At 44.2% G+C, this 72,089-nt stretch overlaps 1 protein-coding gene across 1 annotated transcript; it reads right to left on the bottom strand.

Annotated features, from left to right (window-relative positions):
• Positions 1-27,260: 27,260 nt before the first annotated feature.
• Positions 27,261-46,589, bottom strand: LOC309567966 (vomeronasal type-2 receptor 26-like; the record flags this gene model as incomplete). Its single annotated transcript, XM_082273520.1, has 3 exons — positions 27,261-28,168; positions 31,814-31,937; positions 46,389-46,589. 3 exons carry the CDS (start codon positions 46,587-46,589, stop codon positions 27,261-27,263), a joined length of 1,233 nt encoding a protein of 410 aa, XP_082129646.1.
• Between the last annotated feature and the right edge of the window lie 25,500 nt (positions 46,590-72,089).

Genomic DNA, 72,089 nt, shown 5'->3' with positions numbered 1-72,089 from the left:
TCTGTGTGCACTTTCGGCTGTTCTCACCCTGCTTCTGCTCGCCTGTCAGCACTGCAGCGTAACTTCAGCTTTCCAGCTCACCCCCTCATATGTTACGTGCCCACAAGGTGGAACTCCACCCTGCACATGCTGGCAAGACGAGCAGCAGCAGGCCATAGCGGAGGTTCAGCTGCAGCACAGACGCGTGAGTCGCTCTGCAAAACAGCACCACTTCACCAATAACTGGGCTTCCATGCGAGACCTGTGTGCCTTGTTGCGCAGTTTCGAGTACTCCACCAGCATGGACAGTGCCTATGGCGCCGTTCTCAGCATTACTATCCCACTTGTATACCTTTTTGAAAAATTGCTGGATGATAGATGAGGATGATGGATCTATTGATCACTAATGTCCTAGACATAATCTCGGAGGTAGGTGTCCAGGACTACCACCTGGGCTCTAGCGATCACAGGATGATCACATTTAGAGTAAATAACAATATAACAAGGCAAGTGGGGAACATAAGAACCCTAAACTTCAGACGGGCAAACTTTCCAAAATTGTACTCATTGATGGAAAGGGTAAACTGGGACCAAACCCTGGGATCACTGACCACAGAGGAAAAATGGGAATGCTTTAGGAGCATATTAAGCAAATGCATCTTGCAGTGCATTCCTATGGGAAATAAATTTAGAAGAGACAAAGCCAAACCTGGCTGGCTAAACCGTAGCGTTAAAAAACTTATTAGGGGAAAAAAATTGGCCTTCAAGAAATATAAATCAGAGGGCACAGTTTCGGCTTTCGAGCAATACAAGGAGGCAAATAAGAAAAGTAAACAAGAAATCAAGATGGCTAAAATCAACTTTGAGAGACAAATAGCGGAGGATAGTAAAAAAAAACCCAAAGAAATTCTTTAACCACCTCCCACCCGGGCCATTGTACATATACGGGCGGGTGGGAGTCTCGTCCTTCTGATCGGACATTCCGGCACGCGCAGCGGCGCAATCTCGATGTGCCTGTATTCCTAGGACACAGAGCAACAAGACTCGGCAGGAGGGCCCTGTGATTGGCCCTCCTGATCACATGACGGCTGTGTCCAATCACAGCCGTCATGTAATGTCAATACAGCCGTTGTAACGGCTTCGATCTCTTCTCCTCCTGACAGATCCTGTCAGTGAGGAGAAGAGGAGAGGATCAATTCTGCAGCAGGGGTGATCAGTGAGTATTTCTAATTACTCACTGATCACGGGGGGGTCTGTGCTGGTAATCAGATGATTGATTACCAGTGCAGCCCTGGGGGGAGGGGGTGCCACTAGAGCCACCAGGGAGGCCCACCCATGACCACCAGGGATGCCCACCATGGCCACCAGGGATAGCAAACAGGGCTCAGAGAGCCTGCCAGTGGTGCCCCCCTATCAGTGCTGCCCACCAATGCCATCTATCAGTGCTGCCCACCAGTGCCCGTTATTGCCATCTATCAGTGCCGCCCACCAGTGCCCATTATTGCCCACCAGTGCTGCCTATCAGTGCCCATCAGTGCCGCCCATCAGTGCCACCTATCAGTGCCCATCAGTGCCGCCTATCAGTGCCCATCAGCGCCCATCAGTGCTGCCTATCAGTGCCCATTAGCACTGCCTATCAGTGCCCACCAATGCTGCATATCAGTGCTATCTATCAGTGCCACATATCAGTGCCCATCAGTGCTGCATATCAGTGCCACCCCATCAGTGCCACCCCATCAGTGTCTCCTCATCAGTGCCTGTCAGTGCGGCGTCATCAGTGCAGGAAAAAATGTATCTATTTACAAAATTTTATAACCTAAACAAAAAAACTTTTTTTTTTTTCAAACTTTTCGGTCTTTTTTTATTTGTGCACCAAAAAAAGAAAAAACCTGGCGGTGATCAAATACCACCAAAAGAAAGCTCTATTTGTGGGGGGAAAAAAGCCATAAATTTGGTTTAGGTACAGTGTTGCATGACCGCGCAATTGTCATTCAAAATGCAACAGCGCTAAAAGCTGAAAATTGGTCTGGGAAGGAAGGGGGTTTAAGTGCCCAGTATTGAGGTGGTTAAATATATCAACAGCAAAAAAACTAGGGCAGAGCATATTGCACACATAATTAACGACGATGGGAGGGTGGTTACAGAGGACACAGCCATTTGCTAAAATCATTTAAGTTCATTCTTCTTCCTCATGAATGTACACATAGCACCCCATACTGACAGAAAAACACAGAATTGTTGACATTGTTGCAGATTTATTAAAAAAGAAAAACTGAAATATCACATGGTCCTAAGTATTCAGACCCTTTGCTGTGACACTCATATATTTAACTCAGGTGCTTTCCATTTCTTCTGATCATCCTTGAGATGGTTCTACACCTTCAATTGAGTCCAGCTGTGTTTGATTATACTGATTGGACTTGATTAGGAAAGCCACACACCTGTCTATATAAGACCTTCCAGATCACAATGCATGTCAGAGCAAATGAGAATCATGAGGTCAAAGGAACTGCCTGAAGAGCTCAGAGACAGAATTGTGGCAAGGCACAGATCTGGCCAAGGTTACAAAAAGATTTCTGCTGCACTTAAGGTTCCTAAGAGCACAGTGGCCTCCATAATCCTCAAATGGAAGACGTTTGGGATGACCAGAACCCTTCCTAGAGCTGGCTGTCCGGCCAAACTGAGCTATTGGGGGAGAAGAGCCTTGGTGAGAGAGGTAAAGAAGAACCCAAAGATCACTGTGGCTGAGCTCCAGAGATGCAGTCAGGAGATGGGAGAAAGTTGTAGAAAGTCAACCATCACTGCAGCCCTCCACCAGTCAGGGCTTTATGGCAGAGTGGCCCGACGGAAGCCTCTCCTCAGTGTAAGACACATGAAAACCCGCATGGAGTTTGCTAAAAAAACACCTGAAGGACTCCAAGATGGTGAGAAATAAGATTCTCTGGTCTGATGAGACCAAAATAGAACTTTTTGGCCTTAATTCTAAGCGGTATGTGTGGAAAAAAACAGGCACTGCTCATCACCTGTCCAATACATTCCCAACAGTGAAGCATGGTGGTGGCAGCATCATGCTGTGGGGGTGTTTTTCAGCTGCAGGGACAGGATGACTGGTTGCAATCCAGGGAAAGATGAATGCAGCCAAGTACAGGGATATCCTGGACAAAAACCTTCTCCAGAGTGCTCTGGACCTCAGACTGGGCCGAAGGTTTACCTTCCAACAAGACAATGACCCTAAGCACACAGCTAAAATAACGAAGGAGTGGCTTCACAACAACTCCGTGACTGTTCTTGAATGGCCCAGCCAGAGCCCTGACTTAAACCCAATTGAGCATCTCTGGAGAGACCTAAAAATGGCTGTCCACCAACGTTTACCATCCAACCTGACAGAACTGGAGAGGATCTGCAAGGAGGAATGGCAGAGGATCCCCAAATCCAGGTGTGAAAGACTTGTTGCATCTTTCCCAAAAAGACTCCTGGCTGTATTAGATCAAAAGGGGGCTTCTACTAAATACTGAGCAAAGGGTCTGAATACTTAGGACCATGTGATATTTCAGTTTTTCTTTTTTAATAAATCTGCAACAATGTCAACAATTCTGTGTTTTTCTGTCAGTATGGGGTGCTATGTGTACATTCATGAGGAAGAAGAATGAACTTAAATGATTTTAGCAAATGGCTGCAATATAACAAAGAGTGAAAAATTTAAGGGGGTCTGAATACTTTCCGTACCCACTGTATATAGGCCTGTCAGTTTGACATCAATAATATGTAAACTTCTGAAGGGGATGATAAGGGACTATATCGTAGAGTTTGCTAAAGACAACAGCATCTTCAGCAGTAATAAGCACGGGTTTACAAATGGACGTTCTAGTCAAACCAATCTCTTAACATTCTACGAGGAGGTGAGCTGTGAGCTAGATAGGGGCAGACCAATGGATGTGGTGTACTTAGATTTCGCTAAGGCGTTTGATACAGTTCCCCACAAGCGCTTAATTTATAAAATGAGGTCTGCAGGTATCGACAGCAGGGTTTGCTCTTGGATTCAAAACTGGCTAAAAGGCCGTGTCCAAAGGGTGGTAATAAACAGCGCATACTCAGACTGGTCTGAGGTAGTAAGCGGGGAGCCCCAGGGCTCAGTCCTGGGACCAACCTTGTTCAATTTATTCATAAACAGCATTGAGGACGGGATCAGTAGTTCGTTATCAGTTTTTGCAGATGACACAAAATTGGGCAGGGCAATAACTGCACAGCATGAAGCAGATATCCTACAGAATGACCTGGACAAAATAACAGAGTGGGCAACGACATGGCAAATGAGGTTTAACGTGGAGAAGTGTAAGGTTTTGCCCTTGGGGACTAAAAACATAAAAACACAATACACGTTAGGAGGGGAACCCTTGGGGGAATCAAAAATGGAGAAAGATCTGGGAGTCTTGGTTGATGATAGATTAGGCAACAGCATGCAATGTCAAGCGGCAGCTGCCAAAGCCAGCAGAATATTAGCATGCATAAAGAAAGGGATGTATTCCAGAGATAAGACTATAATCCTTCCACTTTATAACCCCATCTGGAGTATTCTGTCCAGTTCTGGTCGCCAGTCCTCAGGAGAGATGTGTTGGAGCTGGAGAGAGTCCAGAGAAGGGCAACTAAACTGATTAGGGGGTTGGAGGACCTTAACTATGAAGAGCGGCTGCAATCGCTCCATTTATTCTCCCTGGAGAAGAGACGTCTGAGGGGGGACATGATAGCAATTTATAAATATCTTAATGGGGATCTCAGCTTAGAAAAAAAACTGTTCATTCGAAGGAATTGCATGAGGACTCGAGGACATACAATTCGATTAGAGGAGAAGCGTTTTAACCTCAGGCAACGAGGAGGGTTCTTTACTGTTAGGGCTACCATATTGTGGAATTCTCTACCACAAGAGGTGGTTTCTGCGGGTAGTATGGTGGCTTTCAAAAGACTCTTAGACTTACATCTCAAGGATCAGGACATTAAGGGCTATGTGAAATGATTACAGCCACGCACACCTACACAGGTTGAACTGGATGGACTGTTGTCTTTATTCAACCTCACCTACTATGTAACTATATGTAACTATGAGGAGGAGGAGGAGGAACCATGTTCACAGCAGGGTGGCACCCAGGCCAGCTCGTGGCCATCACTGGTGCGTGGCTGGGGGTATACAGAGGACACAAACGATACACCTTCCACAGAGGGCAGCCTTTCGTTGCCTCTGGGCAGCCTGGCACACATGAGGGATTACATGGTGCAATGTCTGCGTAACGACCGCCAAGTTGCCCACATTCTAATTTGTGCTGATTACTGGTTGGCAAGTCTCCTGACGGGGACATAGGGTTTCCATGATCTGCCTAGCCAGAAGGCCTGGCAGAACCCCGTTCTTCATGGTAGCCGAAGCCACCTCGAATACTAGGTCAGGGGTGCTCTCCCGAAGAGAGACCCCCCACCCCCCCAGGAGGAAGGAACCTGAGGGCCACACATCAAACCTTCCAAGCCCCCATCACTCCAGCAGGTTTCCATAGCCGCCACCCAATCTTGGTCAGGCAGAATGACATCACAGCACCCCCACTGTATAACTTATAACAACTGATACTACACTTGATCTTAGCCAAAAGGTCGAGAAGTGACTGGTGGCATTCCCACATGACAGCAGGGGCACATTGAAAGCACAAGGCAAAGGCAGAGGAGGAGGAGGAGGAGGTCGCCAACGCACCCAGGGCACCGCCGGCACCTCAGAGAGCAGGGTTAGCATGTATGAAATGTGGAAAAGGTTTGCCGGCACGCCACAAAAACCAGGACCACCAGACGTTTTTTTTTATAAGCACGTGGTGTATGAACACACTCAGACTATCACCTGGCGGGTGCATAAAAAAGTACACAGGGTGTACACATGGTCCTCCTCCCGAAAGAGGAAGGACCCTGATCCCCCGGGGCGCAAGGCTGCTGACAGGGACTGGTGTACTTACACTGGCAAAGTACTAGGTGGGTGAACCAAGCCAAAAGGCTATATCCATACCCCCCCCTCCCCAAGACGTTCAGGGACAGTCCCAAGGACCTACACCCTACTAATCAGATTATGTGTGCAAATAAAGTGTACCGCCACATTACAAAAAGACAAACGTGAAACACACAAACAATAAAGAGTGGGGGAAAGGGAGGTGGAGAAGTGCAAGCCCGAAGCTTTATTGAAAATACAAAAACACACAAGGGAGAGTTGGGGAAGGGGAAATCGCTAGACCTCCTCTTCCTCCATGAGATCCATTAGGTTATAGTCTCTGAGCAGACTATGGACCAGTCTGCGACAGTCCTCAATGGACATCCTCTCTCGCTGGTAGATAAGGCACTTTTTGGCACACCATAAAGCGTCCTTAAAGGAACACAGAACCTGCCAGGCGTTGTCAATGTCCTCTTGGGAAAAAGTTCCACCAAATAATCCATTTAGCACACCAAAGTGTGTGATGGCAGTCTGTGGTACAAAGTCCCTAAGTTCAGGTTCCAAGGCCCTAAACAGGCTCTGTGTAAAGGGGCACTCCCAGAAAACCTGCAAAGCAGTTTCCTCCTGGATGAACTATTCCTCTATTCAATATACACCCATGCGGGTGAAAATAATTCAATTGCGGCCTAGTCTGTACGTGTGAGATATACCCTTTTATATACTTTTGTTCTATTCCGCTATTCAATATACACCCATGCAGGTGACAAAAATTAAATTGCGGCATAGTCTATACGTGTGAGATGCACCCTTTTGGATACTATTTTTCTATTCCGCTATTCAATATACACCCATGCGTGTGACAAAAATTTAATTGCGGCATAGTCTGTACTTGTGAGATGCACCCTTTTGGATACTATTGTTCTATTCCGCTATTCAATATACACCCATGCGGGTGAAAATAATTAAATTGCGGCCTAGTCTGTACGTGTGAGATACACCCTTTTATATACTTTTGTTCTATTCCGCTATTCAATATACACCCATGCAGGTGAAAAAAATTAAATTGTGGCAGGCAAGGGATGGGGAACACTTACGGCGTTCTCACCCTGCTGCTGCTCGCCTGTCAGCGCTGCAGCGTAACTTCGGCCTTAAAAAAAAGGGGTGGGGGATATTGCGCTTCTGGGAAATGTTAAGACTAGTCGACCAATAAATAAATAAAACTCAGATGTGTAATAAAAAATGTGCATAGGTATAGAAAAGGATCCCTCAAAGGGTGGAGAAAATTAAAATGATAATAGTATGTATAATAATAGGATATATTTAGTGTAGACAATCCATACATAGATAATAAAAATAAGTAATCAAATCTTCATAAAAAAACATCAGGTGTAAAGTGAATTGGTGTAGTCCATAATTTAAATAGATAATACAATACTCTAATCTTAAAAATTATAAAATAATCAAGTGACAGGTAAAGTGCTCAGTGCTTTAGACAAACTGTGCATAAGATCACTCAGTCCATTATAAAATGTCACTGGTGACGAAAGAAATTCACAAGTAAAAAATAAAAAGTCCAATGATGTATCCAAATAAACGAAATATCAAAAATGGTGTTAACCCTCCACCTTACACCGTGAACAAATCGTGGGGTGCTTCTTCTCTCTCGTGTACCCCTCTGGGTGTGCTAGTCGCTCACCTCAATCTCTCAGAACATGCGCCTTATCAGAAATCCCAGGGGCTTCTCTCCACTCCTACTCTGTTATTCAATGAGTGACGGTATTCATACTGCCTAGGATGGATCAGCCTCCTATCCTTTTCCGGTGGCCAGCGAATCTCGAAATGAAAAGGCTCAAGATAGTGCAATATTGTCGTATAAAATCGACTTTATTTCAACAAAGATTAAAAAGACTCACATTTGTCACTCAAATAATGCGCATTCAATAAGACAACAGGGAAGATCGCGGTCCTCAATTCCGCGTACATGCGCCACTTCCGGTCTAGAGTCCCTACGCTTTACGCCACTTCCGCTCACGTGGCATCTTCAGGGGATATGAGCATGAAACAGCAGACCGATGAGTGGTTGCTGCCAGCGAGCCTCAAGCCTGGCCTGGTGGTGTGAGATAACGGGCGAAATCTCATAGCAGCTCTGGGCCTAGCCGGTTTGACGCACATTTTAAAAAAGGTTATTGAAGAAAAAACTACATGCACCCGCCTGGTGCTCTTATATATAAATATATAAATAAATAAATAGATGGTCAAAATATTGTATACTCAAATTATGATGTGCAAACATGCAATAGCAGCCACTGTGAACACATCCCTTGCCTGGCGCATGTGCTGAATTCGGTGGTGCAGAGGTTCCTTAAAAATTACCCCGATATGTCAGAGCTGCTGCAGAAAGTGCGGGCCGTCTGTGCACACTTTTGGCGTTCTCACCCTGCTGCTGCTCGCCTGTCAGCGCTGCAGCGTAACTTCGGCCTTCCCGCTCACCGCCTCATATGTGACGTGCCCACAAGGTGGAACTCCACCTTGCACATGCTGGAAAGACTGTGCGAGCAGCAGCAGGCCATAGTGGAGCTTTAGCTGCAGCACGCACGTGTGAGTCACTCTGTGGAACAGCACCACTTCACCACCAATAACTGGGCCTCCATGCGAGACCTGTGTGCCTTGTTGCGCTGTTTTGAGTACTCCAACAACATGGCCAGTGCCGATGACGCCGTTGTCAGCTTAACTATCCCACTTCTATGCCTCCTTCAAAAAACGATTCGGGCGATGATGGAAGAAGATGTGGCACAGGAGGAGGAGGAGGAAGAGGGATCATTTCCAAGGCTTTCAGGGCAGTCATTCACAAGTGGCTCTGAGGGTTGGTTCCTGCACCCACAAACGCCAGGTATACAATTGTCCAGCAGGGGCACAGTTCTGGAGGATGAGGAGATGGAGGAGGAGATGGAACCATGTTCACAGCAGGGTGGCACCCAGGCCAGCTCATGGCCATCACTGGTGCATGGCTGGGGGGATACAGAGGACACAGACGATACACCTCCCACAGAGGACAGCCTTTCGTTGCCTCTGGGAAGCCTGGCACACATGAGCGATTACATGCTGCAGTGTCTCCACAACGACCGCCGAGTTGCCCACATTCTAACTTGTGCTGATTACTGGGTGGCCACGCTGCTGGATCCCTGTTACAAGGACAACGTACCATCCTTAATTCACTCACTGGAGCGTGATTGCAAGATGCGCGAGTACAAGCGCACGCTGGTAGACGCGATGCTGCTGGCATTCCCACCTGACAGCGGGGCTACAGTGGAAGCACAAGGCCAAGGCAGAGGAGGAGGAGGAAGAGGTCGCCAATGCAACCAGGGCACCGCCAGCACCTCAGAAGGCAGGGTTAGCATGGCCGAAATGTGGAAAAGCTTTGTCAGCACGCCACAACAAACAGCAGCACCAGCAGCTCATATGGAACATCTTAGCAGGAGGCAGAATTTCACCAACATGGTGGAGCAGTATGTGTGCACAAGCCTACATGTAGTGAATGACGGGTCTGCCCCTTTCAACTTCTGGGTCTCCACAATTGGGCACATGGCCTGAGCTTGCCCTTTACGCCTTGGAGGTGCTGGCATGCCCTGCAGCCAGTGTATTACCTGAACGTGTATTTAGCACGGCTGGGGGTGTTATCACAGACAAGCGCAGCCGCCTGTCCAGAGACAATGTGGACAAGCTCACATTCATTAAAATGAACCAGGCATGAATCCCACAGGACTTTTCCGTACCTTGTGCAGAATAGAGATGGATACCGACCTTACCCAGCCATTGTTATATTTTTGATCTTTCTCACTCTTTTGGGGTGTACCCTAATTTTAAATGAGCAGTGTTGGCTACCTCATCCCCCTCCACCGCCGCTTGCACCTACACCGCCACATCCACCGCCACCTCATCCTCCCTCCTACTCCATATGGGCCTCGTCCTTCACAGATGAAGAAAATTGTTTTATATTTCTGATTTATTTTTTTTTTGGTCAACCAAGAGGCGTCACCCAATGACATCACCAGTTAATGGATAAGTTATCCCAACCAATTGGGATAATGTCACTCCTTCTGGGTTTAACTTATGGTAATTTTTAATAGTCCTTTGTTCTATACCATATAAAAAGGAGAACTCAGATGAGACAAGACACATGACATTTGCCCAACATACATCACACATACAACACACAAGCTTCTACAGCCATGCATAGACTCATCTACACAGACTCCATTTTGCTCCATCATGTATCTGAACCTTTGAGGGAAGAAGGGGAGGGGGATATGTCAGGCTTATTTGGGGAGGTTAAATTTAAAAAAAAAGAAATGAAATGTTATATTTTGTTCTATATAGAAATATGAAGCAATGACATCCATTTTTGTTAGGTTACTGAAAGGTTAAATATCCTTTAACAAAAAGTGCCTATTCAACAGGAAACCCAGACATGCTGTGTTGACCTAAGGTGATAAATAAATAGCCTGTTGATTGTCTTTAGATGAAGTCTAAGACGCTATACAAAGGTAATCTTATCTGTGTGATAACCATAAGCATTAGCCAGTATTTTCTGTATTTAGATTCATTTAAAAATAAGATTTACAGATACGTTATAATCTTATATGTAACATAATATTAACAATGAAATATATATATATAACTAACATACATAAATATGTAGAAAACCGTTATATATTATAATTGTTTCATCCTTGCTAAAGAAAGTTATACTGATATTGATGACTCATCTCTGTATGTCAAGAGGCTTCAGTAAACATTTGTAAATTGTAAGTTGTAGAAAGCATCATAAAATTTTGTTTAACCTTGCTAGGCTCTAGGAGGTCTGAGATTGTAAGCACTTTGTCAATATAATGCCCCATACACACGTGCAGATTATCTGCAGACTTTTGTCTGCAGACTTACCTTTTCTATGTAGTGCAAGGGCCTGCCGGATTGCATACAAATTGAAAGTGTTTAGGTTTGACCTCATATTATATGGTTTTGGTAAGTCTGCAGACAAAAGTCTGCAGATAATCTGCACGTGTGTATGGGGCATAAGGTGCAAAGTTTATTTGAAGATAAATAATGCTGCTATATTGCTATATGCTGAAGTTAAGAGCAACACAATACTGCCATCTCTGGTGACTGACTGCTACTAATTGAAGTCTTAGGTTAAAAAGTAATTTCCAATATATATAGATATATATATTAAATAAGATATGTTAAATATTAGAATGGTGTTACAAAGATTAATTCCTTATTTAGATACATAATGGATATTAAATGGACATGTAATAGATGAGAGCATGGATACATTTTATGTTGTTTTATTATATTCTTAAATGGAGAAATTCTATAGTTTTAATATTCAATATTCTGGTCAACCAAGAGGTGTCACCCAATGACATCACCAGTTAATGGATAAGTTATCCCAACCAATGGGGATAATGTCACTCCTTCTGGGTTTAACTTATGGTAATTTTTAATAGTCCTTTGTTCTATACCATATAAAAAGGAGAACTCAGATGAGACAGGACACATGACATTTGCCCAACATACATCACACATACAACACACAAGCTACTACAGCCATGCATAGACTCATCTACACAGACTCCATTTTGCTCCATCATGTATCTGAACCTTTGAGGGACGCCAAACGAAACTCCTCCCTACCTGGCCACCATCTTGGAAAGGCAGCCATCTTAAGGACTCTGGTAACGACCATTCTAAGCTAGCAGCCATTTTAAATATGGTAAATATGCCTTGATAATTATTTGATTATTATTCAATATTGGTTATGTACTTCCTGAAATGTTTACATTTCAAATTCAAGGGTAACAAGATTACTCTTAAATTGTGGGATGCGTATCTGCAATGGAACAAAGAAAAGGGGGGGAGGAAAAAGAACTGGGAAGGGGGGGGAGAGGAGGGGAGGGGGGGAATAGGTCAAAAGCATTTCTACCATAACATATTCATACTACCCTGAAGTATTATATACGAAGGTATCCACGGACGAGGTGGTGGCCACCTCCTTAGGTAGTGAATCCAGAAAGTCCTGCCAGGTGTCCGAGAAGCGGGTTGCGGAGGAGAGGAGGTTGAAGTCGGTATTGAGCCGATCTTTGACCATGAGACTCAAGAGGTCACGGTGGACTTGCGCTATTGAGGGGCCCACCGTGGAGATCCAGTTGGCGAGTATTACTCTCCGAGCTATCAACAAGCAAATGAGTATCCACCGACGTGGGTGTGGGGGTGAACGGTCAGTCCATACCTGGAGCTGTTTGTCCCAGTGTCCAAATATGAGAAGGAGGGGGTCCTTTGGCAGTTGCAGCAGCGTGACCCGTTTGATGAGCGATAACACCTGGTCCCAGAAAGTCGCTATGAAAGAGCAGGACCAGAACCTGTGATGGAGGTTTGGGCGGGTGGTTTTGCATTGAGGGCATAGGCCCGTGAGAGGATCATTTGCTTTGGATGTAAACGGGATATATGCCCTATGAAGAATTTTCAACTGTGTTTCTCTCCAAGTCTCGTTAGGAGTCAAGCGTAGCGTGTGGTTATACCCCTGGAATAGCTTTGTGACAATGTTCTCCAGAGGGAATTCCCTGGCCCAGTTTGCCGCTGAGGAGCCAGCGAAGTGGTATGATGTTAGTTTTTGAAAGGGTTTGTAGATGTCGGAGATGCTGTAAGTCCCTGAGTCAAGAAGAGGGTCCAATAACGGGTCCACAAGTCCAGTGTTTGCAGAAGCACCTGAGGAGCGGAGGAAGCTTAGGCACTGCATGATTGGAAAGACATGAGAGGCCGGCAAATTATAGGCATCCAAGACATCTCGTATATCCCGAGGTTTTCCCGTAGCGGGGTTACACAGATCTGAGAATTTCAACAGTCCCGACCTACGCCACACATTGTAATAATCCGAGTGCAGGCCCGGTATAAAGGCTGGGTTGTCCTTTATGGGCAAATATTTGGACATGGACGAAGGAAGTTTCAAACGTTTCCTAGATTCTCTCCATGCGATCACCGTATCTCTCAAGAGAATGTTATGTTGAAGCTTTGGGGGCATAGTTTTCCATTTAACATGCAACAGGGCAACCAGTGAGTAAGGGGCAGACATGTGCGTTTCCAAGGCATAGTTGGAGTAATGGGAGGAGCCGGAAAGCCAGTCAAGTGATACTCGGAGGAGGCAAGACAGATTATACAACCTGATATCTGGGAGGCCAATACCCCCTTCGCCCCTGGGAAGACACAGTTTTTTGAAAGATATGCGAGGCCGTTTGCTGCGCCATATAAAACTAGAAATAGCACGATTCAGCAGTTTAATGTCATTGTGTTTAAGCAGTAGCGGGAGCGTTTGCAGAGGGTACAGCAACCGTGCAAAGCTAACCATCTTTACAAGGTGACATCTTCCCAGGAGCGAAAGCGGCAGATCCATCCAACCATCTAACTCACGAGAGATCTTCTGAAATAGCGGGGGATAGTTTAAGGTATAGATGGAAGACGGGAGCCTACCTATCCTGACTCCTAAATATGTGATGTGTGAAGTGGCTATAGTGAAGGGAGAGGAGGCTGCCCAGGTGGGTTTGGACGTGGTACCTAAGGGGAGGATTTCACTTTTAGCATAATTTATCCGTAAACCGGAGCACAGTTTGAATTTATCGAAGATAGAAATAATGGTATGCATGTCAGCTGATGGGTTGCTGGTGAAAATCAAAACGTCATCCGCAAACAATGAGATGCGTAGTTCCTGAGACCCAATGCGAATACCCTGGAGTGGCGCTTTTTCCAATAAGAATCTGGATAGAGGCTCCAGAGCCAGATTGAAGAGCAACTGAGACAGGAGGCAGCCCTGTCTCGTGCCCTTGAACAGGCGGAATTCGTCGGTGAGGGACCCGGCCACCCACAACCTGGCTGCGGGAGAGGCATACATAGCTTCGACAACATGGGTAAATGGTCCCGAAAAGCCAAAAGAGGACATAACCATAGAAAGCCAGTCAAAACCCACATTGTCGAAGGCCTTCTCCGCATCCAGGGTGACGATAGCCAGGTCCGCCCCCGAGGAAACCCTGGCCTGGTCCAAGGCCAGAAGCACCTTCCGGAGATTAGAGGCCGCTGATCGCCCCTTGGTAAAGCCAGATTGAGCCGGGTGGATCAGGGACGGCATAATCAGGGCCAATCGGGATACTAGAAGTTTGGATAGAATCTTTACGTCCAAATTTAATAGGGAAATAGGCCTGTAAGAGCCGGGTTCCAGGGGGTCTTTCCCTTTCTTTGCCAGCAACTTAATTATGGCCTGGTTGCCCGTGGGGGGATACGAGCCCCCCAACCAAATGGCCGAGTATACCTCCAGCAAGGTAGGTCCTATGGTCTCCAGGGCGGTCTTGTAGAATTCGCCCGTGAGGCCATCCGGACCCGGGGCTTTATTAGGAGCGAGTTGTTTTATAATGTCCCGGATCTCCTCAAGAGACACCGGTGCATTTAAGGCATCTAGTTGAGCAGGAGAAAGGCTAGGTAGGGAGACATTGTCTAGGAAGAAGCACGCCTGTTCCACGTCGAAAGGGTCTGGGGAGTACAGGGATGCATAGAAGTCTCTCATCGTCTTTTTAACATCGGTGGGGGTAGACACAGTCCTGCCCGACGGGGCCCGGAGTGAGGTAATGTGCGTAGGAGTGTAAGGCGCCCTACACAACCTCGCCAGTAATTTGCCTGCCTTGTTCCCAAATTTATGCAGCGTGGCAGAGAAGCGTGCACTCTTAATACCTTCCAACTTATCCGCCCAAGTGTCAAAGGCCTGCTTGGCTAGGGACCATTCTTGTTGGTTTGCGGGAGAGTCTGCGGACAGCAACAGTCTTTGAGCCAGACGAAGACGCTCACTGGCCTGAAAATAGCTTTTCGATGCATTTTTCCGATATGCCGAGGCGTACGATATAATTTTGCCACGCAGAAAGGCCTTGCCTGCCTTCCAATACAAATTGGGTTGAGAGGTATGCAGTACATTCGCCTCTGAGTACTCCGCCCATGCCCTAGCCAGGTAGGCCTGAAAGTCCGCATTATTGTGTAAGTACCCCGGGAATCTCCACAAACTAGTGTCCGCACGCTTGTCAGGGGGGTCTAAGGTCAGGGATACAGGGGCATGGTCGGAAATTACAATTTCATGGATCTCTGGATCCTCAATTCTCCTCAGGACGTTGGCCGAGACAAAGAAGTAGTCTATCCTAGTAAACACATTGTGAGGATGGGAATAAAAGGTAAATTCCCTGTCGGCAGGGTGGTGTAGTCGCCACACATCCGTGAGGTGGAGGGATTCTACTAACTGAGTTAGAGGACTAGAGTTGGACATATCAGATTTATTCGTTCTAGGTTTAGACCGAGACTTATCCAAGAGGGGGTCCATAAGGGAGTTGAAATTACCGCCTATGATGTGTGGAACCTGAGGGTAAGTAAGCAAATGGGAGGACAACTCTGTATAAAAGGACTGGTCCGGGGTGTTGGGAGCATATACGTTTGTCAGTAGTATTTCGCTATCATCGATCTTCATGTGCGCTGAGACAAATCTACCGCTAGTGTCAGTGGAGAGAGAAAGGATATTACAGGAGAGTCGCTTGTGGATCAGGATCAGAACTCCTGCCTTCCGGCCCAGAGCTGCCAATCCCACCACCGTGCCCACCCACAACTTTTTCAACCGGAAAAAATCATCTGAGGACAAATGGGACTCCTGTAACAATGCAATGTCCGTTTTAAGCCTCTTGAGATGTCTCAACACCTTCATCCTTTTAATTGGGGACCGCAAGCCCCTGACATTCCATGACACAATTCTCATGGAGGGTCTTTCAGATGAGGGTATAGAGCATGACAATACATCCGCTTATAGATGTAGACGGCAGGAGTGGGTGCATGTACTACCACATATGCTATGGACATGTGCCTAAAACTTAGTGAACACCGATACCACAGGGGGGCTGATTCCAACCGTGGAACCGGAGAGATTGGAGAGGACGAGGAGAGGACAGACATGGGCAAAAGGAGCAGGGAGAGGGAGACGAAATATAGAAAGGCATCTGGAAAAAAATACATCATGGACTTCACTTTTTTCCAAATGCTGTAACTGTGAAAGGCGACAAGTCCCTTGATACGGACGCCCGCAGGTCTGTAAACAAAACCAACCCAAATCACCTCTATGTAAAAAGAAAAAGAAAAAAAGAAAAAAGACAGAGGGGGGTAAGGAAACCTGAACCCCTACTCACAATAGTAGAGGGGGGTGCTCGGGTCCTCCACAGTGACAGCATAGAACAGCATTATAACATATCAGCCAGAATAAGTAATGTAATGGAACTATAACCAACGAGTATAGCGCAGATTAACAAAACATTATGGTGCAGCGAGAGATGGGTCAGAGGCAACTACCTCCAAAGCCCGCATCTTTCCGGTGACAACCTGAAATAGGCAAAAGCAGTGTATAATAGAAGATGGAAGGTAAGAATTCCGCGCAAATGGATGTAGTTACGCTAATTTAATGGCTGCAGCCTACCCCAAAATATAGATAAACTATATCTGAAAAGTAGGGATAGGTGGGGGTATATTGGCGCTGCCTGTATGGATATTGAGTGTATGGGAGAGAAATGACTGGCAGTATATGAAAAAATAACGTTGGATTGGGTCAATCAATGGTGTAAATAAATAAGAGGAAACATAGGTCCTTATAAACACCGAAAAGTGCCCGACAATGGGACAAATAAATATATCACAGAAAGCACTGGTAAAAATTGGTGTTCGATAAGTTAAATAATTATATAACAAAAAGTGCAGCGCTATCAAATATGGATTATGAAGAAGATATCGAGGAGAGCAGTCCACAGGTGAAAATTATGGTGAAGCATGCACAAGATATAAACATTCAGTGTTCTTCAATGTGCTGGTAATCCTCCACCCAGTCTCATTAGCCTCTCACCTCACACTTAGCCCCTGTGTCACCAGACGGGCTAGTAAGACAAACTTTCTCCAAGGATATCACCAATATAGATCAAATCAGTATTCCTCTTCATCAGAAGATAAGGCTCACAGGTAACAGATCACAGGTCCATAAAGCGGGTCACAGGTCCATAGGAAAACAAAGGTCCGGACATAGTGCATTACCGCAATAAATTACTTTATTGAACATAGCATAAAATCATAAAAATGACCTTGTAAAGCACTATACAAGTGCATGTGATGAGCAGATTGTATTACACACAGCGGTCTCGACCGCAATGGATGGCGGGTGACGTCACCGGCCCCTCCCCCTTCGCACGCGTTACGTCCCACTGCTATCTGAGGAAGTCCCGTGCAGTGGGACGTAACGCGTGCGAAGGGGGAGGGGCCGGTGACGTCACCCGCCATCCATTGCATCACATGCACTTGTATAGTGCTTTACAAGGTAATTTTTATGATTTTATGCTATGTTCAATAAAGTAATTTATTGCGGTAATGCACTATGTCCGGACCTTTGTTTTCCTATGGACCTGTGACCCGCTTTATGGACCTGTGATCTGTTACCTGTGAGCCTTATCTTCTGATGAAGAGGAATACTGATTTGATCTATATTGGTGATATCCTTGGAGAAAGTTTGTCTTACTAGCCCGTCTGGTGACACAGGGGCTAAGTGTGAGGTGAGAGGCTAATGAGACTGGGTGGAGGATTACCAGCACATTGAAGAACACTGAATGTTTATATCTTGTGCATGCTTCACCATAATTTTCACCTGTGGACTGCTCTCCTCGATATCTTCTTCATAATCCATATTTGATAGCGCTGCACTTTTTGTTATATATTTGTTATTGGGACTTTTGGTTTATTGATCCTTTAGTGCATAGCAGCTTTCTATTATATTATTTTATACAGTTGCGCTGAATTTTTATCTATTATTATTTGATAAGTTAAATAAGATATATCTTAAATTAATCTAAAACAATATTGACAATGCATATAATAACAAGTGAAAATTGGTGTTAAATAAGTTGATAAAATGAATCTAAAACAATGTTGACAGTATATATAATAACAAGTGAATGGTGTGTAAAAATTGATAAAGGTGACTGGTGCAATAAATAATATAGCCACTAGATGCCAGTGTGGTATATAAAAAATTGTAAAAGGATATCCAAGTGGTATAACTAATATATAATGTGCAAGTGACAAGAAAATAGTGCTGAGTGAGAAAAATTTCTCATGAAGGTAGATATTCCAGAGAAAATGAAAAATATAAAATATGTGTATGGATATCCTAGTGAAAAATTATAATAAATTTGATATAAACGACTCTAGTAAATGGCGCCACATAAATAATCTCATAAGAAGTTCAAACTGTGAATTAGTGAAATAAATTGAATTGGTGCCAACTAATAAATCTAGTTGTTGGTAAATATCTCATAAAGGAAAGTCCATAAATTGTAATCAATGTGATGGTCTTCCTGAAAAGTGCAGCAGTAGCAGATATTAAGGTGCCAAATAGATATTAAGGAAGGAGTGAGTCCCAGTGCTGGATCCTAGATGTGGGTGCCGGGTGATAAAAATCCGTGCTGCCCTCTCAATCAAGCCCGCACTCACCAGAGAGCGGCACCCCTACAGGGGTAACCAGCGTTGGTTATATGGGGTAAAGACCTCCGATGTCTCTCAGTAAATCTCTCCAATCCTCCTGGGTGTAACTCACTTTCTCCCTCTTAAGATAATATTAGGCAAGCGATGTACAATACAGGGTAACTTTAAGGCAATTCTCCAAGATGTGGTAAAAACGGTATCCAGGTTATGCAGATAAGAAAACACTAACATAGTGACGTACCATTTGGAAATTCCATTTATTTAATAAAACACAAATATTACTCACATTTAAAAGCAAGGTATAGCGTCCGTAGGTGTGTAGGGACCGCAAACCCCTCGTGTAGCGGTGTTTCCGGTGCTTCCGGGACGCCGTGCGTTTCACCGGCCGGATGTGCGACTCACAGGGCGGAACTGACGTGCCTACGCTCTACGCGTTTCGTCATCAAAATGACGTCATCAGGAGCAGCGTGAGGCTACTTGAGTTCCGCGGTTCTAAGTACTAGCAGGTTGCTCGGCAACCGGAACTATTATCCAATCAGGATTTAACGCTCATTGGTCACCTCAGTTAAAAGGGAGGACTATTACAACTTCCTCTAATCTACATATAAAAGATCTACCTAGCAACTGCTGACGCATTAGCGCTAAATCCTGATATCTATTTGGCACCTTAATATCTGCTACTGCTGCACTTTTCAGGAAGACCATCACATTGATTACAATTTATGGACTTTCCTTTATGAGATATTTACCAACAACTAGATTTATTAGTTGGCACCAATTCAATTTATTTCACTAATTCACAGTTTGAACTTCTTATGAGATTATTTATGTGGCACCATTTACTAGAGTCGTTTATATCAAATTTATTATAATTTTTCACTAGGATATCCATACACATATTTTATATTTTTCATTTTCTCTGGAATATCTACCTTCATGAGAAATTTTTTTCACTCAGCACTATTTTCTTGTCACTTGCACATTATATATTAGTTATACCACTTGGATATCCTTTTACAATTTTTTATATACCACACTGGCATCTAGTGGCTATATTATTTATTGCACCAGTCGCCTTTATCAATTTTTACACACCATTCACTTGTTATTATATATACTGTCAACTTTGTTTTAGATTCATTTTATCAACTTATTTAACACCAATTTTCACTTGTTATTATATGCATTGTCAATATTGTTTTAGATTCATTTAAGATATATCTTATTTAACTTATCGAACACCAATTTTTACCAGTGCTTTCTGTGATATATTTATTTGTCCCATTGTCGGGCACTTTTCGGTGTTTATAAGGACCTATGTTTCCTCTTATTTATTTACACCATTGATTGACCCAATCCAACGTTATTTTTTCATATACTGCCAGTCACTTCTCTCCCATACACTCAATATCTGTACAGGCAGCGCCAATATACCCCACCTATCCCTACGTATAATAGAAGATACATTACGTGTCCACAGGGTCTCCTAGGAGGAGGTAAGAATTACAAATGGCGGTCCATGGCATGTCAACGATGCGGAAGAAAGCGCCCTCCGCTAACTGCCTCAGAGTATTTTTGCCTTTTGGGAGATTCTTTACGCGGGCTCCTAGGGATCAGGGAGCGTTGGGCCGAGGTCGGCTTGTTGGACATGGGGTCAGACCCGTCCGTGCAGAGTGATCGAATAAAGCCTTCCGCCTCCGAGGGTTCCTGAAAGGACAGTTGTTCACCTGAAGGTGCCCGCAGCCGAAGGATTGCTGGGTATGCCAACGTGAATTTGATCTGGGATTGATGCAGTTGTGAGCATACTGCCTGGAAAGACTTTCGTTTCTTGGCCACTTCAACGGAGTAGTCAGCAAAAATCAGGACTTTTGTACCGTCTATCTGGAAAGATTTGGATTGCCTGAATTTCTGAAGGATCGCCGATTTATCAGCGTAGTTCAGGTACTTGGCTATGATCGGGCGCGGGGAAGAGCGTTCTGAGGAATGTATCCCCATACGATGGGCGCGTTCGACCACGCAGATTCCTTTCAGGCCCAAAGCCTCCGGAATCCTTTTGGAGCACAGGTCAGGGATCGCAGAGGGCGGCACAGTCTCCAGTATCCCAATAAAGCGGAGGTTACTCCTTCGCGCTCTGTTTTCCAAATCTTCCACTTTTTGGAGCAAGAACTGATTTGTCTTTTCCTGTGCCTGTTCAAATCCATGTGAGCTGTAGATTTCCTCCTCCACGCTTGCCACACGATGTTCCACTTCTTGCAGCCTATGTGAATGGTCGGTGAGCTGCTTTTTGATGTCCTGCATGCCCGCCGCCACCGCCGTTTGTACAGCCGCTGATATGGTGGGGGATAGCAGTGCCACCACAGTCTGCGCTATCCGGTCTGACTGGGGGTCACCCATGGTGGGCAATGTGGGAGCTGTGGAAACTGCTGTGTCCATACGGAAGGCGTCCGCCTCGTCCGCATTGAAGGCCGAGACCGGGGCCTCGATTTGCGGCGGACCCGGCGGATTGCGCGGGCCACCTTTCTCCAAAAATTTGTCCATGCCGGTTATGGGATGGCACTGGGGGATCGCCCGGGGGTGGATGGAGCTGTGGATGACCCGAGGGATGCGGGTTAGCCGGTATTTTATGCCGATTTTGAGTCCGATCGCGGGAGCTGGCGTGGATGGCTACTACCGCATTCGGCGCCGGAACCGGAAGTGTAACGAGATTACAATCCCAGCTGTATTAACCATATGTTGTTTTTTCTCTAAGAGATGATTTTTGCTTTTTATAAATTTTTATTAATGTCAGATTTAGCGCATGTTTGCGTATTAGTCTCATGTTTTGCATAGCCTATTCTCGCTTCATCTGCAGTGGAATGACTATTAGGCTGTGCAATGCGCAGACAATTGTGGTCTGATTGTATAGAACATACATTTATGGTTTATACTATACCTGGAGAAAACATAATCTTGCTTTATTTTCACTTTCATTATTGAGCTACCAATCACATTGCATTCATTGTTTGAAGTTTGTATTTATGTAAAGTTATCTTTTTGTGTCATCTTAAGTATGATCATTTATCATGATGACATGTCTCGTGAATAAATATTTTATATATATTCCATACTGTAGACTGTTTTCACTAAGATTGGTATATGCTTTAAAAAAGAAATTAATCAATATAAAGAATTCGCTACATATTGATTTGTGGAATTAAGTTGAGATTCTCCTTCCGCACAGATCTTTGCTTATTGACATAAATAGACACTGTTATATTCAGAGCAGTATAAACATTCTGACATAATGGAGGCCCCAGCGAGATATTATTAATTTCTTACATATGCCAATCATAATTTTGATCATGATGACATAATTCATAACTTAAAAAAAAAAAAAAAATGTTTTTAATTATTTTTTTAAATTAATTGTGATGTTGATAGAAATGACTTAAAAATGTCTACAGAAGGTAAGGTTCACGCTGCCAACTCTGGCAAGGTGTCAGTCCCTAGTGGTACTACCACAATCCCAGTAGATTCGGCACAGATCATAAATGTGTGGAAACACCTCTCTGAGTCTGAAATGGTGGAATATGTAAATGCTGGTTAGAGTCATATATCAAAATTCTCAGAAGTCAGGCCAATAATGGGCATCTGACACTTGGGTAGAGGAAAACCCGCTGTATGAACTCACCAATAGCTTATCTAACACCAAAGACATCAGGAAGTGTGATCACATACTTTTAGAGTCATGGCCAATCTTACTGTATCTTTGTGAGGAACTGCACCAGAAGGCTCAGCAAAGAGGAATTTAGTAAAGTTCCAATCTCCACTCCAAATAATAGAAAGTGAGATAAGGAACCTCCTTGAGCAGGTGAAAGTGACCTCTATTGGGTCACATCAGTTAAGAGAATGTAGCGTGAAACTGCAAAAAAAGTAGTACTGTGGCAGAAGTTTTATAAAGAAAGCTGTAATGAAAGTAAACATTTGTAAGAACTGTAAATGATTAATGCAAGAATTAGGAAGTTTTTATCAAGGAACAATGTTTTCTAGCGGAAGTTGCCGAGTAACCAGCAGTGAAAAAAAAAGAAAAAAAAAGTGTAACAGTTCAAGTCAGGACAGGAATAAAATAAAATGTAGTAATTAAATAGACCCAGATATGACTCCCAGTCTGATGGTTATGACCCAGACAAGGGGGGGAGTCAGGCAGAGAGTCCATATCCTACCCCAGCCATCTTCTAAATATAGGAGGGCAGAAATTGGGCAGCCATGCATAAATAGGTATGAGTCATATCAGGTTACTGCAAAAAGACGAGCACCCCTAAAAATATACCATACACCTCCAGAATTAAAGTTTTTAAAACGAGTACTGTCCCGATTTTTGTTAAGAAAGGGTCCTTAGACATTACTGATCATCCTGAGGCCTATGAAAACACTCTGTGTTAGGTCTGTAGGATGTAAATTAAAATTCAGCCCATACAAGAACATTACTGCTGCTATCCATAATCTAAAATGTACCGAGCACCAAAGCCCACTGAATTTTTGGCTGTACTCAAAAGTGCCTAACACCCTTCAATGAAGGAGCCTGAGTACATCCACCTGGAACTTAAATCCCTGTGCTTTGAGGCATTGCCTAAGTACATAATAATAAGTTTGGCAAGGGACTACAAGTTGAGGTGTTCACTGGAATGGGTGGTGAAAGATCCAACAGATCGGTGAATACAAAGAAAGGCGTGAGCCTGTCACCAAAATTGTGGCAGAAACACACCTTTCTCCTCAAACCCTCACACTGGAAAAAAAAAAACAAAAGGAGCAAGATTTTATACCGGATACCTCAAGAAGGACACCGGACACCCCACCAATAAGGAGGGGGGAACAGAGGCCATTTTAGGATTTCCCTCCAAGGGGACAGGGCCCAAGGTTTAAAACAAAAATCTCTAGGGAGCATCCCCAAAGAGCCCAATTTATCCCTGAGGATGGAAACCCTCGCTTTGCCCAATATCCTCAACAAGGGGGACCCCCACAAATAAATAGGGATTTGCCCCATCTTAGGGCTTCCCAAAATCCTCGGGAAGATCAAGAGACATTAAGGCCCAGACCCCACGCCAGAACCGAGCAAGCGGTTCTGATGGGGATCTGTCCAATCTTTCTGAACCCGAGAGACATAGGCACCGCCAACAATCCAATTCTGAAGAGGTCTTCAGCAGAGTAGATGCCAAGTTGGATCGGATGATCACTTGGTTCGCTCAGGGCATTGCAGCCCAGAACCAAAATACTTCCTCTTTAGGAACAAATCCTGTGGCCAGTCAAAGCCCACAAAATCCTTAAATGCCCAAGTGTTCAGGAATCAGAGGGATACACTGAATAGAGGCATAGGAGACAGAGGTTCTAACACCATTTTATCCCCAGGTCACAGTATTGAGGATCCTGAAATCCCTGCCAGGGGATCTTGGTTGTTAGATACTAACTACCCTCCTATTTTTCAGTGGTCACTTCATCCCTCTGACTCAAACAGGTCGCTCAAAGCGGGCACATTTCGAAAAATCGCCAATGACGGTGATACCAAGGAGGATAAAACCCTAATGACGTAATGAAGTCAAGAGGTTAAAGGTTGTATACGGTAACCAAGAAGGAATCCTCAATGTCAGGTAGTTTTGTTGCATACAATAAATTGCATTGATGCCCAAAGGGGGAGATATTATATTTTTTTCCTCTCAAGTAGTAGGTAAATGCTAACAAATTATTGTATCATTGTACAATTGTTCAATGTGTGGTATCCATGGCGATGAATACATCCCCATGTTGATGAGCCCCAGAAGTCAGTCTCCCCTAGGAAAGGTCGCATACATAGTCTCACCTTCCATGGTGGTCAGATAAAAGACTGATCCCACAATGGAATAAAGAAGAACTCTGAGAAAGCTTAGATTACCAACCTCACATTGACATGTCAATTGATGAGAATATATATTCATACTGTATATTTCATCCAATAGAGGGAGAATAACCTTCCATGTCAGGTCGTTGATTGGTACAGACGATGATGTTTACCATAAACGCTGCAATCGGATGGGTCATATCACTCCTTGGAGCCCAGCTCAGGACGGACCCCCTCATTGAATCGGGTCCTTCTTCAGGAATCATGCTGCGAGACGACCAAGATTCTTGTTGACGGAGAGGAAGATTTGTTTTAAAAGATCTTTGTGCATTTGATCTGAGGAAATCAATTAAGATGAATCGCACTACCTCCTGTTTTCAATTGAAGGAGATGTGAGAATGATACATTGCACATGTGAGCAAAACTCAGTCTAGGTGTATGACACTCTAGACCATGCTGTGACCATTCATTGTTCAACCAACGTTCAAAGAGATTTCTCGGATTCCTGTTTGCCAACATTGTTTTACTGCGTTTTGAATGGTAGTTGCCAATACCATCGCAGTAGTTAATCTCTGTATCTATCAAAACTTTGTAAGCTGAAGATGGAGATTTCAAGGAAAATTTGAGTTTCTTTACTAAGAGATTGAAATTCAAAAGACTAACAAGGAACAGTTGTGACATGGCTAACAATAGCAAAGTCGCTACGAACTGACACTTGGAACTGCTTTTTCATTTCATCGCCTTGCTTGAAAGTTATGATGAACAATCCCCAATATGAACTACTCCCTTATAAAAATAGGACAAGACGTTTTTCGTTTCTTTCTCCTGAAGCTTCTTCCCAGTTGTTTTTAAGGTTGGTCACCTAAATACTGGGAAGAAGGGGGGGGGGATATGTCAGGCTTATTTGGGGAGGTTAAATTTAAAAAAAAGAAATGAAATGTTATATTTTGTTCTATATAGAAATATGAAGCAATGACATCCATTTTTGTTAGGTTACTGAAAGGTTAAATATCCTTTAACAAAAAGTGCCTATTCAACAGGAAACCCAGACATGCTGTGTTGACCTAAGGTGATAAATAAATAGCCTGTTGATTGTCTTTAGATAAAGTCTAAGACGCTATACAAAGGTAATCTTATCTGTGTGATAACCATAAACATTAGCCAGTATTTTCTGTATTTATATTCATTTAGAAATAAGATTTACAGATACGTTATAATCTTATATGTAACATAATATTAACAATGAAATATATATATATAACTAACATACATAGATATGTAGAAAACCGTTATATATTATAATTGTTTCATCCTTGCTAAAGAAAGTTATACTGATATTGATGACTCATCTCTGTATGTCAAGAGGCTTCAGTAAACATTTGTAAATTGTAAGTTGTAGAAATCATCATAAAATTTTGTTTAACCTTGCTAGGCTCTAGGAGGTCTGAGATTGTAAGCACTTTGTCAATATAAGGTGCAAAGTTTATTTGAAGATAAATAATGCTGCTATACTGCTATATGCTGAAGTTAAGAGCAACACAATACTGCCATCTCTGGTGACTGACTGCTACTAATTGAAGTCTTAGGTTAAAAAGTAATTTCCAATATATATAGATATATATATTAAATAAGATATGTTAAATATTAGAATGGTGTTACAAAGATTAATTCCTTATTTAGATACATAATGGATATTAAATGGACATGTAATAGATGAGAGCATGGATACATTTTATGTTGTTTTATTATATTCTTAAATGGAGAAATTCTATAGTTTTAATATTCAATATTCTGGTCAACCAAGAGGTGTCACCCAATGACATCACCAGTTAATGGATAAGTTATCCCAACCAATGGGGATAATGTCACTCCTTCTGGGTTTAACTTATGGTAATTTTTAATAGTCCTTTGTTCTATACCATATAAAAAGGAGAACTCAGATGAGACAGGACACATGACATTTGCCCAACATACATCACACATACAACACACAAGCTACTACAGCCATGCATAGACTCATCTACACAGACTCCATTTTGCTCCATCATGTATCTGAACCTTTGAGGGACGCCAAACGATACTCCTCCCTACCTGGCCACGATCTTGGAAAAGCAGCCATCTTAAGGACTCTGGTAACGACCATTCTAAGCTAGCAGCCATTTTTAATATGGTAAATATGCCTTGCTAATTATTTGATTATTATTCAATATTGTTTATGTACTTCCTGAAATGTTTTACATTTCATATTCAAGGGAAACAAGATTACAATCCCAGCCGTATTAACCATATGTAGATTTTTCTCTAAGAGATGATTTTTGCTTTTTATACATTTTTATTAATATTTGATTTAGCGCATATTGGAGTATTAATCTCATGTTTTGCATAGCCTATTCTCGCTTCATCTGCAGTGGAATGACTATCAGGCTGTGCATTGCGCAGACAATTGTGGTCTGATTGTATAGAACATACATTTATGGTTTATACTATACCTGGAGAAAACGTAATCTTGCTTTATTTTCACTTTCATTATTGAGCTACCAATCACATTGCATTCATTGTTTGAAGTGTGTATTTATGTAAAGTTATCTTTCTGTGTCATCTCAAGTCTGATCATTTATCATGATTGCATGTCTCGTGAATAAATATTTTATATATATTCCATACTGTAGACTGTTTTCACTAAGATTGGTATATGCTTTTTAAAAAAAAGAAATTAATCAATAAAAAGAATTCGCTACATATTGATTTGTGGAAATAAGTTAAGATTCTCCTTCCGCACAGATCTTTGCTTATTGACATAAATAGACACTGTTATATTCAGAGCAGTATAAACATTCTGACAATGTGTTTAATCTGGTCTACAGCATTATACATTGAATCAATGTATTACATTTACAGCATTCTTTTCCCCAGCATTGTTCCTCTTGTATTCAGTTCAGGTTTTAAAAGTAAAATGTAGAGTTTTGGAGAAAACATACACAATAATATTCCAGCACTGGAGGTCAATATGGCGAATATTTCCACAGCCACCATGTATTTCCCTCTGGTGCTCAGATAGGCCGGGATCATGGCAATCCAGACACTGCAGAACACCAGCATGCTGAAGGTGATGTACTTGGCTTCATTAAAACTGTCCGGTAATGTCCTCACCATAAAAGCCAGAACAAAGCTCACAGCTGCCAGAAACCCAATAAAACCCAACATAGAGTAGAACCCAATAACTGACCCTTCATTACACTGAATGATGATCTTCCCAGGATAGGAGTCCATGTCATATTCCTGAAATTGTGGAGAGATGCAAATCCAGAGAATGCAATTCATAACCTGAACGGATGAGCAGAATAACATGACTGTATTGGGAAGTTTGACTCCCACCCATTTTCTACAAGAGCTTCCAGGTCTGGTGGCTTTGAAAGCAACAAAGACCATGATGGTTTTGGCTAGGATAGAAGATACTGAGATGGTGAAGGGAATTCCAAAGGAGACTTGTTGCAGCATACAGGTAATATCCACAGGACGGCCAAGGAAGAGGAATACAGACAGGAAACTCAGTATGAGGGAGAGGAGCAGAATGAAGCTGAGGTTCCGGTTATTGGCTCTGACTATGGGAGTGCTCCGAAACCAGAAAAATAGTCCAAGTGTAAGGAGAGATATTTTAGCAAATATGACTGAAGATACAGAAAAAAATAAAACTAGAATATCCTCCTCGTATGATAAATACTCAATGACCTTGTCAATACAAATATTTTTAGCTGTGTTAGGCCATTTATTTTCAGGACACTTCTTGCAGAGTTCACTGTCTGTAGAGTAAAAATAAGTCATAATAACATTAGGCACGCTACACCGAGAATGCAACTATTTGATGATATTGAATATTTTTCAGTTATATTCTTAACCACTTGCTGACCGACCTATTGCACTTTTACTGCTACAGGGTGGCACAGTTGTGCGCCAAATCACACATACACACATATATACACATGATTCTGCATTTACGCCTGTAGGGGGTGCTAGCAGCAGCTGATCTGTGGGTCCCGGGACTCAACGTTCTCCGGAATGCGCCGATCATTAGTAAAACACGGAGAACTGAGATATGCTTATGTAAACAAGGCATACCTCAGTTCTCACAGGGGGGAAGAGATGGATTCGGTGCTTCTGCAAAGCAGGGACCAGAATCCATCTCTTCACCTAGAGAATGAAGCACACTGTGTATGCATAAACACTGTCTAGGCATACAGTTAACCCTTTGATCACCCTAGATGTTTTACTCCTTCCAAGCCAGTGTCATTAGTACAGTGACAGTGCATATTTTTAGCACTGCTCGTTGTATTAGTGTCACTGGTTCCCACAAAGTGTCAGAAGGATCAGTTAGTGTCCGATAGACCACCGCAATATTGCAGTATCGCTATAAGTTGCTGATCACCTTTATTACTAGCAATAACATTTCCAGAAATATATCCCATAGTTTGTAGATGCTATAAAGTTTATGTAAACCAATCAATAAACACTTATTGGGATTTATTTCCCAAAAATATATAGCAGAATACATTTTAAACCTAAATTTAAGAAGAAATAAGATTTTAAAATTTTTTTATTGGATATGTTTTATAGCAGAAAATATATATTTTTTTCCAAATTGTTGGTCTTTTGTTTATAGTGCAAAAAATAAAAAATGCAGTGGTGATAAAATACCACAAAAGAAAGCTTTATTTGTAGGAAAATAATTACCTACATTTTTTTTTTGTATGGGTTCTTTCACACGGCCGCTCCGCTGCTTTAGTCCGCTGCGGGACTTTTTTTTTTTTTTTTTTTCCACGGAGCGGATGACATTTCTGTCATCCGCTCCGTGTGCCTGCATATCATCCTATCCGTTTGCGGATGATATGCGGACATAATGTAAGTATATGGCACTGTGGATGTCAGCGGATGACACAGCTGACATCCGATTTTCCTTCCTTTCCGTTTTTTACACGGAAGGAAAAATGGGGTTCTGTTCCATTCGAAAAAACGGAACAGAACTGAAAGGAGGAAAATCGGATGTCAGCGGATAGTATTCCGCTGACATCCGCAGTGCCATTCACTTACATTATGTCCGCAAATCATCCGCAAACGGATGGGATGATTTGCGGACACACGGAGCACCCGTGTGAAAGGACCCTAACGGTGTCGCATGTGTCAGTTAAAGTAACACAGTGCTGTAACGCAAAAAAATGGCCTGGTCATGAAGGGGGCAAACCTTCCTCAAGTGGTCAATTTTCTCTAAAATGATTTGGAGTTATGATGTAATATTAAATATGAATAAAAAGCCATACAAAACAAAACAAATTGTTTGGAACAATATATATGGTAAATATCTAATATATATATATACACTGCTCAAAAAAACTAAAGGAACACTTTGAAAACACATCAGATCTCAATGGGGAAAAATATCATGCTGGATATCAATACTGGTATGGACTGGGTAATGTGTTAGGATCTATACTGGTATGGACTGGGTAATGTGTTAGGAAGGAAAGGATGCCACATAATTTAATGGAAATGAAAATGATCAACCTACAGAGGGGTGAACTCAGAGACTCCCCCAAAATCAAAGTGAAAAAATGATGCAGCAGGCGAGTCCAGTTTGCTGAAATTTCATTGCAGTATCTCAGAATGGTCCTTAGCAGTTTGTATGGCCCCCATGTGCTTGTATGCATGCCTGAAAACATCGGCATGCTTCTAATGAGACAAAAGATGGTATCCTGGGGTATTTCCTCCCAGATCTAGACCAGGGCATCACTGAGCTCCTGAACAGACTGAAGTGCAACCTGGTGTTTTCAGATGGACCAAATCATAATGTTCCAGAGGTGTTCTATTGGATTTAGGTCTGACGAGCATGGGGGCCATTTAATGGTATCAATTCCTTCATCCTCCAGGAACTGGCTGCATACTCTTGCCACATGAGGCCGGGCATTGTCATGCACCAGGATGAACCCGGAACCACTGCACCAGCGTAGGGTCTGACAATGGGTCCAAAGATTTTATTCCAATACCTAATGGCAGTCAGGGTGCCATTGTCTAGCCTGTACAGGTCTGTGCATGCCCCCTTGGATATGCGTCCTGAGATCATCACTGATCCACCGCCAATCCGGTCCTGCTGAATGATGTTACAGGAAGCATAATGTTCTCCATGGTTTCTCAGGACCCTTTCATGTCTGTCACGTGTGCTCAGGGTGAACCTACTCTCATCTGTGAAAAGCACAGGGCGCCAGTGGCAGACCTGCCAATTCTGGTGTTCAATGGCAAATGCAAATTGAGCTCCACAGTGCCGGGCAGTGAGCACAGGGCCCACTAGAAGACATCGGCCCTCAGGCCACCCTCATGAAGTCTGTTTCTGATTGTTTGGTCAGAGACATTCACACCAGTGGCCTGCTGGAGGTCATTATGTAGGGCTCTGGCAGAGCTCATCCTGTTCCTCCTTACACAAAGCAGCAGATACCGGTCCTGCTGATGGAATAAGGACCTTCTTTGTCCCTTTCCAGGTCTCCTGCCTATCTCCTGGAATCTCCTCCATGCATTTGAGACTGTGCTGGGAGACACAGCAAACCTTCTGGTAATGGCACATATTGATGTGCAATCCTGGAGGAGTTGGACTGCCTGTGCAACCTCTATAGGGTCCAGGTATCTCCTCATGCTACCAGTAGTGACACTGACCCCAGCCAAATGCAAAAAATAGTGAAAAACAGTCATAAAAGATTAGTATGGAAAAAAATGTCAGTGGCCTCCACCTGTAAAAACCATTCTGTTTTGAAGGTTGTCTTATTGTTGCCTATCTAGTGCACCTGTTGTTAATTTTATTAATAACAAAGCAGCTAAAACCGATTAACAACCCCCTCTGCTACTTAACTGACCAAAACAATATTGACTTCATGCTATACTCTGATTAAAAAGCGTTCCTTTAATTTTTTTGAGCAGTGTATATAAATATAAGATATAATATATAAGAAAGTTTTAGTCATGAACAAAGTGTGATGATGATTTACTGAAAATAAAAGCACCTTCAGCCTCAGGGGTGGCCATGGCACAGTCTATCTGTAACCCTAACATGTATGTAACAATGACATTCCCTTATTTTACCATTTTTGGTCTCTTCATTCTCCAGACCACTTTTAGGTTTGTGTAAAAGTGTTGGAGGCTTTCTCAGGCAGACAGTTGGAGGAATCGGATTCCTGTTGCTTGCTTGAGAAAGCCTCCAACACTCCCAGAAGGGTCAGAGATAGAAGAAAAGTGCAGTAAACTTTTCCCCAAAATAAGGCAGAAAGGTGCCATCAGTAATCATTAATTTCATACAATGTAGGGAGATGTTCAGCCTGAAAAGTGTAAAGTGGTTACAGAATCACTTTAAAAGTTTTAATTTTCTAATTCAATATCAGAGTTTCTATTTAAAGAAATATAAAGCTTACCGGATTGGTTTGATATTTCTCCTTCTGAACATGGAGCACAATTATAACAACATGGGTGATATCCTTCTCTTATGGATTTTCTGAACCCTGGAAGACATTCCTCGGAGCATCGAGCCCTTGGGACCTAAGATAATATGGAAAGATATGAACTATTCAAGAGCAAAACTACAGATATAATAATGTAAGTAGGGATGGGGAAACGGTTCCCACCAAATGCCTTCTCTGTGCTTTGACATTTCTTATATAGGTAAGGGACGGGGCCACCTGGCACTGCCCTTCTGACATCACATGCCCAGCATGCACCAGTCCGTGACGTCAGAAGGGGACGGTGCCACTGGGTGACTTAGTCAAGTGGCCCTGCCCCTTACCTATATAAGAAATGTGCACGGAGGAGGCATTCGGTGTGAGGCCTCCCAGGAGGGAGAACATTTTTGATTCTTTTTTAAATTTTCAGGTTACTGGGCGGCTATATTGATGATGGATTTACATCGAGGGATTTTGTTTTTTATTTTTTATTAAAGGAATTGTTAAAAACTTGTCTCTTGTGTTTATTACTTTTTGACACTTTTTTTGGTGAATGGATAGTGGTACTATGTACCCGTTACTCATTCACATAAGGGGGACAGGGATATGGGGGCCCCATTGTTAAAGGGGGCTTCAAGATTCCGATAATACCCCCAGTCATGGACCCCCCACAACCACCGACCCCCCTTCCCCCAAAGCATCCACCCACCCATGTTGAGGACATGTGGCCTGGTACGGTTCAGGAGGGAGGGCATTTGCTCCCCCCCCCTTTCCTGACTTGCCAGGCTGCATGCCCGGATAAGGTTCTGGTAGGGATTTTGGGGGGACCCCATGCCATTTTTTTTTTTTAATTTGGCATGGGGATTTCCTCCAAATCCATACCAGTCTCAAATGGTCTGGGATGGACTGGGAGGGCGAATGCCTTTCTTTTTTTTAATAGCCGGGTGCCGGCAATTGCAATTGTGAGTCATGTTAAATGGGATTTGACTTGTTTTTTTTTTTTGCTTTAGAAATGTCATTTTTGCTACAGCATGTTTTATGCATGCTACAGATGTGCCACTTTACAGGCACATTAAGGGGACCCCTCAGGGGCACTATATTTGAAGTAATTTTTCATTTTTAGTGTTGCACTTTAAGCATAATTACAATCACTGCTCCTGAAAAAAAAAATAATACTGCTGCGAACCAAACAGGGGGGTGTTTGGCCGATGTCTAAGTGTAAGTAGTGTAATAGTGGTGTGAGTGAAGCTTCTGGTGTTTAAAATGATGTAGCATGCATACCTTGGTGGAAACACATGAACCATTCCATAAGGTGGCCCTTCATTAGTCTGGATACCACAGCATATGCTCCGAACCAGAAGACAGAAATATACATCTAGGACTACTAGCAGAATCTTTCATTAGAAAGGGTACAACAACAAAATTATCAGTATAAGTATAAATGCCCAAATATAAAATCTCCTACAATACAAAGAGAAGAAAACAAGTAGTCATGTACCTCTGGTAACCACATACAATGCAGCACTCGAAGGGATAAGATAGATAATTAGGCTGGGTTAACACCTGTGTGGCTGTGCGGACAGCGGTTTGCATGGACATGAGAGCCCATGCATGTTAATGGGCTGTGCCCCGTGATACGCAGGAAAGAAGTCCCCGCACTATTTTTGAAATTGCAGCCTGAGGTTCCCAGTATAGGTGCGATTTCGAGTGTGGGCGGCATGCCATTAGGATTAAAGACACCCGCCCACGGGTCCCGCATTTCTCTATGTGGGTGTTTGCAGCTGCTTGTATTTGTGCGAGTCCCACAGCAGCACTACCCACACAGATGTGAATCTAGCCTAACAGAGGACAGAACCCTGAAAAGAATATTCCAGCAACCCCCAGTGTTGACCTTCAGGCAACCACCCAACTTCAGACTAGTGATGAGACGAACACCCCCCCCCCCCCGGTTCGGTTTGCACCAGAACACCGTGGACAGGGGAACAAACAAAAACAAAACAAACAAACAAACTCCATTGAAGTCTATGAGACTCGAATGTCAAAAATAAAAAGTCCTAATTTTGAATGCTTAAATGCAAGTTATTGCCCAACTAAAGTGTATGGGGGTCCGGGTACTGATCTGGGGAACATGTAGCAATGCAATTAAAAAGAAAAAAACAAAAACAATTGTTTTTAAAGGAGCAGTGATTTACTGATTTTAATGAGGCTTAAAGTGAAACTATAAAAATGAAAAATTCCTTTAAATATCGTGCCTGGGGGTCCCCTGAATGTGCCTGTAAAGTAGTGCATCTCTACGATGTATGTAGCCTGCTGCGGCAATACTGACATTTCTAAAGCAAAAATTGTCATATACATACAAATTTCAAATCGCATGTACTTGTCATACAGGTGCAGAAAAATTGGGCCTTGGTTGTTGATGGTGCCTGAACACCATAACCCCTCGCAGTTACTCTTGCTGGGCGCAGGAACGGGCCCTGCTGGTAAAAATTCCATACAAATTTGAAATCGCATAAACTTGTTATACAGGTGCAGAAAAATTGGACCTTACTTGTTGGTGGTGCCTGAACACCGCTACTCCTCGCAGTTACTCTTGCTAGGCGCAGGAACAGGCCCTGCTGGTAAAAAATCCCATACCAATTTGAAATTGCATGTACTTGTCATACAGGTGCAGAAAAATTAGGCCTTGGTTGTTGTTGGTGCCTGAACACCGCAAACCCTCACAGTTACTCTTGCTGGGCGCAGGAACGGGCCCTGCTGGTAAAAATTCCATACCAATTTGAAATTGGCTAAGATCAAGTGTTGTATGTTTTCTTATCATTGATCTAGTGGGGGCGCTGTGCTGTCATCCGACCTGGCCAAGGTTGGGTGGCGGCTACGCAAACCTGCTAGAGTGATGGGGACCTGGAAGGTTAGTATCGGCAGGAACTGAATCTGAAATTGGGCCTTTGGTGTTGGTGGTGCCTAAACACCATAACCCCTCACAGTCACTTTTCTGGGTGCAGGAACGGGACGTGCTGGTAAGAATTCCATACAAATTTGAAATTGCATGTACTTGTCATACAGGTGTAAAAAAGTGTGCCTTTGGTGGTGCCTGAACACCGTAACTCCTCACAGTTATTCTTGCTGGGTGCAGGGCACAGGGACAGAGCCTGCTGTTAAAAATTAAATATGAAACTTAAATTGTATGCACCTGTCACACAAGTGCAGAAAAATAGGGCCTTGGGTGTGGGTGGTGACCTAAACCAAAAACATTGTTGGAAGCTAGCAGAATCAAGGTTGAGGAATAGGATAGGCAGCATATGCAGTCTTCAAGGGATGGCAGACCCCTAGCAAATTGAATCAGTTAAATCAGCATCAGAGGCTTGATAGCTGCTGTTGATCCAGGACTGATTCATTTTGATAAAAGTCAGGTGGTCAACAGAGTCTGTGGATAGACGCACTCTTTTGTCTATCACAAAACCTCAAGCAGCACTGAATGTCCGTTCGGAAAGTATGCTGAAAGCAGGACAGGCCAGTAGCTCCATTTCAAATTGAGCAAGTTCTGGCCAGTGTTCCATCCTCAAGACCCAGTAACCCAGTGGATGCACAATTTGAAAGGTCTCCAAGTCTGCTCTTGCCCCTAAATAATCATGCATCATATGACACTGCTGATGTTTGCTTAAACCTAGCAGCCCTGGGTGCTGCTGAGGACTAAAGAACTGTTTAAAGGCATCAGTCAGCCGGCCGCCCACTCCACCGCTCCTTCTTTGGTTGAACGATGCCTCAGAAACATATCCAGGGAATGTTAATTAGAGATGGCCTTGCGGTTCGTGGCAAATTTTGCTTGTTCGCTACCCGCCAATTTTGCGAACACATGGCGATGTTCGCAGTGGCCATATTAGTTTACATTGGGGATAACTTTGATCCATGACACAGCCGTCAGGTGGAACGGGACAGCCAATTGAAACATTTCAGCACATAGACATGCCCCTTACCTTATAAATAGTCCAGAGCAGGCAGCCATTTCACATTCTGCTTTTTATCAGCGTAGGGAAAGGTTGGCTGTATGCATCAGGGACAGATTGCCAGATACAAATACAGTAGCTCTGTTAAGATCCACAAAAGTCCTTTTCAGGGCTGGTATTTCGGTATAGGTCTACTACAGTCTCTTTTCAGTTTAGGGACAGGTATCCAGTCTGTGCTCCAGGGACAGAGAAAGATCGGCAGTGACACAAATCGCTCTGTTAATGTCCACAAAAGTTATTTAAAGGGCTACAATTTATTTGGTATAGGTGTGCAGTTTCTGTTCAGTTTAGGGACAGGTATCCAGTGTGCTGTAGGGACAGATCAGCAGTGACACAAATCGCTCTGTTAATGTCCACAAAAGTCATTTAAAGGGCTACAATTTATTAGGTATAGGTGTGCGGTGTACTATATAGGGGTATAATCCACGGTATAATATACTTTGTAATATAGAAAGCAAATTATAGTGGATTTCTATTGTGCACTGTGCAGCATTGTGACAGGTGTGGTAACTGAGCATTGCTGCAGCAATACCACAAACAGTGACAAAAGCACTTTTAATGTATTATAACTGGTGTGATAGACCAGTGCCCCCCCCCCCCCATACCACATATTGAAGCGGGGTGTTATGTGAGTATACTTTCATAAGTGTATTTGTGTCCTGCAACAATATTACCTCTTTTGCTGCGTTAAGTCTGATACACACAGTGCCAAACTCACTGGCCAATTTTTTGAACAACTGGTGTGATAAACCAGTGGCCCCCCAATACCACATATTGAAGTGGGGTGTTATTTAACAGTATACTTTTCTAAGATTGTATTTTAGTCCTGCAAAAATGTGGCCTCTTTTGCTGCGTTAACTGTTCTACACACACTGACAACAGTTACTGGCCAATTATTTGTAGAACTGGTGTAATTAACCTGTGCCCCCCCCCAATACCATAGATTGAAACGGGGTGTTATCTGAGTATTCTTTCCTAAGTGTATTTGTGTCCTGCAACAATATTGCCTCTTTTTCTGCGTTAACTCTGATACACACAGTGCCAAACTCACAGGCCAATTTTTTGAACAACGGGTGTGATAAACCAGTGGCCCCCCAATACCACATATTGAAGTGGGGTGTTATCTGAGTATACTTTCCTAAATGTATTTGTGTCCTGCAACAATATTGCCTCTTTTGCTGCGTTAAGTCTGATACACACAGTGCCAAACTCACTGGCCAATTTTTTGAACAACTGGTGTGATAAACCAGTGGCCCCCCAATACCGCATATTGAAGTGGGGTGTTATTTAACAGTATACTTTTCTAAGATTGTATTTTAGTCCTGCAAAAATTTGACCTCTTTTGCTGCGTTAACTGTGCTAAACACAGTGACAACAGTTACTGGCCAATTATTTGTAGAACTGGTGTGATAAGTCTGTGGCCCCCCAATACCACAGATTGAAGTGGCGTGTTATATACCTTTTTCCAGATAAACTGAGATTCTCTAGAGACTTTTGTCACATGGTAATTTAAAAACATGACAGGCAGAGGAAGAAGCAGATACTTACGCAGGGGTGCTAGGGGTAGGGCAGGAGCAGTAGGCTGGAGCCAAAGTGTAAAGTCTCAGAAGGAACGTTCGATTACGTCAAAGGACGCACCAGACTTGGTTGTGTGGCTCACTCAGCCTTCCTCTTCTGCACCCTCCTCATCCTCTCTATCTGCACCCTCTTCACTCTCTGCTGTGTGCACCCCCAAAGACACCACCACAAACGCCACCACCAACGCCACATACCCTCCGCTTGAGTCACTGGAATTTTTTTCCGATCCATCACAAGACATTTGCGATGCGCAGCCATTCTTGGCATTGGATCAGGAAGAGGAGGTAGGAAAAGCCGCCACACAGCAGTCTGACGACAGTACCCAGATCAGCCCAAGGAGGTTGGTCCCCGCTGTTGTTGCCTACTCCGAGATCTCAAATGTTAGTGGTGGGGAAGGTGACATGGATGATGACGTGTCTATGGACGTCACGTGGGTGGCCACTAGAGAGGCAGAGGAGGGGAGTTCAGAGGGAGAGACGGACCGGCAGATAGGGAGGAGAGGCAGGCAGAACTTGCATTGCACAATAGGTACAAAGCAGACAGCAAATGTATCAGGAGCGAGCCATCAACCATATACAGTCACATCTGGCGCTCCCAGGACGCGGGCACATGGCTCCGCAGTGTGGGCTTTTTTTAATGTGTCCGTTGCTGACAAAAGTGTTGCCATCTGCAGCCTTTGCAGTCAACACATAAGTCGCAGTAAGCCCAACACTCACCTAGGGATGACCGCCTTAAGAACTGCCCATCAACGAGCCCAGTGGGAGCAACACCGTCAGAACCCACAAAGCCACACTCCAGGCTCTCACTTTCCAGCCTCTTCTCCTTCTCCTCTCTCCTCCCAATTGTCCTCCACTCCACCTTCCATCATGCCGTCGTCACGTTGTTCTGGAAAAAGGCAGGCTTCTGTGGCCCAAATTTTGGAGCGGAAAAAATTATGACGCCGGATAACCCTCTTGCCCAACCTTTGACTGCTGGCTTGTCGGAACTGATAGCCCACCAACTACTGCCATATCAACTGGTGGACTCGGAGGCTTTTTGTAAATTTGTGGCCATTGGAACACCACAATGGAAGGTCCCAGGTAGGAAATATTTCTCACAGAAGGGCATTCCAGAGCTGTATGGCCATGTTCAGCGGCAAATGAATATATCTCTGGCACACAGTGTTGGTGCCAAGATACATCTGACCACAGACACATGGTCTAGCAAACACGGGCAGGGAAGGTATATCACTTTTACTGCCCACTGGGTGAACCTTCTGACGGCCGTCAAGCATGTAACCCGTGGCAACCATGTCGATTTAGTTGTACCATCATGGATTGCATGCAGGCCTGCCTCTTCTTCTCCTCCTCCTCCATCCTCCCTCTTCTCCTCAGCTGACTCCTCCTTTTCTGCTGCTACCGTGTCTTCTGCTGCACCGCCCAAAATCCCCAGAACCTATTCCACATGCCAGGTGAGACGTTGCCATGCTGTGCTGCATCTGTTGTGCCTGGAAGCCAAGAGCCACACTGGTCCTGCACTCCTTTCAGCTTTGCGTTCACAGGCAGATCAGTGGCTGACACTGCTCAATTTGACAGTTGGTAAAGTGGTGTGTGAAAATGGTGCCAATCTGCTGAGCGTACTGAAACAGGGCAAAATAACACGTGCCATGCATGGCACACGTCCTGAACCTGGTCGTGCAGGGATTCATTGCCAAAAACCCTGGGGTCCAGGACGTCATGCAGCAGGCCAGGAAAATTTCGGGCCATTTCAGAAGATCTTACACAGCCATGGCTTGCTGTGCTGACATTCAGCGGCGACACAACCTGCCCATCAGGCGTCTTATTCGTGACTGCCCGACGCGATAGAATTCAATGTTGCATATGCTTGATAGGCTGCTCCAGCAGAAACGTGCAGTTAACGACTACCTGTACGAACTCTGCGGCAGGACAGGTTCTGGGGAGCTTGGGTTTTTTTCACCTCGCCAGTGGCTGCTCACGCACGACGCATGCAGACTTCTGCGGCCATTCGATGAGATCATGAAGTTGGTCAGTCACAGCCAGGACACCATCAGTGACATCGTACTTTATGCCTTCTTTCTGGAGCGTGCATTGCGTCGTGTCATTGATCAAGCCGTCGAGGAGCAGGAGCAGGAAGATGAGGAAGTCACAATGTTGGATGAATTCCCAGTGAGTGCTACTCCTTCTGAGACAAGTCAACAGCAGGAGTCTGAAGAGGAGTCAGAGGAGGAGGATGGTGCTGGGGCGGATGAGGAGTAGCAAGCAGAGCATTTAAACCTTTCTGGGATCCCTGGTGTTGTCCGTGGATGGAGGGAGGAGAACGAGGACGACATTATCCTGGATGATGAGCTGGAAGCAGGCCACTACACCGCTTCCAGTTTAGTGCGAATGGGGGCCTTCATGCTCCAGTGTTTTAAAGGGGACCCCCGTATAAAAAGCATAAAAGCCAAGGACCAGTACTGGGTGGCAACGTACTTAGACCCCCGGTACAAACAAAAAAATGGCGGAAATGTTACCACAATCACATAGGGCGGTCAGAATCAGCACTTCCAGCGTGAAATGCTGCATTCTACTTTTGCATGCGCTGGCAGAGGAATTTCTAGTCACAGAGAGACAGTTGCAGGTAGCAATCCAACAGCGCCTGCAAGAAGAGGGCAGTTTGAAGATGTCTTGGTCACTTCAGATATGAGATCCTTCTTTCAGCCGAACCATCGACAGCTGTACTCCGGATCCAACATCAGGGAACACCTAGACCGACAGATTTCCGACTACATCGGGTTAGCGGCCGATGTGGACGCTCTGAGGAGTGATGAACCCCTGGACTACTGGGTGGGCAGGCTTGACCTCTGGCCAGTGTCCTCTCCGAAAGGACGTTCAGCGCAGGAGGGGAGATCGTGACCGATAAGCGCACTCGCCTAGCTCATGACAGTGTAGACTACTTCACATTTATAAAAATGAATGAGGCATGGATCTCTGTAGAATTCAACACATGTGACCAGTAGACCATGTTTCATTGAAATTCCTAATGCCATGCCACAAATATCCGCCAGACCGCCATCCACCCACAACAATTCCTGGTCCTTGTCTTTGCTAAATACAGCGGCATACAAGGCATTTCATGTCCATTGAATGCCAAATTTTTGCGGCCTTTCAGGGCCGACAATTATTTTTTCTGTGAATGCCTAATGTACCTCCAGCCACAGAATACAACTTTCTTTGCTGTCAGGTAAACCCATATGGGCTAATTTTTGGGGCCTATACTGGCCGACATTTACTTCTGTATCCTGTGAATGCCTAATGTACCTCCAGACACCAAATACTACGTTCTTTGCTGTCAGTTAAACCCATGTGGGCTAATTTTTGGGGCCTATAGTGGCTGACACTTACTTCTGTATCCTGTGAATGCCTAATGAACCTTCAGCCACAGAATACTACATTCTTAGCTGTCAGGTAAACCCATGTGGGCTATTTTTTGGGGCCTATACTGGCCGGCACTTACTTCTGTATCCTGTGAATGCCTAATGTACCTCCAGCCACCAAATACTACATTCTTTGCTGTCAGGTAAACCCATGTGGGCTAATTTTTGGGGCCTATACTGGCTGACACTTACTTCTGTATCCTGTGAATGTCTAATGTACCTCCAGCCAACAAATACTACGTTCTTTGCTGTCATGTAAATCCATGTGGGCTAATTTTTGGGGCCTATACTGGTCGACACTTACTTCTGTATCCTGTGAATGCCTAATGTACCTCCAGCCACCAAATACTACATTCTTTGCTGTCAGGTAAACGCATGTGGGCTAATTTTTGTGGCCTATACTAGCTGACTCTTACTTCTGTTACCTGTGAATGCCTAATGTACCTCCAGCCATCAAATACTATGTTCTTTGCTGTCAGGTAAACCCATGTGGGCTAATTTTTGGGGCTTATACAGGCCGACACTTACTTCTGTTACCTGTGAATGCCTAATGTACCTCCAGCCATCAAATACTACGTTCTTTGCTGTAAGGTAAAACCATGTGGGCTAATTTTTGGGGCCTATACTGGCCGACACTTACTTCTGTATCCTATGAATGCCTCATGTACCTTCAGCCACAGAATTCTACGTTCTTAGCTCTCAGGTAAACACATGTGGGCTAATTTTTGGGGCCTGAAATGGCCGACACTTACTTCTTCTTTATCCTGTGAATGGCTAATTTTTCAGACTGGAATTGAAAATCAATGGGTCTGTAAAGGTTCTGCCAAATTGTGGAATGGATGTGGACCCATTTTACAGAAGTGTGAATGGGCCCTATATGTATTTGACATGTATTTACTGGCTGCTGTCACTTCTGGCTGATTTATGAAAAAAAAATAAAAAATTTGTGCTGTAAAAAAAAAAAAAAAAATAAAGGGCAACTTTTCCAATTGCAATACTTCTGTTATGACATTGTCCATGTGCTGGGACTATTTGTGCACAGCTAGTAAGTCTTTTGTGGCTGCAAATATGACCTAAAGATTTTTAAAGTTCGCCTCCCATTAAAGTCAATGGGGCCCGCTGCGAACTTGCAGTTCGCAGACTTTTGAGAAAATTTGCGGCTGACGTTCGCGAACTGCCCCGGACGATGTTCGTCCATCACTATTCACCATCACTGGTCTATACTGAACTGACTAATAGATACTCAATTGCCCTATATATATATATATGTAGATATCAATGTATAGGCTATACTGAACTGACTGATCAATACTCAATTGCCCTATATATGTATATATATCAATGTATGGTCTATACTGAACTGAACGATAGATACTCATGCCCTATTATATATATATATATATATATATATATATATATATATATATATATATATATATATGTATATATATATTGTTTTTTAATACAACCTACCTGTAAAATCCATTTCTTCAAGTACATCATGGGACACAGAGCCATAATAATAACATATGGGTTATATAGGCCACCTACAGGTGAAGGACACTGGCAACCAATCAGAATTGATGGCCCCCTATATAGCTCCTCCCACACAGGAAGTACCTCAGTTTTGTAGCAAGCAATAAAAGACCCCATAGAAGAAGGGAGGGACCTCTGTGTCCCGTGATGTACTTCAAGAAATGGATTTTACAGGTAAGTTGTATTAAAAATCCATTTTTCTTTTCCTATATCACGGGACACAGAGCCATAATCATAACATATGTGACGTCCCAAAGCAATGCATCTTTGGGGAGGGGGACACCAAAACAATACCGCCATCTGACCCTTAACCGAAGGTTTACACCTCTGCCTGCAGTACACTGCGGCCAAAAGCAGACTTCTCCTGGGTCCCAAAATCCACTCTAAAGAAACGAGTGAACGTATTCACCGACGACCAAGTTGCGGCCTTGCAAATTTGAGCCATAGAGGCTTGATGGCGATGTGCCTAAGAGGCACCTACTCCTCTGGTAGAATGTGCCTTTACAGGAAAATGTGGAACCTTTCCTACTAAACCATATGCCTGGGTAATAACCTGGCAAATCCAACAGGAAATCATAGATTTAGATGCTGCCAACCCCTTCCTGGGGCCTTCTGGCAGCACAAACAAGCTCTCGGTTTTACGAATATGAGCTGTTTCCTGTAAATAAAAATTAAGTGCACGCATTACATCAAGGGAATGCAATAACTTTTCCTCCTCTGAGCGAGGATCTGGAAAAAATGAAGGTAGTATAATGTCCTGATTTAAATGAAAGGCGGACACTACCTGGGTGAGGAGGGAAAATCACCCTATCTTGATAAAATATCAAGAATGGCTCTTTACAAGAAAGAGCTGTAGTTCCGATACCCTTCTAGTCGAAGTTATCGCAATCAAAAAGACCAGTTTCTTGGTCAAAAGAACCAGGGGAACCTGCCGCAGAGGTTCAAAAGGCTGTTTTTGCAAAACTGCCAACACCAAATTTAAGTCCCAAGGACATAATGGTGGCTTCACTGGAGGAAGCAAATGTACTATTCTCCGGATGAAGGTTTGCACCAATGAATGGGAAGCGATCGGTTCCTGGAAAAAGACCGATAAAGCTGAAATCTGCCCTTTAATTGTGCTCAGGGCTAATTTCATATTTACCCCTGCTTGCAGAAAGGATAGAATTCTCCCGATGATATTAGTTACATAGTTACATAGTTACATAGTTAGTGAGGCTGAAAAAAGACACAAGTCCATCCAGTTCAACCTATGATGTGTGTGTGTGTTTGCTTTTAACCGTACATTGTATACCCCTGATATATGTGTGGGCATGCCATTTCCTGGCTTCACACCAGGCAATGTAGGACTTCCAGACCCTGTAATAAATATTTCTAGAGACTGGCTTCTTGGAGTTTATCAGTGTATGAACTGCGGGGGCCAGACACACCCTGCTCTTTCAAGATTAAGGCTTCAATAGCCAAGCCGCCAAATTTAGCGACTGTACAGCAGGGTGGAATATCGGCCCTTGAGAAAGCAAGTACGACGCAGTGGAAGGACCCAGGGGCTCATCACTGCCAGCTTCTGGATCTGTGCATACCAAATTCTCCTCTGCCAAGCCGGAGCTACCAGAATTACTGTTTTCCCCTCCAGCTGGATCCTGCGCAACAGACACGATATCAGCTGTACTGGAGGAAAGGCATAGATCAGGGAATAGTCCTCCCAAGGAGTCACCAAAGCATCCACTCCGACTGCGAGTGGATCCCTGGTCCTGGACACAAATCTCTCCAATTTGTTGTTGAACCTGGATGCCAACAGATCTACACGTGGGACCCCCCCAGCATAGGCAAATCAATTGAAAAATCTCAGGATGTAAGGACCATTACCCCGGAGACATCTGTTGACGGCTCAAGTAATCTGCCTGCCAGTTCAATATTCCCGGAATGAATACTGCTGTCAGGCATGGCACAAACTTCTCTGCCCAGGACAGGATGATATCCACCTCTTTCTGGGCTGAAAGACTCCTTGTGCCTCCTTGATGGTTGACATAAGCCACGGCGTGGCATTGTCGGATTGTACCCTGACAGGGTGACCCCGAAGTCTGGGCGTCCACCAATTCAGGCTCTGTCGTACTCTCAGTAGCAGAGATATGAACCGGTCCAAAGACTGAATTTTTCCATTCCATGCAGATAGATTGTTGTTCTGGCATGGAATTGAGCATGGGGAATTGCCTCAAATGTGGACACCATCTTCCCAAGTAACACCATGCAAAGATGTATAGACGGATATCTCAGTCTCACTATAGACCGAACCTGATTCTTCAGGTCTGAGACCCTTCTTGCTGGCAAGAATATCTTTGCCTGCACCGTGTTGACAAGAAGCCCCAGGTATTCCAGACGCTGGACTGGCTGTAACGCTGACTTTGCCAAGTTCAGTATCCAACCCAGGCGCTTAAAAAAATGTACAGTCTGAAGGATGTTTTTGCTTAGAGCTGACACCGATCGATCTATTAGCAACAGATCATCCAGATATCCTATAATTTATATCCCTTGGGATCTTAGAACAGCCAATACTGGAGCCAGGATCTTTGTGAACACTCTTGGTGCTGTGGCTAACCCGAAGGGCAGGGTCACAAACTGAAAATGATGGATTCCAATTGCAAAACGCAGAAACCTTTGATGGGTCTGAAATATTGGCACATGAAGATATGCATCCTTGATGTCTATAGACGCTAGGAATTCCTCTCCCTGCAGGGAGGTTACGACTGAACGAATTGTTTCCATGCGGAACGAACGAACGTTCAGAAACTGATTCAGTGCCTTGAGACCTAAAATAGGTCTCACATCCCCGTTTGGTTTGGGGACGATGAATAGGTTGAGTAAAACCCCTGAAACCTTTCGTTCTCTGGAACCTCGGTTATCACCCTCTGAGCTCTTAGCTGTTCCAATGCCTGAAAGAGATCGCTTTCCTTTAGGGGATTTATTGGTATATTCGACCTTAAAAAACGAGGATGCGGGAACACCCGGAATTCCAGCTTGTACCCCTGTGAGATGGTGGAGACAACCCATTTGTCTTGGATCAACTCCACCCATGCCCCTGAAAACCGCAGGAGTCCCCCCCCCCCACCCAGTGGGGGCGACCCTTCATTTAGAGGGCTTAGAGGAAGACTTAGCTGGTCTCTGGGCCTAGGGTTTTTTCTGACCTTGCCCTGAGGACTTGGGTCTGGATGCAGGCGGCTGAGGCCGTCGCCACTGCCTGGAACTGGAAGCACTGGTATTTTTTTGTGCTGGGGATCTTAAAGGAAGGGCGCCTGCTCTTCTTTTTTGCAGGTAGCAGCGTACTTTTCCCTCCTGAGATCTTTTGGATATACCTATGCAGATCATCACCAAAAAGGCATTCTCCCTTGAAGTGGAAGCTAGCCAGTAATTTTTTACATGGTAATTCTGCAGACCAGCTCTTTAACCATAGGATTCCGCGCATATGCACTGTCATCAGCCAAACCGTGACATTTGCCTTATGGAGTCCATAAGAGCATCTACTGCAAAACACAAAGTGCGAGGTAGATCTGACAGATCTTCCACAGACTCCCCTTGAGAGAGAACTGTCTTGGATACTCGCTTTATGCGGTCTTTCAAAGACTGACACACTCCTATGGCTGCTACTTCTGGTTGTACTGCAGAACCTGCAACTGCAAAGGAGGCATTCAATAAAGATTCCAGCTTTTTATCTACTGGATCTTTAAAAACCTGGGCATTATCCACAGGACAGGTTAAATTCTGGTTAACCGAAGAAATGGCTGCATCCACAGAGGGAATATTCAATGTCTTAGAAAACTTATCCTCCATAGGATACAACAATGAAAACCTTTTGGGAGGAACAAATATCCTATCTGGATTATCCCAGTCACTATACACTTCTTGTTCCAAGTAAGAGTGGATGCATGGGAAAAGACCGAGGACTCTGAGGAGGGCGCAGTGAGCCAAGGGAGGAAAAGGAGCTCTCAGTTGACTCTAGGGGTGGGAGTTTAAACTCAGCCCGGACCATCTCAGCAAGAGACTGGTAGAGATTCTTCTGATTCGGACTCCCCAGAAGTGGAAATTTCAGCTTGACCAATTCTATAGGGTCATCTTCAGATACATCTTCCACATCCTCCACATTCTCTGCCCAATCCTGAAATGATTCAGGGAGATCAGGAGAGAGGGATCTAACCCGCTTCTTTCCTCCATGAGGTGCTGCAAGCATGTCAGCAATCCTATCCTGTAGGCTGGCTGATGCCGATGTCAAATCATCCTTGGTAACATAGGCTGTGGCAGAAGTACATGGAGCAGCTACTATGCCTGACAACCGTGATGGCTCAGATTGGCTATTTGCCTCTGGCCTACCAGGAGGAGTGGACACAGTGAAAGCATGACTAGGGCCTTCAGGGCCTGACGGTGGCATCACAGTGCCTTTTCCAACTGTGCTCTCTCCAGCCCTTTTTCGAGCAGACATTGTTTTATAGCAAGACAGTACTTGAGGTACTTCCTTGTGTACTCAAGGTTTGTGCTAAGCTTATTCAGCCTAATACACACAACACTGAATTACCAAAGATACAGGACATATTAGTGCCAGTAACATACACTCACAGTGACTCACGCAACCCAGCTGCCTCGGATGGTTATGCCTCTCATTATTACAAGTTGTATCAAGATCTATTGCTGCCACCTCTAACAAAAGCCTTTAGCTCCTTATCAGACCCCACTACACCTTCCCGGACTTTTCTCCAAGCGCACATTACAGTTATACCTAAACCAGGTAAATCAACAACAGACTGCGTGAATTATAGACCCATTTCCCTTTGAAACTTAGACTTGAAACTTTTGTCGAAAATCATTGCCACCAGGCTGGGGCCCCTACTCCATAAACTTGTTTCCCCGGACCAGACGGTCTTTATGCCCGGCAGGGAGGCTAAAGATAATGTAATAAAGACCCTTAATCTGGTACACTATGCAAGGCGACATAAGGTCGAGGGCCTTCTCCTGTCCACTGATGCAGAGAAGGCCTTCGACCGAGTGGCCTGGGATTTCCTCCTGGCCACCTGTTTGCACGTAGATTTTCCACCTAAACTGATGGGCTGGATAGCTTCCCTTTATAATTCGCCTACTGCCAACATTGAAGTTAACCAGCTCCTTTCCGAACCGGTCTTGATAGCCAATGGGACGAGGCAGGGTTGTACCTTGTCCCCCTTACTGTTCATACTGACACTTGAACCTTTTTTGCAGTTAATTCGAGCTAATGAATCCATCGCGGGTATAATGGTTGGCGGCTTGACATATAAAATTGCGACTTGCTCTTCTATATTATCTGCCCCCATACCACCATCCCCAACCTTATGAAAGCCTTTGAGCTTTATGGCTATGTATTAAACTTCCGTATTAATTTTAACAAATCTGAGGCCTTGAACTTGACAATTTCACTGGACTTACTTGCTCTGGTTAAAGCCAACTGCCCTTTTCGCTGGGAAACGTCAGTCTTGAAATACCTAGGGGTGTGGATCACACGGTCCTTGGACACTTTATTTGAGAAAAATTTTACCCCTCTCCTGAAATAAATGGCCATGGACCTGACCCACTGGAACACAAAATTCTTCTCGTGGTTCGGCAGAGCAGCTATTGCCAAGATGGTCACACTTCCTAGATTGTTATACCTCTTTCATACCTGTCAGGAAGGGCATTCCCATAGACAGAATGGCTCTTCTAGACAGCTTGCTGTGCATAGGCTACGCCCATTGCACAAGTGCGTGCACCTGTTGCTTGTATGGTCATCAAGGGATCTATTTAAACTGAGCCTGTGCTGTGCTTCAGTGCTGTCTTGTCTACAGCGTTTCTGTGTAAACCTGCTACCTGTAAACCCGCATCTGATTACTGTTATCGACCCGGCTTGCCTTGACTTCTCCTGAACTCTGCCTGCATTGACCCCAGCTTGTCTTTGACCACGCTTCGGCCTGTACATCTGCACCTGATCCGTCTGCCAGTGTATGACCCGGTTTGCCTGACCCTGTTCCTGCCTACTATCCTGCTGGACTGCCTGCTGCTAGTCTCTGCCTACTTTTCACTGGTGTCCATCCGGCATTCCTGCTCCGCTGCAACCCGCTGACGGACTTGGCCTTCTCCTGTCTCCTGCTCGGTGGTGTCCATCCGGCATTCCTGCTCTGCTGCAACCTAGTGACAGACCCAGCCTGCTCCTGTCTCCTGTTCAGTGGTGTCCATACGGCACTCCTGCTCCGCTGCGGTCCACCGACAGTCTTCCCCTGCTTGATCCTGACAGTTCGTCCGGCTAAGCTACTATCAAGACCAATAGGCACTCGTGCCACTCTGCACTCCTGTGCTACCTGTCTGCTCTATCAGGGGCCCCGAGTCAGAGGTGTAAGAGAGGCTCTCCTCACCGTATCAGGCTCTTCTACCAGGTACGTGACAGTACAAGACAGCCATGTCTGAGCCTGAACGAGGAACCTCTCCCATGGACGAACTGTGCCAACATCTGGCAGACCTCACACAAGCCGTCAAAAGCCTGCAGGAGGGTTACACACGACTTGAGGAACGTGTCCAGACTTTGTCATCACCGTCTGCTTCTCCTGGTACTGCTTCTTCATCAACCACTCACGCTGAGGTACCCACAGCGTCCGCTGTTGTGATGCTACCATCTGAACCAAGAGTTCCTACCCCTGAAAGATTTGCAGGAGACCGCAGCAAATTCAGGTCCTTCCGTAATGCCTGTGAACTTTATTTCGCACTACAACCTTGCACCTTTTCACTTGAATCCACTAAGGTGGGATTTGTCATCTCCTTGCTGCTAGGTGAACCCCAGTCATGGGCCCATCGCTTACTGGAACAAAATAACTCTGTGCTGTCGACCCTATCTACATTCCTGGATGCTATGGCACAGCTCTATGAGGATCCACAGCGAACCACTACTGCAGAGGCAGCCCTCCATGAGCTCCAACAAGGCCGCAGAGCGGCCGAGGACTATGTAACGGACTTTAGGCGCTGGAGTGCTGATACCAACTAGAACGATGCTGCCCTCCTTTATCAGTTCCGTTTAGGGCTCTCAGAACCCTTGAAAGACGAGTTGGCCCGTGTTGGAGTTCCAAACTCTCTGGAGGCTCTAATGAACTTAGCCATCCAAATCGATCGCCGGCTGAGGGAGCTCCGGTCTGAGAAATCTACCATCCTGTCTCGCCCTGTATGGATGTTACCACGAATAGTCAGCACACCGGACCCTTCTCCTCCAGTCCCAATGGCACCCACCTCTGATGCTACTGAACCCATGCAATTTGGTCTGAATCGACCCTCACTTTCACCTGAAGAACGTCAGCACCGTCGCCAGAATAATTTATGCCTCTACTGTGGGAAACCCGGTCATTATGTGAGGTCCTGTCCTGCCAAGCTCCGTAAATGTCTGACCATTTCTTCTATTAACCAGCCACTCCTGTCAAGAGACTTTACTCACCTAGCTCTTCCCATTTCATTACAGCTTCCAGGAAGAGCTATCCAGGTATCGGCCATAATTGATTCGGGGGCCTGCAGTTGCTTTATTGATCTGTCATTTGCAGCTCAGCATCAGATACCATTGCTGCCCAAGACTCAGAGACTTTCAGTCCACCTGGCTGATGGAACTTTCATCAAATCTGGGCTTGTCACCCAAGAGACTGTTCCCTTACCCACGACTACAACCACTAACCACAAGGAACTGTTGCGCTTGGACGCTATTGCTTCGCCCTTGTTTCCCATCATACTGGGTATGCCATGGCTACAGGCACACAATCCTTGCATTAACTGGGCCACGGGAGAAATCAAGTTTGAATCAGCCTACTGTCAACAGCACTGCCTGCAGGAACCTCCCCCTCTGTCTTTGTTATGTACGGACTCTGATTCTGACATATGTTCATCTGTACCTGCAGCATACCGAGACTTCCTGGATGTTTTCAGCAAAAAGGGAGCAGAGACTCTTCCTTCCCATAGACCTTATGACTGTCCGATTGAGCTACTTCCTGGAGCTGAAGTGCCCTTTGGGCGTATTTTACCCCTAACTGAACTTGAGCTTGTGGCTCTAAAGGACTACATTGATGACAGTCTGAGGAAGGGTTTCATCCGCCCCTCTACATCTCCTGCCGGGACGGGCATCTTTTTTGTTGAGAAGAAGGATCATTCCCTTCGGCCCTGTGTTGACTACCGTGAACTTAATAAGATCACGGTCAAGAACCGTTATCCTTTACCATTGGTTCCTGAACTTTTTCAAAGACTTAGAGCAGCAACCATTTTCACGAAATTGGATCTGCGTGGGGCATACAACTTGGTCCGCATACGGGAAGGTGACGAGTGGAAGACTGCTTTCCGCACCCGATTTGGGCATTTTGAATACCTGGTTATGCCCTTCGGTCTGTGCAACGCTCCCGCTACATTCCAACACTTTATCAATGACATTTTTCGGGACTATTTGGATCTTTTTGTCATTGTATACTTAGATGACATTCTGATCTTTTCTGCCTCTCTAGAGATTTATCGGGGTCACGTCAGGAGTGTACTTTCCCGACTCAGACAGCATGGTCTGTATGCGAAACCTGAGAAATGCGAGTTTGAACGTCAAAGTATCCAATTCCTGGGCTTAATAATCTCCACGGAGGGTATAAGGATGGATCCCCAGAAGGTCTCTGCCATCTTAGATTGGCCAGCTCCCACAGACAAGAAAGGGATCCAGCGCTTTGTAGGGTTCGCAAATTTTTATCGGAAATTTATCAAAGGATTTTCAGCCATCATCTCCCCCATCACACAACTGACCAGGCACAACAACCGGTTCTGCTGGACACCTGAGGCACAGTCTGCCTTCCAAAGCCTGAAAAGACTATTTACTTCTGCACCTATATTAAGACACCCTGACCCAGCCCTGCCATATGTCCTGGAAGTAGATGCCTCAGAAACAGCAGTAGGAGCAGTATTGTCACAAAGGCAAGGAGCCAAAGCTTTATTGCATCCGGTTGCCTTCTTTTCCCGCAAACTTTCGTCGGCAGAAAAGAATTATGATGTGGCAGACCGTGAACTTTTAGCGATTAAAGCTGCACTTGAGGAATGGAGGTATCTCCTGGAAGGGGCAGCCCACCCAATATTAATTTTCACTGACCACAAGAACCTGGAATATCTGAAAACTGCAAAACGCTTGAAACCACGCCAGGCCAGGTGGGCACTGTTCTTCTCGAGGTTCGCCTTTCACATTACTTAAAGGCCTGGGTCAAAAAATATCAAACCAGATGCGCTTTCCCGCATGTTTGGCGATTCTGTAGAACCTTCTTCTCCTGACACTATCCTGTCTTCTGGAAACTTTCTGCTCCTACAGGGGGATCTGCTGTCTCAAATCAAGCAGGCTTCTACTGGAGTTTTATCACCTCCTGGAATAACTTTACAAGTGAAAGATGGACTGTTATGGTTCAAAAACAAAATCTTTGTACCAGAGAATGTGCGTGTTGCTGTCCTGGGTCTGTATCATAACCATGCGCTAGCGGGACATTTTGGTATCTGCAAAACGACTGAGCTGACACAACGTACCTTCTGGTGGCCTACTCTGGAAAAGGACTGTAGGAGGTATGTTGAGGCCTGCTCAACCTGTATTCGGAATAAAAGCAACAAGACCAAAGCATGGGGCCTGCTTAAACCACTGCCGGTGCCTGACAGACCCTGGGAGAAGATATCAATGGACTTCATTGTGGAGCTCCCTCCATCAGAGGGTTATACTGCCATCTTTGTGGTTGTAGATCGGTTGACAAAAATGGCACACTTTGTTCCCATGAAAGGTACACCGTCAGCCCCAGAGACAGCACGAATATTTATTAAAGAAATAGTAAGACTCCATGGGATTCCTGGTAATATTGTGTCCGATCGCTGGGTCCAATTCACCTCCAGATTTTGGAGGGCGCTGTGTTCATCCTTGAAGATTGAGTTGTCTTTTTCTTCGGCTTATCACCCACAAACTAATGGTCAGACTGAAAGAACCAATCAGACCTTGGAGCAGTATTTACGTTGTTTTTCTTCCTTCTCTCAAGATGACTGGGTGTCATTATTGCCATTAGCTGAATTTGCTTATAACAACTCAAATCATTCTGCTACTAAGCAATCTCCATTTTTTGCCAACTTTGGATTTCATCCGTCCTTTGTGCTTAACGCAATCCCTGAGTGCCCAGTTCCTGCTGTTCAAGATACAGTGGCTTTTTTCAGTTCTAATAATAAATTGTTGCAGGAAGCAATGGCCAAAGCACAGGAAGATAATAAAAGAAACTTTGATAAAAAGAGACGGGGAGAGTTAATCTTGGAACCTGGTGATGAGGTATGGCTATCTACTACAAACTTAAAGTTGGCCTGCCCTTCAAGGAAACTTGGACCTAAATATGTGGGGCCATTTCCTGTGAAAAGGAGAATCAATGATGTTACTTATGAGCTAACTTTGCCAGATTCCTTCAAGGTTCACCCTGTTTTTCATGTAACATTATTAAAGCCCGCTATTTCAGATCCTTTTCCTAACCGAAATACGGGTCCACCTGAGCCAGTAGTAGTTGATGGGGAAGAGGAATATGAAGTTGAATCAATTCTGGACTGTAGGAAAAGAAGGAATCAAATTCAGTACCTGATTAAATGGAAGGGGTATGTCCCTGAAGATAACTCATGGGAGCCTGAAAATAATATCCATGCCAAGAGACTTATTCAAGCATTTCATCGTGCCCACCCAGAGAAGATATTCTAGTTGGGCATCCGGAGGCTGCCCATTGTGTGGGGGCAATGTCAGGAAGGGCATTCCCATAGACAGAATGGCTCTTCTAGACAGCTTGCTGTGCATAGGCTACGCCCATTGCACAAGTGCGTGCACCTGTTGCTTGTATGGTCATCAAGGGATCTATTTAAACTGAGCCTGTGCTGTGCTTCAGTGCTGTCTTGTCTACAGCGTTTCTGTGTAAACCTGCTACCTGTAAACCCGCATCTGATTACTGTTATCGACCCGGCTTGCCTTGACTTCTCCTGAACTCTGCCTGCATTGACCCCAGCTTGTCTTTGACCATGCTTCGGCCTGTACATCTGCACCTGATCCGTCTGCCAGTGTATGACCCGGTTTGCCTGACCCTGTTCCTGCCTACTATCCTGCTGGACTGCCTGCTGCTAGTCTCTGCCTACTTTTCACTGGTGTCCATCCGGCATTCCTGCTCCGCTGCAACCCGCTGACGGACTTGGCCTTCTCCTGTCTCCTGCTCGGTGGTGTCCATCCGGCATTCCTGCTCTGCTGCAACCTAGTGACAGACCCAGCCTGCTCCTGTCTCCTGTTCAGTGGTGTCCATACGGCACTCCTGGTCCGCTGCGGTCCACCGACAGTCTTCCCCTGCTTGATCCTGACAGTTCGTCCGGCTAAGCTACTATCAAGACCAATAGGCACTCGTGCCACTCTGCACTCCTGTGATACCTGTCTGCTCTATCAGGGGCCCCGAGTCAGAGGTGTAAGAGAGGCTCTCCTCACCGTATCAGGCTCTTCTACCAGGTACGTGACAATACCCTACCTATCTGGGTCCCTAGTAGGTTTTTCAAGCAACTTAAAACCCTCCAATTGTGGTTTGTCTGGGCGCATAAACAACCCAGAATATGGTATGACCTTATAACTAGGAGGAAAGAGTCAGGGGGGATGGGTATCCCAGATTTTCAACTATACTACTTTGCGACACATTTAACTAGGATTATCGACTGGCACACTGTCACGCCCCTAACAAGGCATGGGTACATCTAGAATCGCATATCAACGGTCTCCCCCTTCGCTTCTTACCCTGGATCCCCTAGTCTGCCTGTCCTCTGGAGATAAAAATGCACCCCTTAACTAGTGCCACCCTTCGGATATTTCACAGATTGGCGGTAACTTCAGAATTGATTAGTTCACCGGGCCCCCTGACCCCACTAGCGCGTAACCTGGAGTTCCCTCTGGGCTTGTCTGACCCCTGGATAATTGCACAGATAATACATTTATAGTGGCATTCCACTTTTTTTGACGTGGCTCCTTTCTCTCATATGACGCTATTGCCCCCTCTGAAAGAGGGGCACCCCTCACCTTCTGGACCTACTGACAACTTCACCATTACTTGACAGATTTCACATGGAAACCCGCATACTAACGACCGCCTTCCAGCTTTGAAAACGTATGTCTTGCCCAACAGCCCTGCCAGAAGGCTACTTCCTTCTCGTACTCACTGTTGCTGGGCAACACGCCAAACATTCCAAACACCCACAAAAGTAAATGGGAATCTGCGTTGACTGTTTCTATCTCGGAGGGACAATGGATGAATGCCTGCATCCTCCCACACATATTTTCTGTTAGCTCCAGATATCAGGAAAATGCCTATAAGCTCCTCACAGGTTGGTATTTCACTCCTGATAGGCTCCATAGGTGGTTCCCTCAAGCCTCTAATTTGTGCTGGAGATGTGGCCTGTCTCCAGGCACACTAATACACATATGGTGGGAGTGCCCACAGATTTCTGGCTTTTGGAATCAGGTTTGTGATCTTATCCGTGAAATTACCAGTACCTCTATATCTCTCACACCTGAATGCTGTCTGTTACATATAGCTGACCGCTCACTTCGTTCATACAAGAAGTCGATAGAACGCTTTTTACTCAACGCAGCTAAGTCCCTGATCCCCAGACGTTGGAAATCCACTTCCTCCCCCACTGTTATGGAATGGCTGCTGACTGTGAATGATATATATAACACGGAAGAGTCGATTGCGGTAGCTAATGATAAACTAAAGAACCTACATGAAATGTGGTCTGCTTGGCATGTCTTCCAATACTCCTCACGCTATGAAACTCTCACTGACTCTCATAGTACCCTAGTGTAAACTCCCACGTCCTCCTAATTGGTGACTTTTGTCTTTGGCATTACCTTCCCACCTGACCCTCCAAATGTATTATGTCGGGTCCCCCATACTACCTTCATTGACTTCACCTTTTTGTGTTTTTGTAGCCAACCCCATGCTTCCGATCCCTCTTTTCACTTTTCTTTCTTACCTCTGGCACCCTCGGCCAGAGCTTTTTTCCTCTTGCAGACACCATAATTTATCGCATGTTATGCTAGTATGTGCCTCTATTACCTGAAGTCTTTTCCCTACTAATAGGGTTTGTTATACCACTTAGATATCTAACAAGATATAGAGGTACAACCACTACTTATGCTCATACATTTTCTTTGCTCTTACAATGCTGCAGGTTGGAACAGGACCCTCTTTAAATATTTTTCATGTTGTACTTGCGATACCTGAGGTCCTGCACTAAGTTCTGCTATTTCTTGTGTCCATTTGCACACTACATTGTTTTACTATTTGCTACTCTAGTTATTGCTATGTGAACATTACTGTCTGTATACCTTTATTTTTCTTTTCAATAAACTTTGATTGTGAAAAAAAAAATCTAAAATTTAGTTGTTGTTGTTTTATTATCGGTTTTATTACTCCTACCCCCATAGCCTCAGATTTATTTACGTTCATTGTAAGATTAGGTAAGGCCCTATATCTTTCAAACTCTAGTAGCAAATTTGGCAATGAAATGACCGGATTAGTAAGAGAAAACAGCATATCATCTGCAAAGGCTGATATTTTTTGTTGATTCTGTCCCACTTTAATCCCTGTTATATCTGGGTTTAGTCGTATCTTGCATAGGAAAGGTTCCAATGATAAGACAAAAAGTAGGGGCGAAAGGGGACAGTCTTGCCTTGTTCGATTCTGGATCAAGAAATTATCTGATAGGACACCATTTGTCCTTACTTTTGACGTTGGGGGTCGAATACATTTGGGAGGTCCAATTTATCATGGTGTTGCCTAAGCCCACATATCGAAGTACTGCAAACATAAAGTCCAACCTGACTCTATCAAAAGCTTTTTCAGCATTGGTGCTAATTTAAAAAGCTGACATTTGTTTTTGTTGTATTACCTGTAGTAAGTTTAATACTTGGGCTTGGTTACGGTGTTCAGGCACCACCAACAGCAAAGGCCCAATTATTGGCACCTGTATAGCATGTGCAATTTCAAATTTGTATGGAATTCTTACCAGCAGGTCCTGTTCCTGCACCCAGCAAGAGTAACTGTGAGGCCTTGGTTACGGTGTTCAGGCACCACCAACAGCAAAGGCCCAATTATTGGCACCTGTATAGCATGTGCAATTTCAAATTTGTATGGAATTCTTACCAGCAGGTCCCATTCCTGCACCCAGCAAGAGTAACTGCGAGGGGTTGCGGTGTTCAGGCACCACCAACAACCAAGGCCCAAATTCAGTTTCAGTTCCTGCCAATAACCTTCCAGGTCCCCATCACTCCAGCCAGTTTGCATAGCCGCCACCTAACCTTGGCCAGGTCAGATGACAGTACAGCACCCCCACTAGATCACTGATAAGAACACATACAACACTTGATCTTCGCCAATTTCAAATTAGTATGGATTTTTTAGCAGCAGGGCCGGTTCCTGCGCCCAGCAACAGTAACTGCGAGAGGTTACGGTGTTCAGGCACCACCAAAAAACAAGGTCCAATTTTTCTGCACCTGTATGACAAGTTCATGCGATTTCCATTTTCATATCTAATTTCTAATGGCAGGGCCTGTCCCTGTGCCCAGCAAGAGTAACTGTGAGGGGTTACGGTGTTTAGGCACCACCAACAACCAAGGCCCAATTTTTCTGCAGCCGTATGACAAGTACACGCTATTTGAAATTTGTATGTATATTTGTATATGACATTTTTTGCTTTAGAAATGTCAGTATAGCTGCAGCAGGCTACATACATCGTAGAGATGCACTACTTTACAGGCACATTCAGGGGACCTCCCAAGCACGATATTTGAAGAAATTTTTCATTTTTATAGTTTCACTTTAAGCCTCATTAAAATCAGTGCTCCTTTAAAAACAATTATTTTTAAAAACGTTTTTTTTTTTTATTGCTACATGTTCTCCAGATCAGTATCCGGACCCCCAAACACTTTTTTTGGGGCAATAACTTGCATTTAAGCCTTCAAAATGAGGGCATTTGATCGCGGTGTTCTGGTGCGCACCGAACCGGGGGTGTTTGGTTCATCACTAGTTGATGGCCCTCTGCTGCATGTGCAGCTGCTGCAGCATTGCCAAAGTTGAGTTCCACCTGGTGGGCATGTCACAAATCAGGCAGTTTATGGGCAGGTGGAATTCCTGCTGAATTTCAGCCAACCAAGCACTGTCTGTGTATGACCGACTGAAATGGCTACGTGCTCTTCTGGCCTGCTTAAGTAAATCTTCCAACCCTGGGTACTTATAAGGAAGGCTGCACCACCAAACTGAGAACATGTGCTAGGCATGGCACATGTGTCAACTTTCCCTGTCTAAGGTGCCATTATCGCACACCATCATTCCTGATCCCAGCTGGTGTGGCGTGAACCACCCCTGGGCCTGTGCTTGCAGAGCTGCAAGAATCTCTGCTCCGGTGTGGTTCCTTCCCCTAGACACACTAATTGAAACACTCCATGGCACCTTTTAGCCTAACTCATTGAATAACCCCTTTTAGCCTGACTCATTGAATTGTACCTTAGGGAGTACTTGGGGTTCATAGGAGAATTCAGCAGAGGAGGGCATGGAGGAGGAATAGGAGGAAAGGGTAGAGATGACAAATATTTCATCATCACCACTAGCTGTATAAAGATTTGGTGGCAAAACAAGCTGCAGCACTGAGCCCTGTTCTGCATCCTTCCAAATTGTAAGCAGTTACCCAATGTTTTATAAATTAAATACAGTGTCCCTGACCACGTGTAAGCAGTAACGTGGACTTTGTGGCTGACTGCTGATGCCACAACACAACGATGCCACAACATGTGATTGTACAGAGCTGTAATGGCTTTACATGAAAAGAAAATAGACTGCAAACCTGCCTTTGTGGTACAGCACATTCTGAAAATTCACAGAAGGGGGCAGAATCCACTTGGTGGAAAGGCAGAAGTTGTAGAGCCAGCACCATTGACAAGCTTGCATTTAGATGCTTGGCATGTGGGTGGCAGTCACTGTATTTATTTTTCACTGCAGCAGATGGGGCAGAGAAATTTTCCAGCTATAGTCTACAGCTGGTGGTTTGCTACTGGCAGATGTGCTACAAGGACCTGGGACACCCTGCACTATACCATCATCCCTGTCTGTGGACTTTGCTGAGAGGCCATGAGGTATGGGGGGGGGTAGACTGAGGTGAGTAAGGACAAAGAACAGAATTGCATCCCTTTTGTGTGGTTTTCAGGTGCTCTTGCTAATGGGCTGAGTGGTGGGAGGTTAAATGCTTTGTCAAGCATGTGGTACCCAAATAGCTGATGTTTTTGCCATGCTTGATGTATTTGAGACAAAGTTTGCAAATTTCAGCAGAGCGATCGGCTTCACAGGTGCTAAAAAAGGCCCAGACATCTGAGCTGTGGGAAGGGTGTCGGGAGATAACAACTCCACAATGTGATGGAATAGGGTTGGTACTCTCTACTGATCCATAATGGCTGCCTCATTGAGGTTGTGCCTTACCCTCACTTTCCTCCTTTGCTCTATCCGGCACAAAAGTCACATCAGTAACCTCATTATCATCATCTCCTCCATCATCATTACCACTGGAGACAACTTGGCAATATGCTGCGGTTGGGGGAACATGACTGCCAATTTGTGTACCAGTGTTCTCCCCTCTCTGCAGGCTCATGTTCCTACCTTCCTCAACCTCAGAACCAACATCTGAATCAAGTAATGGCTGTGCATCCTCAAGGAGTAAATGGCTGTCGCTGTGTTCATATAACTCAGCTGACTTCTCCATGCCTGATGCTAGGACAATATCAGAAATAGCTGTGGACAATGAGGCAAATTTAGCCAATCTGGCAGCTGGATGGACTGTGCACTATTCTCTGCTTGGGTGACGGAGGATGAGGAGGATAAGGATGGTTTAGTAAGCCAGTCCACCACCTCCTCTGCATGCTGTGGCTGGATAGCAAGGGCAACATCACTAAAAAGGGAAAATGATGCCCTGCCTGAGGACTGACCACATCCACCTTTGCCTGTGAAAACATCCGCTGCTGGCCCCCTCAGAGTGCCATGGGAATGTCTGTCTCTCCTTGTTGGCCTCTTGGACATGATGGGGGGATGCTTATTAACAAAATGTAATAAAGAAGTGGAAATGTGTACGTGGATGCACTTTAATCAATGGAGAGTGGTGTTTGGTGCACTATAATCTGAGTACTTACTACACAGAAACACTCCACCGACACAGTACAGTATACTGCAGTAAAACTGCACTAATGCACTGCACTATAGAGTGTTAAATGTGCTGTAATGCACAGAAATATATTGTGTTAAACATGCTGTAATGCACTGAAATATACTGCTTTAAACATGCAGTAACACACAGAAATACACTGCGTTAAGCATGCAGTAATGCACTGAAATATACTGCGGTAAATGTGCACTAATGCACTGAAATATACTGCGTTATACATTCAGTAATGCACTGAAATATACTGTGTTAAACGCACAGTAATGCACTGAAATATACTTCATTAAACGTGCAGTAATGCACTGAAATATATTGCGTTAAACGCCATGTAACGCGCAGAAATATACTGCGTTAAATGCGCAGTAACACGCTGAAGTATACTGCGTTAAACGTGCACTAACACTTTGAAATATACTACGTTAAATGTGCAGTAATGCACTGAAATATACTACATTAAATGTGCAGTAACACACAGAAATATACAGTGTTAAACGTGTAGTAATACACTGAAATCTACTGTGTTGAATGGGCAGTAACACACAGAAATATACTGCATTAAACGTGCACTAACGAGCTAAAATATACTGCATACACGTGCACTAGCCCACTGAAATATACTGTGGTAAATGTGCACTAACGCACTGAAATATACTGCATTAAACGTGCACTAACGCACTGCACAATAGCGCATTAAACGTGCACTAACGCACAGAAATATACTTTGTTAAACGGGAAATAACACACAGAAAAATTCTGAGTAGGCATGCAATAACACACTGAAATATACTGTGTTAAACATGTACTAACACACAGAAATATACTTTGTTAAACTTCACGTAACCCACTGAAATATACTGCGTTAAACTTCACGTAACCCACTGAAATATACTGCGTTAAACTTCACGTAACACACTGAAATATACTGCGTTAAATGTGCAGTAACGCACTGAAATATACAGTGCCTTGTGAAAGTATTCGGCCCCCTTGAACTTTGCAACCCTTTGCCACATTTCAGGCTTCAAGCATAAAGATATAAAACTAATTTTTTGTGAAGAATCAACAACAAGTGGGACACAATCATGAAGTGGAACAAAATATATTGGATATTTCAAACTTTGTTAACAAATAAAAAACTGAAAAATTGGGCGTGCAAAATTATTCAGCTTCAGTGTGTAATGTTCCGGTACCTTTGGTACCCTAAATTACACTTTCCACAAGTGTATGCGCCCTACCATTTACTTTTGGAAAGGTGCGCATACACCTTTAAGACTGGAGCTGTCATCACTCAGCGCCGGACTAGATGGCTATTTAAGGCGTCGGTTCTCACTCACATGTGTTCGTTCAAACACCCTTATCTGGATGCTAACCTTGCTTGAAGCTTCCATGCTTGCAAGCTTACTTCGCTGACGGAACCTCGCTGCGCTGATCCCTGTATCCCGCTACTGGATCATCCGCCTCTCCTGAACCACCCTTCGGCTGTATCGCTAATAGTCCTAAGTACCCCGCAGGGGAATTCTCTATAAACTTATACTAAGCTTACACTATCTAGCTCAGCATATCTCTTACATGACTACTGACGTGGAACTATTTCTGCAGCTGAAAATCCACACCATATAAGAAACGCAGGAGCGTTACAGATTGAACGAACCCAAAAATGGATTCAGCAGAAATAACCACTCAGGTGACACAATTAAAACAGCAAGTATCTGCGTTAATACACGCACTTGCTGAATTGAAAGAAGACAATCAGGCTCTGTCGCAGCAGGTAATTAGACTGACACAACTTACCTCTGCTCAGTCCCCTGAACCCAAGATAAATCCCCCTTTGGTATTTACAGGCGATCGCAAAAAATTTTGCGAATTTAAAAACGCATGTGAGTTATTTTTTTTGCTAAAACCTCGTACCTACCTTACTGATCACATTAAGGTTTGTACTATTATTTCTTACCTATCAAGCGATCCTCGGGCCTGGGCAGATTCTCTTTTTGAGAAAAACGACCAGCTTCTCAACTCCTATGCCTTGTTCCTGGCAGAGCTCACTAGCCTATATGATGACCCCAATAGGCAGAGTACTGCTGATCTTCAGTTAAGATCCTTGAAACAAGGAAGGAGGCCTGTAGAAGACTTTGTCGCAGAGTTCAAGAGATGGACCCTTGATTCAGAATGGAATGATGCATCTCTGAAAACCCAATTTAGGCTTGGCCTATCAGAAGCCGTTAAGGACGAGCTCGCCCGAGCGGATCTGCCAAAAACCCTGGATGCATTAATACAACTCAGTATTACCATAGATAGAAGACTACGAGAAAGAAAGGCTGAAAAGATGGGAATGCCATTATCCGTTTCCTCTCGGAGTCTGGCCGCTCCTATGGAGGTAGGAACCATACGCCCACCGCTATCAACTATGGAAAAAGCCAAAAGACGAAATGAAAATCTCTGCTTGTACTGTGCATCCCCGGATCACAAGATAAACGTCTGTCCCCTAGTCAACAAAAAGAAGGGTGAGTGTTCACATGTCTCTCTACGAGGATTGACAACTTCATTCACTAACCCCTACATTTCTGTTTTTTTGACATTACAGTGGGACCAGAACAGGATTACTACTAAGGCCATGATTGACACAGGATCTTGTGGAAATTATATGGATATATGTTTTGCTGCTTTAAATAAAATTCCTATTATTTCTAAACTCAAACCTGTCTCAGTAAGTCTTATTACCGGTGTTCCGTTATCCTCTGGTCCGATCACCGATCAGACACAAGCACTTCTAGTCACTATTAACGAGTCTCATAGGGAGACTTCTACCTTCGATTTAATACCATCACCCCACTTTCCCATTGTGTTGGGACTTCCCTGGTTGCACACACACCAACCAACCATAGATTGGAAGAAACGGTCCTTGACCTTCCCTTCTTGTTATTGCGAGGAAACGTGTAACCTCCCGTTTTCCGGGAAGATTCTGTCTGTGGTGACAGATGAGATTGCACCACTATGTTATCAGGATCTTTCTGAGGTTTTTCTTGAGAAAAATGCTCAAGCATTACCTCCTCATCGAGACTATGATTGTAGCATTGATCTACTCCCAAATAGCAAATTGCCGTTCGGTCATGTTTATCCTCTTTCACAGGATGAACTTGCCCATCTCAAAACCTATTTGGATGAGAACTTGGAAAAAGGTTTTATTAGACCTTCCACTTCTTCCACAGCAGCAGGACTCTTTTTTGTTCGCAATAAAGATTCAAGTCTCAGACCTATCATCGACTACAGGAAATTGAATGCTATCACAATAAAAGATCGCTATCCTCTACCGCTTATCCCTGAGCTCATTGAGCAGGTGCGTGGAGCTACCTATTTTTCAAAATTAGACCTGAAAGGAGCATACAATCTCATTCGAATCCGTGATGGACACGAGTGGAAGACTGCGTTCAGAACTAGATACGGATTGTTCGAATATCTTGTGATGCCATTCGGCCTATGCAACGCCCCTGCAGTTTTCCAACGATTTATAAACAATATTTTTAAAGACTTACTAGATGTCTGTGTTGTGGTATATCTGGACGATATACTTATATATTCACGGACCCTGTCTGAACACATAAGACATGTAAGACTTGTATTATCGAGATTGCTTGCACATAATCTTTATGTGAAGCTGAAGAAATGCTTGTTCCATAAAGATGAGGTACTCTTTCTAGGCTACATCATATCCAAAACAGGAATCGAGATGGACATGAGTAAAATATCCTGCATTCAGGATTGGCCTACACCAACTACACGCAAGGCGCTACAGCGATTCCTGGGATTTTCAAATTTCTACAGGAAGTTCATAAAAAACTTTTCTGCTATTGTGAGACCCCTCACACAGCTCACTAGCATAAAAATACCATTTAAATGGTCAGAAGAAGCAAATAAAGCTTTTCACTTGTTAAAGACAAGGTTTACTTCCGCTCCCATATTACGCCATCCAGACCCATCCCTCCAATACATTCTGGAAGTAGATGCGTCAAACCTGGCAGTAGGAGCAATACTCTCCCAACGACCTACCCCCACTTCACCACTTCATCCAGTCGCCTTTTTTTCTAAATCCCTGAGCAGTCCCGAGATAAATTACCCCGTGGGTGAGAAGGAACTGCTTGCTATAAAATTGGCTCTGGAGAATTGGCGACATTTACTCGAAGGCACCCAATTACCAATAATTATATACACGGACCATAAAAACCTCCAATATCTTCAGACTAGCAAAACTCTCTCGCATCGACAGGTACGATGGTCACTATTCTTTCTAAGGTTTAACTTTCTAGTGACCTACACACCTGCAGATAAGAACAAAAAGGCGGATGCACTATCACGACTAACTGAAGAAAACTACTTTGAAATCCCTTCCGTTCCTATAATACCTCACAAACGCATTATTGGAGTTGTCCGTTCCTTGAAGGAAGAGGTTCTGCATGGTATAAGGTTGGATTCACCCCCACCACAACTAAATACCGATGCAGAAGGCTTCCTCTACTACAACGACAAACTTTACATACCACCTACCCTACGCACCAAGATCTTGGAATTATCGCATGATGTGCCTATGGCAGGACATATGGGTATGACAAAGACTTTCAATTTGATTTCTCGGCAATTCTGGTGGCCTGACATGAAAACATCTATACAAAAATTTGTCTCTTCATGCAATGTCTGTGCCAGGTCCAAAATTGACACTACGAGACCATCCGGTCTACTATGCAGTCTACCAATACCCCAAACTCCATGGGAGGTTCTGTCATTGGACTTCATCGTAGAATTGCCTCCTTCCAAAGGATTTAATACCATCTTGGTGTCAGTGGACCATCTGACAAAGATGGCACATTTTATTGCTATTCGCAGACTACCTTCGTCCAAACAAACGGCAGAACTCCTGATGAAACATGTCTTCAGATTACATGGTATCCCAAAAACTCTTTTGTCTGACCGTGGATCCCAATTTATTTCTAAATTCTGGCAAGAACTATGTCACATACTACGGATTGAGCGGAAGCTCACTTCTCCTTACCATCCGCAGACCAACGGACAGACTGAAAGAGTCAACCAATGCATCGAGCAGTATTTACGTTGTTACACTTCTTACCAACAGGATGATTGGTTGGATCTTCTCCCCCTTACAGAATTTGCCTACAACAACGCAACTCACAGTACAACCAAGCAGAGTCCGTTCTACTTGAACTATGGGTTCCATCCCTCTATTCTCCCTCCACGCATCCTTCCTCCAAATAACCCAGTAGCCTCAGACTATCTTTCCCAAATAAAGGATTCTCTGGGTTTACTAAATACTACCATTGCACACGCTCACAGTCAACAAAAGAAGTACTATGATCTTCGTAGAAGACCTTCTCCACAGTATACTATCGGGGACCTCGTTTGGCTCTCAACAAAAAACTTGAGACTGAAGATCCCTAGCAAAAAGCTTGGACCTCTGTTCTTGGGACCTTTCCCAATCAAGAAACTTATTGGAAAAGCTGCAGTGCAGCTTACATTGCCAATGGACCTAAAAATCCATCCCATTTTCCATGTGTCGCTACTAAAACCCCATGTTCCGGACCAAGGAATAAGGCCTAATATTCCACCTCCCCCTCCTGTACAAGTTGAAGGTGGAGAAGAATACGAGATAAAAGAGATTCTGGATTCTCGTATCTACAGAAGAAGACTTCAGTACTTGGTTAGATGGAAGAACTATGGGCCCCAAGACGACACCTGGCTAAACACCTCTGACATACATGCCCCTAGATTAATCCGCAATTTTCATGCGAGATACCCAGACAAACCAGCTCCAGAGGCCTTCAGGAGCAGGCCTTAAAGGGGGGGTATTGTAATGTTCCGGTACCTTTGGTACCCTAAATTACACTTTCCACAAGTGTATGCGCCCTACCATTTACTTTTGGAAAGGTGCGCATACACCTTTAAGACTGGAGCTGTCATCACTCAGCGCCGGACTAGATGGCTATTTAAGGCGTCGGTTCTCACTCACATGTGTTCGTTCAAACACCCTTATCTGGATGCTAACCTTGCTTGAAGCTTCCATGCTTGCAAGCTTACTTCGCTGACGGAACCTCGCTGCGCTGATCCCTGTATCCCGCTACTGGATCATCCGCCTCTCCTGAACCACCCTTCGGCTGTATCGCTAATAGTGCTAAGTACCCCGCAGGGGAATTCTCTATAAACTTATACTAAGCTTACACTATCTAGCTCTGCATAGTAGAGACTGTTTATCACATCTGCATAAACTAGATTGCTAGCTCTTGAGACTACTGCTACTTTTCTGCACTGGGTTGATCTCTTTTGTATGTCCACCTGCTATTCTATCATCTGCTATCATACAACATTGCTAAACCTTCCTGCATCCATCTGCTACTGTCTCACCTTCAAGTGTCTATCACCTACCACCTCCACTCAACCTATCCCTCAAACCTTCATCATTGTGTTACCACATACATAAAGTCACTCTAGGAACCAGCTTGCTAATTGTGTGTATTTACTGGCTGAAATAAGACCTTCCACACATGATGAGTCATTGAGGTTGGGAATGGTATCTCAGCATATCTCTTACATGACTACTGACGTGGAACTATTTCTGCAGCTGAAAATCCACACCATATAAGAAACGCAGGAGCGTTACACAGTGCAGCAAACTCTCTCCAGAAGTTCAGTGAGGATCTCTGAATGATCCAATGTTGACCCAAATGACTAATGATGATAAATAGAATCCACCTGTGTGTAATCAAGTCTCTGTATAAATGCACCTGCACTGTGATAGTCTCAGAGGTCCGTTTAAAGCGCAGAGAGCATCATGAAGAACAAGGAACACACCAGGCAGGTCCGAGATACTGTTGTGGAGAAGTTTAAAGCCGGATTTGGATACAAAAAGATATCCCAAGCTTTAAACATCCCAAGGAGCACTGTGCAAGCGATAATATTGAAATGGAAGGAGTATCAGACCACTGCAAATCTACGAAGACCTGGCCGTCCCTCTAAACTTTCAGCTCATACAAGGAGAAGACTGATCAGAGATGCAGCCAAGAGGCCCATGATCACTCTGGATGAACTGCAGAGATCTACAGCTGAGGTGGGAGACTCTGTCCATAGGACAACAATCAGTCATATACTGCACAAATCTGGCCTATATGGAAGAGTGGCAAGAAGAAAGCCATTTCTTAAAGATATCCATAAAAAGTGTTGTTTAAAGTTTGCCACAAGCCACCTGGGAGACACACCAAACATGTGGAAGAAGGTGCTCTGGTCAGATGAAACCAAAATCCAACTTTTTGGCAACAATGCAAAACGTTATGTTTGGCGTAAAAGCAACACAGCTCATCACCCTGAACACACCATCCCCACTGTCAAACATGGTGGTGGCAGCATCATGGTTTGAGCCTGCTTTTCTTCAGCAGGGACAGGGAAGATGGTTAAGATTGATGCGAAGATGGATGGAGCAAAATACAGGACCATTCTGGAAGAAAACCTGTGGGAGTCTGCAAGAGACCTGAGACTGGGACGGAGATTTGTCTTCCAATAAGACAATGATCCAAAACATAAAGCAAAATCTACAATGGAATGGTTCACAAATAAACATATCCAGGTGTTAGAATGGCCAAGTCAAAGTCCAGACCTGAATCCCATTGAGAATCTGTGGAAAGAACTGAAAACTGCTGTTCACAAATGCTCTCCATCCAACCTCACTGAGCTTGAGCTGTTTTGCAAGGAGGAATGGGCAAAAATTTCAGTCTCTCAATGTGCAAAACTGATAGACATACCCCAAGCGACTTACAGCTGTAATCGCAGCAAAAGGTGGCGCTACAAAGTATTAACTTAAGGGGGTTTAATAATTTTGTACGCCAATTTTTTTTCTGTTTTTTATTTGTTAACAAAGTTTCTAATATCCAATAAATTTCGTTCCACTTCATGATTGTGTCCCACTTGTTGTTGATTCTTCACAAAAAATGACAGTTTTATATCTTTATGTTTGAAGCCTGAAATGTGGCAAAAGGTTGCAAAGTTCAAGGGGGCCTAATACTTTCGCAAGGCATTGTACTGTGTTAAACTTCACGTAACACACTGAAATATACTGTGTTAAATGTGCACACACGGAACTATACTGCATTAACCAGCCCTGACAAAATAAACTGACACTAAGGTAAAAATGAATAGTCACTACACTCACACTGACTGAACTATCACTAAATTCACACTAAACTGATATTCTACACTGACAATAGAATCAGAATAGCACACTATAGCACACTAACTCTCTAGTAGCACTGAACAGAGCCCTGTTCTATCTCTCTCCATGCCGATATCACACTACAAATAGCCGCTGTTGAAAGAATACCTTTTAGTGTGGGGTGGGACTTGGAGCAATGAGCCATAATTGGATAGAGTCATCATTACTTTCTCCAAATATGGCTCTGACGGTGCTCTGTGCTCTAATTGGGCAAAGCATTCATTGCTTCAGCCAATCAGGGCTTCCAGTGCACTGTGTGGCAGTGCATTGTGGTAATTTGGTCATTCCTCAGGCCGAACAAACGGTCGAACGCCCTGATAATTTGGGTGTTTTTTTTTTGTTTGTTTGTTTTTTTCTTTTCTTTTTTTTTTTCCCTTCCCACCCCACTCCACTGCCTTCCACTTCACTCCCTTCCATGATGTTTAAATATTCATTTCTATATACTTCATTGATTTTTTTAAAGTCTATCCATTTTCCCCATTTTTCCTTCATATTTATTGGGTTCTCCTCTTGAGTATTACTAATATATTCCATGTTAAAGATATGATTTATCCTATTACATCATTTCTTTAACTTTGGACTGTCCACTTTGCGCCACATTCTTGGTATTATTCCCTTTGCTGCGTTTAAGAAGGTTGGGACCAGAGTTGTTTTATATTTTTTTAACGGTGTTGTTGTTTTATGAAATAGGCAAGTCCATGGGTCGTTTGGAATCGTCGTTTCGGTGATTTCACCAATAATTTGTCGGACTTTTGTCCAAAATTCTCTGATTTTAGGGCATTCCCATAACATGTGGTACATTGTTCCAATACCTCCGCATTCCCTCCAGCATTTGTCTGTTTTATCTGGTTGATATTTATTTATTATTTCCGGTGTAATATACCATCTTAGCAAACATTTATAGTTTAGTTCTATTGTGCTGACATCTGTGGCTACACATCCAACCGCCCTCAGTACAACTTCTGATTCTTGTTTTGACAATTGTGCCCCCATTTCCTTTTCCCATTTTTTCATGAACGGAGGTCTCTCCAGACAGTGCCACTCTGTCAACATTTTAAATATTTGAGATGTTCCATGTTTTAAAATGGAGGTGTAACTTAATTTCTCAATGATATTTAATGTTTTTCGGATCTGATTGGTTGTGATAGTGATTTCACAAAGTGGCTCAGCTGGAGATATCTCCACTCATCTAATTTCATATTTTTATCATTTTGTTTTAATTCTTGAAGTGTCTTAATACAACCTTTGTGAAGTATATCTTTTAATTGAGTGTTTCCTATCCAATTAACAACATTTCCCTCGTTCCCTGGTGGGAAGTATTTTGTGCCGTTAAGTGACATCATTGGGGAATTGTATTCCCATTTTAATTGTTTATTAATCTTATCCCATATTTTATATACTACCCTTATCAGTTCATGTGCTCCTTGTGATTTCCTAGATTTTGGTGGTATCCATATTGTTTTATGTAAGTGAGTGTTATTTTGTGCACATTCTATTTCCACCCATCTTTTCCCTGTTACTTCTTTTGTCCAATTAATCATTTGTGTTATAATTACTGCCCTATAATACCTTTCTATATCTGGAACTGCTAAACCTCCTTGTGTTTTACTTCTTGTGAGAACCGTATATTGTACTCTGGGTTTTTTCCGTTGCCATATATATTTTGTTATCATGGTTTTTATTACTCTAAAAAAGGTTGGGGGAATGTCTATTGGTAATAGAGAGAATATGTACAAAATCTTGGGTAATATAAACATCTTAACGACATTTATTCTTCCGACCCATGAGATTTGGTTATCAGATCTCCTTCCTATATCCATTTTTATTTCATTTAATAAGGGTAGAAAATTAGCTTGATATAGTTTTCCAATTTGTGATGTTATATATATCCCTAAGTATTTTAATTTGGCTTTTGCCCATGTATATGAAAAATAAGCTTTTAAAGTCTGTTCTTCTCGAATATTTAAACTAATGTTAGGAATTTCAGATTTTATTGGATTTATTTTAAAGTTTGATCATTTTCCATTTTACATAGTTACATAGTTACACAGTTACATAGTAGGTGAGGTTGAATAAAGACAAAAGTCCATCCAGTTCAACCTGTGTAGGTGTGTGTAGCCGTAATCATCTCACATACCCCTGATTGTTCTGATCCTTGAGATGTACGTCTAAGAGTCTTTTGAAAGCCACCATACTTCCCACAGAAACCACCTCTTGTGGTAGAAAATTCCACAATCTTGTAGCTCTAACAGTAAAAAAACCCCCATGTTGCCTGAGGTTAAAACGCTTCTCCTCCAATCGCATTGTATGCCCTCGAGTCCTCATGCAATCCCTTCGACTGAATAGCTTTTTTTCTATGCCGAAATCACCTGCTATCATGTCCCCTCTCAGGCGTCTCTTCTCCAGGGATAATAAATCAAGCGATTGCAGACGCTCTTCATAATTAAGGTCCTCCAATCCCCTAATCAGTTTAGTTGCCCTTCTCTGGATTCTCTCCAGCTCCAACACATCCCTCCTGAGGACTGGCGACCAGAACTGGACAGAATACTCCAGATGCGGTCGGATCAGAGTTTAATGAAGTGGAAGGATTATAGTTTTTTATTTTTTTTATTTTTTTTATTTAAAAATTTTCCACACAATACACGAAATATAACAACATCTGTTACAAAAATATTCTTATAGTCTAAGCAGAATGATGTCCTTTGCAGATAACGTATAAACACACAATGTAATACAGCAGATCCATAGTGCAAACATTAAGAACCTCTCTTTTTTCCGCATGTGTACATCACGGAGCCCAGCCCACCAAGCGTGCCCCCCGAATCAAGTCAGGGTGATGAGACCCACTTAACGGCCCGAGCAGACCATGTAGCCCGGGTTCCCAGCCCGTCTTAGCAACCTGGGCGTCCGAGGTGTACAGAGCAGAAATAGAGCGGGAGCACAACATGGTAGAGTAAATGGTACAGTAAACTATATACCTAGGCATTGGTAAAAACAAAAGAAACATACCAGTAAAACAAATCAGCATAATGAGCAAACCTGAGAGAATGGCGGGGGTACCCCGAGTCCTCTAGGCCCACGGCCTAGTGGGAACAGTCCCAGGCAGTGGCCTAGTAGAGCAAACCATAGACAGCCTTGAGGTCCTATCAGCGATGAACATTCGGGCGACCAGAGCTGACCACGTCGGCATATCTTTGCCGTTTGGGAGATTCCTTTCTGGGGCTCCTTTGATCTAATGGTCTGGAAAAAGGAAGGGCTTTAGCAGACGATGAAGAAGAGGGGCCCTGATCCCCCAGGCGAAGTGAGCGAACAAAAGCTTCTGCTTCCTCTGGATCCTGAAACGCCATTTGGTCGCCATTAGGTGCACGAAGGCGCAGCGTCGCCGGATAGGCCAAGGTGAATTTCAGGTGTTCCTGATGCAGTTTCGAACATACGGTCTGGAAGGCTTTGCGTCTTTTTGCGACATCCACAGAGTAGTCCGCAAATACCAGAATTTTCATGCCCTCAATTTGGAAATTGGGAGTTTGCCGAAACTTTTGCAAGATAGCAGACTTGTCCGCATAATTCAAGTACTTTGCGATTATCGGGCGTGGAGTTTTACGGTCTTCGGAGTACAGCCCCATCCTGTGGGCCCGTTCGACCACACATGTGCCATGCAGCCCCAGGGCAGCAGGGATTCTCTTTGCGCAAAGTTCAGGAATGGCAGAGGGGGCAATATTCTCCGGAATCCCAATAAATCGCAGATTACTCCGACGTGATCTGTTTTCCAGATCCTCCAGCTTATCCATGATGATGCGATTGAGCTTGTCCTGGGCCTGTTCAGATCCCTGCATTTGATATAGCTCATCCTCGACGTTAGACAAGCGGGATTCAGCCTCATTAAGCCTCTTATTATGTGCCTCCAGCTCCTTCTTTATGCTGGCCATGCCAGCAGCCACCGCCTTCTCCACAGAGGCCGAGATAGTGGGGTTAAGCAAAGCTGCAACAGCTTGAGCAATTTGCTCTGTGGAGGTGCCTTGCAGTGCAGGGGAGAGAGCCTGCATGGGGGGCTGCTGTACTATGCCCGGCTGATGCAGGGTTGTGTCCATGGCTGTGAGCTCCGCAGCCGCGCCGGAGCAGGCCGAGACCGGGGCCTCGATTTGTGGAGGGGCCGGCGGAGGTCGGGGCGCGGCCTTCTCCAGGAACCGC

Source organism: Pelophylax lessonae (genome assembly GCF_965119305.1).
Source record: "Pelophylax lessonae genome assembly, chromosome: 1".
Classification (NCBI taxonomy): domain Eukaryota; kingdom Metazoa; phylum Chordata; class Amphibia; order Anura; family Ranidae; genus Pelophylax; species Pelophylax lessonae.
Note: the sequence above shows the minus strand (reverse complement) of the source record. Positions and strands in the feature narration are given on the sequence as shown.